We start from the raw sequence: 72,089 nt of genomic DNA on the forward strand, positions 1-72,089 counted from the left end.
AAGAGGAGAGTTGGGTTGCGACAAGTTAACAAATAGTTGTTAACAACCACTGACATAGTGTAAGCAAGTCAGGTACCCCATAGAATGAAAACAGAACTACAACCGATGACTGTGGAGAGCTATGGCTAAAAATGTAGATGTAGGGTATTTGTCTCTCTATTTACATTACATTGAATCCCTCCTGGTAATTTTTAACCTCAGAGCCTTTATTCTATTCTTTGTTGTTTAACCAACATACCAGAAGGCAATTTGTGCATTCTGGGATATGTCTGAAACTGGGGACCAACAATACAAGCAGACTTGATAATAAGCAGCCTAGTTCTCTCTTCTCGGAAGCAGAGTTACTTATAATTTTGCTCAGGTGCAAATGCTGTTTGAAACTGACTCTGTCTCCGACTCTTAAAGATTTTCCCACAATCAAAAATAGATTTTCTTTGCTTTTTAAGTAATCTGCAGAGCACCCTGCTCAGCAACATGTACATTTAATAATTTGGGAGGAAGATAATAAGGATGACCTGGTGTGATACCATTTTAATGAGCCCGTTTCTCTCTGAGTAGGCTCAGGGGTTTGGTACAGATGTGGTGTATTTTTAAGTAAGTCAGAATAACTTATTGATCACACTCTGTGTGTAGATTGCTGTGTTAGTATCACTGACAATTTAAAAGAAGAAAAGAAGGAAAAGACTTGGACTTCAAAGAGTTTCTAAGAGCCTTTTCAGAATATGGAACATTTCTGGGTAAGCAAGGCCAAGGTAACATGCTGCACTCTTGCATCAGCTTCAGGGCACCAGGTTACCCAGCAGAATGAGAGGAAAGGAAATGAGAACTAGAAGTTGGCTATAAAAATAAAATTTCCTCCAGAGCAAATCTTTGACAACGTTCAAATGGAACATATCAAGCTGAGACTAGAGAAATCCATCCAAAATTATATGTTTTATTAACCACAGGATTTAATCTAATTGCCAGTTCCATTAACAATTTTCAGATTCACAACAACAAATATCACCATCTTCCATGAGTGACTAAATGATGGAGTGACTGAAAATGATGGCAATCAGCCCCAAACAGTGAAGACTTGGCTAATGCCTGTCAGCTTTCCTTAATTTTTACTCCAGCTTCCAATTCAGGACCAACCAGAGAAAGCCAAATATACTCCCCCCGCCACAAAGTAGTCACACAAAATATGTCACTCATTTCTAACTAGCCTACCACACCAGCTTCCCCTTGCCAACATCCTTCAATCAAAGCAGACCTGAAACATTCTCCTTTGCCCCCACCATAAAGCTTCCTTAGTAGCTGCCTTGGAGTCTCTGCCAAGATATGGTGGCTAACTCCCTTGCTACAGAAAGGTCTGAAGAAATAGCCTTTTAAAATTCTCATTTGGTGGTCTTTAGTTTCCTGTTTTACTGGAGTCCTCGCTGAACACATTCGGCACTGCCTTTTCTGTAGACCCCAGCCTTCACTAGGTGCAGTACCAACAGAGGCCCCCTGGGCCTTGCCACTCTGATATGTAAGTCAGCATGAGGTCTGAACTCCGCTCTCTTTGAGTTCCTCTGCTGCGATTCTCAGTCTGGTAGGCAGACTTTGTTATTGGTTCCCATTTGTTTGGCTTCATTGATGAGATGAGATCATTCCTTTCGATTGTCTTTTGTGTTTCAGTTTTGTGTTGTACTCTATGAAAGTGACGTTTGTCATAAGAAGGAGAATCACAGGTTGGACACAGGAATAGACTCTATAAATCTGTTGTTCCATCTGACCTCAAAGACCTGTAAATCTGCAGTTCTTACTGGACAGACATCCATTTGGACACCAAAACCTAGGTGAGTTTTTCCATCTGTCTTGATTTTTTTTGTCTTGAGAGCTTGGTTTGATTAAAAAAAAAAAAAAAAAGTATTCTCTGGCTTTCTGCCTACAGGGTGTAGGATTAGGGAGGTGTCAGCTGATCGTGTCTGAGTTTCATGGTCCAGGCCAAGGATCCAAAATGTGAGATGCACAAGGATAACATTTCTATTGATCATTACCAGCTCTCTTGGTGGTGATGGTGGGGGGTCATCTATAGTCATCTATATCTAAATCCCCTCCTTCCTAGGAAAAACTTTCTAACTTAACTCTTGTGCCAATCTCTCTAAGTGACACAACTTTACCAAGAATAACTTGGGTCTTTGATGACCCCTCTGGGGAACATTTGATATGAACAAAATTATTCATTTGAGAAGCACTTTAGGAAGGAAAGCGAATACTATCTCCAACCCAATTGGCAACATTTCTTGGCTAGTATGCAGAGGCCTCTAAGTGAAATTCTGAATCAAAAATTTCTTCACAAAGAGAGTCTTTGGCCAAAGATAGTGCACAATTAAGCAAACTCAAGTAAAAATAAACTAGTCTTTTTCCCTAGTAAATCTCCCCCTGCTTGTCCTCCAGTAGCATCCTTATATTCAGTTCTCTCTTGTCCCCTTTTATCCTTTTATCTGTCTCCTTCCACACTTCCATACCCCCCTTTCTTTTCTTCATTTTGTCCAGACCCTCATCCTTTTACCAACAACTCTACAAAGACCCTGACATACCACTTGATTCAAAAGACCTATTTCTCCCATGAATCAGGTAAGCAAACAACTATGGAATTTAAGCCTTGCAGCCAAGGTGAATTAAAAGCTATTACTATGTATTGTATTTCTCTAAAGATCAGCAGTTATCCACAGAGGAATTTTCAGAATTCTTTTGGGGGTAGGCCCAGGTTACCTGACTAGAGCACATGTCGGTCAGAACCTTAGATGCTAAATCCTGAGTGGCAGAAGTTGATTTGACTAACTAGAAAGAGATCTATGAAATCCCTCTTTAGACAACAAACCCAAAGCTCAGAGAAAAGGCTCAAAAAAAGGGCAAAGTCTTCTAAACTCTAAAAGCCATTCCTAGAACATTTAAAAACAAAACAAAAAAAGGACCATAATTGAATTACACAAAGAGAGAAAAGAAGAAACTGCAGGAAATTTTGACACACGAGAAAACACCTCCGACAATATTAGAAAGTTAAAGAAGCAACTCTAAGGACAGCCTTTCATCTCCCTTTGTCAATGCAATCAAAACTGAAATCGAGGACACAATTAAAAAGAAGACAGAAAATAGAATGGGACCCAGTCTATTATCTAAAGCTATGACACCTGGCAGAATGCTTTGAAAGAGTTTTAGAACTAAAACCAGACAGAACACGAAGTAACCTGTGGCCCTGCGGATAAAACGGCCAAAGTAGACCATGTCCAACTGATCACCTGTTGACAAGGACACTGTTAGTATTGTCAACTGAAGGGACACAGGGCAAAAGATCATTCTATCTTCCAGAAGAAAAAACAAAATGAAGAAAACTCCTGCAGTCCCATAATAAGGTGACCCCAAGAAATAGAAAGCATCTAATATCCTTCAAGGTGTAGTTCTTTCACACTCAAGGTGAAAGAACTACAAATAGAGGTGGTCAGCTTCATCAGTTCCTGGTAGATAGGGCTGCCACTTCTTCCATATTAAACTCTTGTCACCCTGCCTCAGTCTCTTCCTTGGAGTAAATATAACACAGAGATATATAAAATATCTGTAGACCCCAACCTTCACTAGGTGCAGTACCAACACCTGGGGTTGTGGCTCAGTGGTAGAGCGCTTGCCTAGCATGTGTGAGGCACTGGGTTCGATCCTCAGCACCAAATAAAAATAAATTAAATAAATGTCTATCAACAACTTAAAAACATTAAAAGATAAATAAATAAACTATGGTAGATACTTAAAATATCCCACAGATTTTTTTTTTTTCCTGACTCCTAACCCTTAATACAAACCTTGGGTCTTTGACTGAAAGCAGTTCCTTTTGCTATGTGATGTCATCTAGCAAATTGAAAAGGGAAAATACTTACTTTGCAATGGAATACTAAGATTAAATGCATACTGGAAAGGCTTTGAAGTTCTGGAGAATTCCTCTTCCTAATCAGGTTTTTTTCCTACTCTGGATATGCTTTTGCTTTCTCTATTTCAGATACTTCCAAGATCATCACGCTGTACCTGGCATGTCATGAGCTAAAGCGTTCACTAACCTAGGAAAAATAATCGGGGCAGAAGCTTAAGTTAAATGGGTCCTACCTACCATCATACAAAATTCACTAAAATCCCCCTGAAAGCAGAAGCAAAGGAAGGGCTCAAATCTATAGTTGAAGTTTTATATTAAAAGTTGTGCACACCAGGTCATGTAACACTCCCATTCTGCCAATAAAGAAGTCAAACATACATCTATTTATTTATGACCTCAGTCCCAGCAACAAAATTGTTATCCTTTCCTTGCTGGGACCTAACCCAAATATCATCCAGTCATTGATTCTTCTTGAAACCACTTGCCTCAGTACAGTGGATCTTTGCTCTAATTTATTTTGTGTGCCTTTAGACCAGGATGGTCAATACATTTTGCCTTTACCTAGGGAGGACAATACTATGTGGACAGCCATATCCCAGGGTTTATTGAAGCCCTCTCCTATATTTCACATGTCCTTAAGGAAGACTTTAAAAAATCTTAATTTCCCATGTGATTTTTGTCCTGATACAATATGTAGATGATGTCAGACTTTGTTCAGAGAACAAGGAAGCCTGTAATATTTCCTACTTACTTGGCCTTAGCCTTAGGAGAAAAGGGACATAAAGTTTCAAAAGATGTTACAATTTTGCCAAAACATAGCTCATTATTTAAGATATGACCTAAGAAGGGGGAAATGCTCACTCTTAAACTCCTAAAGTTTCTCCAAATTTATCCTACAGCCCTTACAAAATGGCAGTTAAAAGGATTTCTAAGTTTAACTGGATATTGCAGATATTGGATGTCAAATCCTTCTGAATTGGTGATACCTATTTATAAACTGAAAATCTTGCGATACAGTTGGCTATGGAGTTGACTGAACAATCCCCAATCAGTGAAGATTTGCATCTCTAGCCTGCTGTGAATTGGTCAGCCGCTCATAAGTGACAGAATGACCAAAGGCAGTGTTGAGAGACTGCACATATCATCAAACAATGGCCAGATCATAAATGCAATTCAACTCTGACCCAAAATTTCTGGGGCAATCATTCCAGAACAATTATAACTTGATCAGTAACTGCGAGTTTTCCTAATTTTTGCCTTGGTTTTCAGGATGAACCGAAGAATGTTAAATGATGTCTCTCAGCAGCTAGGTCATATGATGGTTCCACTCTTAATTTCTTGAGGAATCTCCATACCACAAATCAGCCTACGAGAGGGATATAGTTATGTCAATGTTTATAGCAGCACACTTCACAATAATGGACCTTTGGAACCAGCGAGATGCCATGAACAGATGAATGGACCAAGAAATGTGATACACACACACACAAAAGAGTCTTACTCAGCCAAAGAGTGAAATCATGACATTTGCAGGTAAATGGCTGAAACCGGAGAACATCAAACCAAGTGAAATAAGCCAGACTCAGAAAGTCAAGGTTCGAATGTTTTCTCTCTTACGCAGAAGCTAGATCAAAATAATGAAAAAGAAAGAAACAGAAAGGGGTGGATGGGATTTCATGAAAATAGAGGACAGATGAATAGAAGAGAGGAAGAGGATTTCCGGGGAGGGAGGGGGGAAGGGAAAGGGAGGAACTGTGGAACGAATCTGACCAAATTTTCCTATGTACATATGTGAATATATCCCAGTGAATTTCACTTTATGTTTGTCCATAATGCAATAATTAAAAAAAAAAAAACTATAAATAGTGTACATCCTACTGCCTTGAATAAGATCCCACCCCCAGCATTGTTCCAGACCACTTTCTTTCTGGAGACTTGCTTACTACCATTCTGCTCCGCTAGCCTCCCTTATATTCCTCAAAATCAATACGCCTTTTTTCACTTATTGTTATCTTTGCCAGAAGTGTTCTTTTTCTCATTCTTCACATCAGACACATCTCGTCCTCTGTATCTCCTTCAACTCACTTTCCCTGCCCAATCTTGTCTAAAGATGACTCTTCCAGGAATTCCTCATCTCATCCATCTATTGTCTTTACACCAGATGTTTTTAAAAAATAATTTTCATTGTAGATGGACACAATACCTCGATTTTGTCTATTCATTTTTATGTGGTGCTGAGGATCAAACCCAGTGCCTCACACATGCCGGGCAAATGCTCTACCACTGAGCCACTACCCCAGCCCCTTTACACCAGATTTTTAAAAGCTGTATCTTGCTGTTTCTTGGGGTTTCTTTCAGGGGCCAGCGAACTTTTTCCATAAAGAACCTCACAGTGAATGTTTTAGACTCTGTGGTGGTTATCTGTGAAAGAAGACATAAACCATACATAAACAAATGGATGTGGCCGCGTTCCAAAAGAACTCTGTTTACAGGCAACAAGCCAGATCTGCCCCCTAGGCTGGAACTTGCCAACCTTGGTCTATTGTATCCCTTACTCTCTAGCCCAGGAGATGAGAGATTCTATAGCTCTTGTTCACTGTTGCATTCCTCAGTGCCTGTTGAATTGTCTGGTCAATAGTGGTGGTTAATACTTGCTGAAAAACAACCGTGTTATAGACCTGAATTCAGTTAGCTACTTTTTAAATTTGTTTAAAAATTCCAGCATCTATTTTTGCAAATAGATAGTCATTAGATACCCATTAGTACAGATAATACTCATTTTACAAATAATAATAGTTTTCTTTTTATTTCTGGATGAAATTTTTAGCAATTTGTGATTGTATAAGCTTTTGAAAAATTTTTCCATATTTTCCTATATTGTGAATACTTTGAATAACGGAGATTATTCTGATCTTGGGAAGTTAGATAGAACCCAGATCTGAAACTATACAGAGTATCATCTTTTTGATTATAGATTTTTATAAATGTTTCTATGTACTGAATTTTCTAACTCTCAGGGCAATAATTGTAATGCGTTTTAACAGAAAGCCCCAATTATACCAGATTTTCAGAATTATTTTTACAAAGTAGCTTATCTTTATGATAGATTGCAAAAATGCATACAATTCTTTGAAAGTTTTTCCATTACTAAGAAATGGAAATCTATCTCCTCATTTTTAAAAATTAGAGGTGGACTTGTGATTTGCTTTGGCAGATAGAATGTGACAGAAATGGTGTAATATGATTTCAGAGCCTGTACTCCAAAAAGATATGTGGTTCTTGCGCTTGCTCTTGCTCAAGGACTCAGAACTCCCATTTGAACACAATAAGGCAGATAAACAAAGGCTGAGAAACCAAGTGGAAAGACACCTCAGTCATCTCATTCCAAGTCAGCTGAGATCTCAAAACCAACCAGCATCAACTGGTCCAACAGCTAATTGCACATCTAGAGTCTGACAAAGACCATGTTCCAATTCAGAACAGAAAAATCATCTGGTTTAATCCTTAAACCTAAGGATATGGCCAAACTGTTGCCAGCTGTTACGGTTTGGATATGAAGTATCCCCCCAAAAGCTCCTGTGGTAACACATGAGAGCCATAATTTAATTAGTCCATCCTAATTTGAATGAACTAATTGAGTGAAAACTGTGGGTAGGTGAAGTGTGGCTGGAGGAAGCCAGGTCACTGGGGGTGTGCCCTTGGGGATTATATCTTGGCCCCTCTTGTCACTTCTCCATCTTTCCCTCCCCTTCCTCCTCTCTCCTCTCTTTTTCTCTCTCTCCTCCCCAAATGCCATGAAGTAAGCAACTTTCCTCTGCTCCCTTATTCCACGATGTTCTGCCTCACCTCCAGCTTGAAGCAATGGAGTCAGCTGACCTTAGACTGAACCTCTGAAAACATGAGCCCCAAATAAACTTTTCCCCCTGTAAGTTGGTATTTTCAAGGATTTTGGTCACAACAACATAGAGCTGACTAATATATCACCATGTAAATGTGTTTTTTGTAAGCAAATTTCAGTTTGGGAATGGTTTGTTCTACAATAAAAACTAACCAACGTACCCTCTAATTTCAATTTTTACCTCTAACAAATTTCTTCTCCTCTTATATTTTAATTTCCTTGTTTTAGTTTTATTTTTTTCTTTCCCCAGTTTGCCAAATTGAATACTTATTTTATTCAACTTAGTATTTCTTTCTCAATGAAGTATCAGGACATCTGCATGAGGCATTCTCTGCATGAGATAGAGATTGAATTGTATCCCTTCAGGTTTTTATCTGGTATGTTGTCTTTTCTATTACTCTCTTGGGGTTTTACATTTCATTTAAAAAATCCTATTCTTGAGATCATCTTAAAGGGTGGTTTTCACTAGATAGCAAGTAAGTTTATCCTGTTTTCTTTGTTATTGATTTTAGTTTTTACATTTTTAGTGAAAAGGCATACTTGCCAAATTTAGTTTCTTGATTTTTTTTATCTGCTCAGTGTCTGATCAATTTTCATAATGGTCCTATGTGTGTAAGAAAATCAGAAATGTAGGTATAGAATATCATATACATGTATAATTACATTGGTAGTCTGTCCAAAATCTCTATTCTTTGCTATTTGGTAAACAAATATTAGTGGTTGTTACACCAATTTTAATTTTAACCAATCACTATAAATAATCTTTGTTGAATACTTTTGAATTCTGGTACATCAATATTAATATCACAGTGTATGTGTGTGTATGTGTGTGTGTGTGTGTGTGTGCATGTGTGTGTTTTAATTTCCATTTGCCTAATATATCTTTCTTCTTCCCTTTATTTTACCTCTTGGTTCTTAGTATAAAGATAGATTTTTATTTTTTAAACAAATGTTAGTCTATCTTTTCATGGGAGAATTTAACCAAAAAATTAATGTTCCACCTAAATTATATTTACTCTTTAGTAGACTTTGTTGTAGCTGTCTCCTTTTCCTTCTCCACATTTCTTGTACTCATCTTTAAAAAAAAAAAAAAATGGGTTCCCTCTTTGTAATTTCATTCTGTTATATAGACATATTTTAATAATAGATTTAACCCTCTAGGTGATTTACCAAATGAAATTGTGATTATCTTTCTCAGTCATCCTCAGCTTTTCTGATGTTGGAGATTTCTGGCCTCTAAACTAGAAAGCAAAACTGTGGAGGTAAGATATCCACCCAGACAATATTCCAGGTCTTCAGACCAGTGTGCAAAGAATAGGTTACCATGGGACTTGGGAGAGGAACTCTTTCTCTCAGAAAGCATCTGCAATGGGAAGGCAGTGTCCAGCTAGCTTGCCGGTTGTTGACCCTCTTCCTGTCGAGGGCTGTGTGCATTCCCCACTGCTCTGTTCCAGGGCAAAAGGTCAAGCGTTCATTGGCTATGATTAGAGTTGTTTAAATCTTAACATCTGCTTGTAATTAGTATAAATCCTTCCAAGATTCTGATATATGATGAATTCTAATCCTCAGTTTCCAGAGGCATTGCACATATTTTTCTAATTTGTTTTCTTAGATATTTTTTAAGATTTATTGAGAGTGTTTTTTTTTTTTTTGTAGCTATTGAAAAAGTAACACACAATCTTGCCTAACATTTGGAAAATGCAGAAAGACCCCAAAGATAAAATGCCCTAATCTATCTACATGGAAATAGTCACTGTTATCAAATTGTTTTACATATATGTTCCAATTCTGATTTTATATCTATTTTTTAAACTAGAGTCAGTGTATTTATAAACTGCTTTTATTTTTAAACCTATATACCATGAGAATTTTTCATTCAATTAATATTCAGCAAATAATTTTTTTTTGCTACTTTAAATTCCATCAAAAATTTCCATAAAATTATTTTCAAATTTATAAGTAGAGTTGTACTGTTATTATTTTCACCTTTTAGTAGTCACTGGGTATGCATATATCTTCTTTCTCATTCTTAAACTTATTTGTTTATTTCCTTTTAGTTTGCATTAAATTATGTAGAGACTATTATCTCTTTTTTATAAACTTAAAAACTTATTTGATGACTTTTAAAAAATATCTAAAAATCAAATGAGTATGATAAGAAACTCCTATATGCCTATTAGTCAAATTCACCATTATTTACATTTTGCTCCATTTGCTGTGTTACTTTGCATTTAGTAGTAGAGATCCATATATATAATATATAATATATATATGGATCTCTACTACTATTCTACATTCTGCTATTTTCTAATGAGTCATCTATGAATACATTGAAGATATCATATCTATTTTTCTCTAAACACTTTGGTATATATTTCCTGGAAAGGATATTTTCCTCCTTAACCATAATATAGTTGTTAAAATTAGGAAGGTAGACATTGGCACACTGGTATAGAATCCATACTCTATATTAAAATCTATTTATATCACAATCATTTTATAGCATTGCTTTAATATATTACTTTAATTCTTCTTGAATCTGAAAGAATTCCTTGGCCTTTCTTTACTTTTCTTGACCCTAAAATTGTGAAGAGGGCAGGGCAGTGATTTTATAGAATATGCCTCAATACAAGTTTGTCTGATCTTTATTCATGATCAGGTTTGTGTTATTCATGTTGGTACTATTATCACAAAAGTGATGTGGAGCCATTATCAGTGCAAAATATAAGGAGTAATACAAAGTTAGTTGTTTTTTCCAAAGTAGTGACGCTGATTAGCTTTGATCACTCTGGTAACATCTGCAGACTTTCTCCACTTCCAAGTAATTGTTTCTCCTTTTGTAATTAACATGTAATTTGACAATTTGAGACTATGTATATATCCTGAATCCCTTGAAACATTTACTTGTTTTAACATTGTTAAATGCTTTTCAAGTCAATCACTCTTTCAAGTCAATATTCTTTCTGTATTAGCATTCTGTAAGGAAGCACACTAATTCTTTCCCATATACTTATATCTATATGGATTCATGGATTCTTATTGTATTAAATTAGTTATAATCCATTTCTATCATTATTTCTTTTGATCTCTAACTTATCCTGGAGTTAGCCAGCAAGAGTCCCTTGATGCTGTGTTCTTTTTCTTTAAGTTTCAAATTATATTGCTTTTTCATTAGCTCTGTTAACTGTTTCCTGTTTCTAAATTTGTTTTCACATGTCCTCACCAATGTATTGAATTGTGGTTTACAGGAAATTCCTCATGAAATTGCAACCTTTTCCTGAAAGGTATCCATCCAAACAACCTTAACTTGTAAAGAAATTTTCTCTATTAGAAAACAGAATTACAATTGGGGGTGGGGAAAAAGAAAAAGAAAAAGAATACTTTTTCTAATTACCTATCACTCTTCTCACCGTTCAGTAGGTTTTACTGCAGTAGTTTGTGGGAAAGTACCTGTTATTTCTATCTTTAGGTTTCATTTTATGATACAAGAGGAGGACCTCATTAGATTTATTAATGTTCTAATAGGACTTCTTCTGTATCATCCATCACAAACTTGGTTTTCAGCAGCCATTTCACTTTTACTTGCTGTAAGAGTGCGTCTGTCTGTAGAGCTTGAGGATTCTCTGTACACTACATGCTTTCATTTGGAAGTGTTAACAGGATCGCCCTTGGACTCCATCAATGTGTCTGGAAGTTATTTCCTCTATGATTTCTGTCCCAGGTATATGAGAAGAAAAAGAAGATGAGTCCAGACCTGCTTCGATACATTTGTGAAGAGAATTTCTCTGTTGCTTATCATACTCCTCTTTGTGAATTTTTCTAAGGCTACTTGCATATTTGGGGGGGGGGGAATTCTCTCTTTTGTGGTCTCTGTCTTGATTTGCCATGGTGGAGTTTTTGTTAATTAAATGTCATTCGGGATGCTCCTGTAGGTGATTCCGCTGGGCCAGTATTTGTTAGAGATGTGCTCCTATGGAGACTTTCCCAGCACTGTCTTCCACTGCCTGTCTTCCTATGTGCTCAGCAGAGGGGGGCAAGGGTTGTGCTCCATGCCTCTGCTCAGGCTCTCATTTTATCTTTTGATCTGTCTCTAGGATTGTTGAACATTTGCTTACTTCTGAATAGAATGAAGTAATTCATGCTCATTTCCTAATTTTCCTCCCCCAGGACTGACATCTGCGTTTTCCTAAGGAAACCAGATTTCCTTTAGTGAAAAATAGTACTTAAGATACTAAGATCTGTATGTTACATATGCTCATTGCTATGGATGTGGCCTTGCCACTAATTCCTTTGATAAAGGGACCTGGAAAATCTTTAGAAACTATTTTTACATTTATTTCTATATCTAACTTAATGAGTTCCAAGTCCAATTCAATACCACAGGCAACATTTGCCTTCTCACCTTTTCAGTATTTTTATGCATTATGTTCTGAAGTGATAAAATGAGATCCCATTATTCATATTGTTTTGTTTAAAAAATTTTTTAGATATTGATGGGCCTTTATTTTATTCATTTATTTATATGCATTGCTGAGAATCAAACCCGGTGCCTCACACATGCTAAGCAAGCGCTCTACCACTGAGCCACAACACTATCCCCTCCATATTGTTTTAACTAATTTTATCCAGTCCAGGGAAAGGCATAGATTAGTTTCAAATTTGTTAGTTGATACCACCAAAAAAAGGTAAGCTTGTTAATAAGAACTTGTTTATGGGTTGGTTTGTTTTTAAGTAAAATTTATGTACAATAGTTTCTTAAAACTTAAGTCTTCTTTGATGAAATTTGACAAATACATACTTACAATCAACACTCCTAACAAAAGGAGTGTATAAAGAAAATTTTCATCACCCTAAGAAGTTCCCATATACTCGTTCCCAGATGTAGGAACAAAAGGAAAGGCTGCCCTTCACCCTCTGACTGTTCACTGGATTGAACAGATTAAATAGAAGAAAATTTACATAAGTTTATTCTGTGTAGAAAGGCAATTACAAAATGTATTTATCCACTAGCCCAACACAATCCAGGCGTATATATACCTTTTCTATAGGGGAGAGAAGGAATAAAGGACATATATAATTTTTAAAAGGATAATTTAAATTGTTTAGGGAATTCAATGGGCTTGGGAAAAAGTAAGTGGCCTGGGATAAAGTTCTTTGATTCAACAGTACAGATACTGGATGGTAAATGATCCTCTTTGGGATATTAATTGGGACCGAAATGGAAAACCACTAACAGTACACTAGGAAACAAACAGATGAGGATGATGGGAACATGAGGTTAAGAGAATAATTCTATAAAATGGGTCCACTGTGCTGACCTCCACGTGCTTTCTTTTGCAAGAAGCAATTTACCTGCAGCCCTGCCTAGCCTCAGTAGACAGCCTATGTCACAGTCCTTAGCAACCTTTTCACTGCAGAAGAAATGCATGCCCAAATTAAGGTCAATAAGAGGAACCCAAGTCACCCTGAAGGACCAGATCCTGAAACTCTGGGAGGTAAGGGTAGTTCCTCCTAACCATAAATTCTGAAAGAATATATAGTTGAGAATCTAATTAGAACTAGTCATGGGCCTGGGCCAAGGCCAAGGCCATGGCAGTAGGGACTTGAAAGTCTGATGTTACCCTGCTGTCAGTCAAAAGTCAAGAGTTAGGGCTGGGGTTGTGCCTAAGTGGTACAGCGCTTGCCTGGCATGTGTGAGGCACTGGGTTTGATTCTTAGCACCACATAAAAGCAAATAAATAAGTAAAGTCCATCTACAACTAATAAAAATATTTTTTAAAAAGTCAAGAGGTGGACCTGGGTGGGACTCTCTGGAAACTTATCTGGGATCCCCAATAAAACTGGAGTGCAGGAGAGGCACACTGTCCCTCTCCTCTCTGAGAGGACCCACTCTCTCCCTTGAGAGTATCCCCTTCCCTTTTTCTATTCCCTCAATAAACTCATTCTTGTTACTCTGAGCGACTGTGTCTGAAATCTTTCTGACTTAATCCCAAGAATCTGTGTTTTAAGAGCGGGTCCTTGCAGTGCCTCACTTTCTTGGAAGGTCCCAGCACTATAACAGTGTGACAAAAGTCTGTCTAGTGTCCAGGTTGCAACTCAGGAAAGGAACCAAAGGTGAGGTCTTCTTTTTCAGCAGGTCTAGACTTTAAGCAGAGAAGGAGACACCAAAGTTAAGCCTCTTCCCGCAACTGCTATTCTCTTAAATTCCTTCCATTGAAAATAATCAGCACCCTAGGGTGACATATTTTGGGTGTTGGACTCCTTCACTTGTCAAAACTCACATGCAAAAAATACAGGCAAGTATGTTCTGATTTTTTTTTTTTCACCATGTATTTGCTTGATAGAAAACAGCCTAGATGTAGTCCTACCATACATGCTCTTTTTTATTCAGCTTGTTTAATTCAGCCTATCTGTGAGATTCATTTATGTTGTCACGTATGCCAGTATCAAAGAAACAACTTGTGGGTTTATTTACCCTTTTTGTTTCTTATAATTCAATATTTTCTTTTAATTTCTTTTTTTTTTAATTGTTGTAGGACTTGATTTTTTTTTTAACTGCTTGAATTTAACATTTACTAAATCCACTTTCATTCCTTCCTGCTGCTTCCTTGCTGTGTCAAAAGCATACCCAGAGTTATTGCTATGAATTCTGTCACTGGTTTTCCCTAAGGCTACCTACTGTATTTGAAAGAGACAAGTATCTTATCTTAGATGTTTTTATTAATACTGTTTGCAAAATACTTTTTAATAACAGTTGCCTCGTGATATTTTGTCCATTCCCACAAAGATTCTACATGGCATTCGCTGCCCACCACCAGCACTTATCTCACAACCTGACACATTCATATTCTTCAAAACTCTAGTTTGGGGGCTAAGTGGAATTCTTTAGTTTCTTCTACTTTAATCCAAAACTTTCTTATTCCTCACTTGGGAAGGAATTATGGTTCAGTTCAGTGTCTACCTTTAATATTGCCTTACCTTTGTCATATCTATTAGAAATTATCTTGTCCATGGCATGGATACATCATTCTTTCCAAGTATTCAGATTCTGAGCAGTTAGTGTGTGGGATAAGCTGAATTTGCTGTGAACAAGGCAGAGACAATCTGATCCAGTACAAAGGGATAAGGTTCTGAAGGGTAAGCCCTCCTCACTAACTAGCAAAGAATAACTCTGAAACAGTCCAAAGAATTGAAGATTGATTCATATATAAATGCATAGGAAGGGAACAGTTTCTGTGAGAACTGTCTCCCTAATCAAGGGCAAAGATAAGAGTTTATAAATGCAACTCTAGGGAGTTTCACCAAAAAAAAGTGGCTAGTCAGCTGAAAGAAGTACTTGGCTTCTCCCTTTAAGATTAGGTGAGTAGAGTGGAGCTCGGTGTACACCAATTTCTGTGACCCAGGTCTGTTTGTGGGTGTTATGACCTGTTGAAAAAATCAAATCCATTAAGTCGAATCAATACAGTACAATTGAGTCAAAATGCAGCAGGCTTTTTTTCCTGCTGATTCTGGTCAGTTCTCTAAGAAAATAAAATTGCTCTGATCGCTTCCTAAATTCTGTCGGTTCTGTCTCTCAAACCCATGCACCCTTCAAGCTCAGGGTCATTCAGCAAACAAGTCTGTGATTAGAAACTCAGAGCTCAACAACAGTTTTCTTCATGGCTTTGTTCATATTGGAGAGGATTTACAGAGTGGGGGGGAATCAGATACTTGAGCTTCAAGCCTCCCTGTCATCTAAAAAAATGTCATCATGGACATTTTCAACATAATTGAGAAAAGGAGAGATAGTTAACCCATCATTATAAAATCAGATGCTCTAAGTTAAGTTCTTACCTAAGTCTAGTGTTATTTTCATCTTATATTGATTATCTTGAATCCCTTGAAACTGATCACTTCTTAGTTATCTTCAGGAATTCAATTCATGTTATAGATGCAACACAGTTTTGTACAGTTCTGATTGTTCCATTGACCCAGTGATTATCTGTTTTGCTTTGTTTGCTATAATTTTCCCATATGTTTGTCACTAATCAAAAAAATTAAATAAACACCTTAATGATAATAATTAATTTCTCCTCAGCCCAAACTGTCTTTTTAGAATTTCACTGTGGTGATCAAATAAAAACGGATAAGTTGATTATTATATCTAGGGTATTGCCAATAATAAAGATATACATCTAGAATAATCTCCTACTTAAATCAGACAAACTGTATTTACCCCCTAAATGTTCAAATAGAGGTAGTGTAACTTTTATTTATTTATTTTTGTGTGTGTGGTAATGCTGGGAATTGAACCCAGGGCCTTTTGCATACGAGGCAAGCACTCTACCAACTGAGCTATATCCCCAGCCCAGTGTAACAAATTTTTAAGCAAAGCAGAGATAATGTCAAAAATCAAACTCAAAATTGGAACTCAAAGAGGATTTGAAATGAGTAATTCCTTTACATGGAAAAGAATTCCTTTTCTTAATCAAAAGTATGTTTTAAAATCTGAGTTGGAGACATCAACATAATCTCCTGTTTAGCTTAATATAAATGCACAGATACGCGTGTACACAGTGGTTGGTAAACACACATGTGCTTTTTTGCTGGGTCAGCTGACAGGACCAGAAGCAATAACAGCTCAGCAGCAAGGAGGAAACCTAGACCCTAGTTCTTGGTTTCTGATACCATTCTCCAATAAAATCACCAGAGAGAAATGGCTGATTCTAGGGCTGGCACAGGAAATAGACAAGATGCACATGAACCATTTTGTAGTATCAAAAAGCACAGAAGTACTTAAAATGAAAACAAAAACTCCCCCACATAATGAGGGCAAGTCAAAATGACATGAGCAAACTGAAAGATCTTTCGGTGGTTGAAGCTGTGACAATTTGAGCAATAAAACAAAGCAAAACAAAAACAGTATTGGTTTATAACACAACATGAAAATAAATATCCATGAGTCCATACTTCCAGAACTACATGACTAAATATTGAATTTAAAAATGGAGTAGAAGGACAAGTGTGGTGGCACATGCCTATAATTCTAGCAGCATGTGAGCCTGAGGCAGGTGGACCATGAGTTCAAAGCCAGCCTAAACAATGTAGTGAGGCCCTAAGCAACTCAGTGAGACCCTGTATCTAAATAAAATACAGTAAGGGGCTGGGAATGTGGCTCAATGATTAAATACCCTTGGGTTCAATCTCTGATACCAAAAGGAAAAGGCACAGAAGAGACAAATTTCCCATGCATAAGTTTAAATAATTTATATAGAGACTCTGCTGTCAAAGAAATGATATAAGAACTCTTCTCTCCTTCAGTGTGGCTGTGCCTAGTAACTTGCTTCTAAGGAATTCATGGGGGTGGGGGATGGAGATGTAACTGCCAGTGGAGAAACTTGGCAAACACACTGCTTCAGCAAGGTAACCAAGGTTAATATCAACAATGATGAGTCATATAAATAGCAAGTCCCCTATGTAAGGTGATGAAAGTGGCAGTTCTCTGTGTTCTTCTTCCAAAACTCATAATCCCAGTCTAACCATGAAGAAAATACCAAATTCCAGTTGAGAAGTATTCTATTAAAAAAAAAAAAATCCTGACCAGGAACACCTGGGCAGTGTTTGAAACTGCCTCATCCAAAACAAATCAAGCCAAGAGGAGAATAAGAAGACAAGACAACTAAATTTAATGTGACATCCTAGATTACATCTTTTTTTTTTTTTTTTGGTGGGGACGGAACCTAAGATTGATTAGGGGAACTCAGCCACTGAGCAACATCCCCAGTCCTATTTTGTATTTTATTTAGAGACAGGGTCTCACTGAGCTGCTTAGTGCCTTGCTTTCGCTGAGGCTGGCTTTGAACTCGTGATTCTCCTTCCTAAACTTCTGGTGCCGCTAGGATTACAGGCATGCACCCCTGAACTCAGATGAAATCTTTTAACAGAAATAAGACACTGTCTAAAAACTAAGGAAATCTGAATAATGTGCAGACTTTAGCTAATATATCAATATTAGTTCATTACTTATTAATTATGATATATAATGTGAGACATCAAGCAGGGAAACGAGGTATGAGGTATAAAAAACTTTGTACTATCATATCAATTTTTCTATAAGTCTAAGATTATGTTTTTAAAGTCAGTTTTTTATATAAAAAGTAAATGTAGAAGAATAAAAAGCTCCAGTGATTTGGGATTATATGTATCAACTATTAACAGTCTAAAGGTCAAGTGTATTAAATTCTCATTTATTATTCTTTCTTTGGTTTGTAGTGGTAACAGCATTCTTTTGATAAAATGATTCAAAGTTATTTACTTTCACTCCCCCAGGCAAAACCTTCCACATATGCCCTTCAATTTGCTATTCTGTAACCTCTTATTGCAATATTTTTAATATAAATTCCTTTTAGAAACAATACATTATAGACTTGTGCTTTCAACTTTATTGAGAGAAGGACATTAGTTCTTCCCTTTATAGGTTCAAATAAATCTCACATTCAAACTTCAGATCTCACATATAGTACTTTTATTCTAAAAAGGAAAATGTACCTTGTGCGATAAACAAAATACAGAGCAGTATGCAAACACAGTTGTGAATCTTATGGACCGAGAGTGACCCTGAAATGAAGGGCCCAAGGCATAGCATGGACAGCAATGACGAGTTGATGGCAACGGGGCAAAAAGAAAGTAAGATATGCAAAATGAACTAAGTACATCATAAATTGAAAATACTCAAAAATGCTATGGACAACATTCATAATAAAAGTCTTCACTTTTTTCAGGGTTTCTCACCATGTAGAGAAAGATACTTGGGGGCTTTTATATTTTAGTATATTATATTCATATACAGTCTATTCCTGTCTCCCTGCTGTTGGAACATGCATTAAGATCAAGGCCCTTCTCTGACATTAAAATTCTGCACGTCCTGGAAAATTTCTGGAAAAAAAATTTCCTCATGCAAATATACATATTCTGTGATGCTAAGCAGTCGAATTCAAAATAGGGAATTTCATTAGATCATGGTAATGTTAGAACTACAGAAAACAGTCTTGAAATACTGGGAAAAGAAATTAATACTGCTACAGAAAATTGTATCAAATTCTAAGTAGGAGAAAGCCATCCCTGTATGGCATTTCAATATCATATTGGAACATTTTCTAACAGGACTACCTGAGGATTATCTAATTCTCGAGAGGATATACTATTGTTTGATTTACTAGTTATCTTTGATTAAGGGCCAGTTTCTGTGAATTACCTGTCAATGATATAGATTTTTTTTCCAGTAGAGGTGCAAATGATTTCTCTCAGAAAAGATAACCTAAAAGATTATAGTTTTATTGCCCTGTAGGATATTAATTAGTTTTGTCTCTTAGTGAGTAAATTTATTTAGCAAGACTTTTCTTTCCTGGCTGACTTAATATAAATCAATCTCAATCTCTCTCTCTCAATATCTTTCTCCATCTCTCTCTATAGAAATAGAGAGCTATCTCTACACCCATATGCATATATATAGAATATGTATGTGTGTATATAGAGTATATAAGTATACATAAGTGTATATTCATATTTACACATGCACATATAAAGTATATCTATAATGTAATGTGTGTATATCTCATATGTTCTTAGAGGAGTCTAACCATTTTACTGGCACCCTTATTAGTAGTCAAATGCATCTTTGACACATGTTTATACTACCTTTGTATAAGAGTCATGCTTTAATAAAATGACTCAAAGGTTTTTTACTTGCATTTCCCCAGGTGAAATAAGCATATAATTGTTAACCCTCTAAAACAGGTCATTAAAAGAGATTTATGCTAAATTGATTGGTTTAGAATGCTACCCAACTGTCCTCATTTATTAATGATTATTAGTAGCAAAAGACAGTATCTGTGGGCAATTATCAGTAGTAACATAACATAAAAATCTTTTGTAAAGTTGAACAGTTTGACTTTCTGATGGGTGAACAAGTTGAATGCCTTATAACCTTTCAAAGCATTTAAGCAGTTTTCAGTTGGATAAAATGCTTTTTTTATATATGTTTACATTTTAGATGAAAACTATTTTACTAATAAAAATCAGTATTTGTTCATCTGCCATCAAACTTTATCCTTAGAGGAATGAATAAATTTCATTCTCTGGATTGTATGTCATATGGAGGGGAATAATAGGACATAATTATCAAGTAATAAATTTTTAATACAATATCTTTTGTAATATGATAACTTCAGGCTATAAGGACATTATATAAATAATTGAAGTAAATAAAACAAAGACAGAATAACTACTACATTAAACTTCATTAAGTAATCCATACGGACAAGTGGTGTTAAGCAAGTAATTTGGCTACTCAGTCAGTTTAAGAATAAAGTGCCACAAATGACAGTCATCTTTGAAACTTCTCTAAATGTAGCTTCTTTGAAAACAATAAAGAAATGTCAGCAAAAGTATCCAGATTGGTGTAACCATTATCAATGAGGAGAAGGCCCTTTATTTAGCAGCCAGCATTTTACAAATAAATGGCTGTGGAAGTATAAATCCTGTCCCAGTAAAAAACCCATGCTTCTCGTATTCATTGGTCATAATTTTTTACTTAATGTCTATAATTTTTTTTATTTCTGTAATTTATAAATCCCCTTCAAGAGCCAGTAAGTGGTATCATTAAAATTTGAATGCAAGACTTAAAATTCTACATCCAGTGCTTTTTCCAATGTTATTTCTGATCCGTGTTAATCAAAACCTTGTTTAATGTTTTCAGGATGGAACAGTATTTTCATTTCCATAGGAATAGGATATGTGCATATATATAAATTCTCAATTATCCATGCCAATAAAAAACATTAGCATGAAAAAACAGGCTACCACCACTTGTGAGGTAGGTCCATGTGCAAAAAAGTGAATGTGTGTTTCCATGTCCATTCATATTTATGTATTTAATAACCAACACTATATAATCTATTCCTGACTATATCCCACATGGTTTTCTGTTCAAAATATTAGTGCCCCCCTGGAGTTTTTTAATACACACAGATTTAGAAAACTTGGTAGCGGGGGCAGGTTTCTTTTACTGATATACTGTGTTTATACCTAAGGTAAATTGTACTTCTGACCAAAAGGCCAACACACAGAGTTTGGGATTTTTCAGTCAATTTAATAGACATAAAATAGCACTACCATTTAGACAGTATTCATATATAAACAATAGGAAATAGGAATACTATTTAAAAAAAAAAAAGTCACGCGGAAAGGCCCAACAATGCTGGACTGAGGTTTAAGAATTTCGGATTTGAGTAGTGGTCATATTGCATGTATTACATTAGGAAATCACCTGGGAATGTTTTCCTCAAATGGAAAGTCAAAGGGCTAGGCTAACTCTAAAAAAAGTCTTTAGTCCTCTTTTGTTTCATAAATTCATTTACTCCTCAAAAATTTTTCAAGCATGAAAGATAAATTTCAAATAAAAATATAATTGTTTATTAAAATTGAAACAAGCATATAAAATTTTAAAAAGTAAAACATAACCATAAATTATTATTATTAATCATAAATAAATGCTTCCTTTATAATACAACTATAAAATTCCATTATTGGAGAAATGTTCAATTTATTGCAACAATACCTGTAACTACACCAATTGAGACAATCATATATATCTCTTAAACTTGGATTTTATTATTTTTGTCATGTTGACAAAAATGCAACTATAGTAAATACTGAAGATTATAAAACTTTTTAAAATGTCACTTATTTATCTGAAAACATATAAGTTAAAAATCAATATGAATCAAACTTTTAAGTCTCCTTTCCCTGAAAGAAAAATTCCTTAAGAATTATCTTCAGGATCATTAATATCCAACTAAATGTGGTCTGTCTGAATAATTTGGCACTTTAGCTAAGACCATAAAAAAAAAAAAAAAAAAAAAAAAAAAGTAAATTAAAGAAAGCATGTCTTTCCTATTAGTGTAGACATTTCGGTTCTGTTCCAAGACCCTCTCAAATGTAGCTGAAGTTGGTTTCCATGGTAACTGAAGAATGAGCTCTGATGAGTCTTAAAACAGACAAATAAGAATCTTTGCTTCTTACAAGTGGGCAACAATTTACTTCTTTAATGCTTAATGGAAGACATTTGAATCTATTTTTGTTTGAGACAAAAGCTGGAAGGAAGCCAGTTCTGTTGATTACACAAAACCAGAAAGGTAGATATTAGTAAAGTTAAGGTTAGTACAGGATACTAATGCATACCCTAGCTGTTATAGCTTTTTTTCTAGGTACTTTTTCTAAAAGAAGAATATATTATTATATTAAATATCATATGCTACCAAGAAAATTTTGAAAACTAATTTTCTTAATCCAAACAGATGAATTACTTGCCATCATCACTGTTGCCTTTAAATGATTTCTTATAGATGGGTTTGATCCCAGTGCCAGAAAAATAAAAATAAAGATTTCTTATAGAATATAAAATGTGAAGTTGTAGCACTGAAAAAAAAAATTCAAAATAGGTGTTTACTTTGCTGTAATTTCTTTTGACAGGTAGGTTAATGGTCAGTACATGAAAGAACAAAACACTTGCAAACTATTGAGTTGAAAAACAGGTAGAGCCTGTCAAAATCAAAACAAAACCCAAAGGCCATGAATTTATAAAAAGAAAATTGGTATTAGTCAAGAAAAAATCATGACCCTACTTGAATATAAACCTGTAAAGGAATGATAATAAAAAGATAAATCTACCCTAATCCAAAAATAAACAAAAAAGACAGTCAATTCCCTCAAGATGAATCTGTTTCTCCTGGTTATGACCTGGTTCCCAAGGCAGTGATTATATTTGAGAGCCTTGTTACAGACCCATGATCTTGATGACATTCAGTAAAGTCCATATCAAACAGACCTTTATAAAGGACTATCACACTCTCTAACTGAACCTTAGCAAACCGAACTCCTTTTTCTAAAAAAAAAAAAAAAAAAAAAAAAACATAATTATTGGAAAATTTGGGTGGAAACTGCCTTTATTTCAACTGTCTAGAGCAAAAAAATTAGAACATGTCTATCTTGTATTTCTTTGCAAACCCTATTTTTTTAGTTTATGAGAAGCATTGTAACAGGCAGGACAGACTTTGTTCGCATAGTGTATTTGGGCAATTCAGAGGATGTGAAGCACTGGTGTTGGGGCCTACAGCAAATGAAAAACTTGGACTTTACTCTCTCTTATCCCTTCACCAGACACATTAGTGCAGTGTATAAACAGCATAGTGGTAAGAGATGGCCCTGGCATGGGAGCATGGGTATATGCAGTAATGAATAGGTCAATTAATACAAAGCAAAATGGTAATTGAGATTTGGCTTTTAAAGGACATTAGTATTTAAATAAGTTAGATTAAATACATGGAGAACTTACTATGTGCCAGGAATCCTGTGTGAGAAATACAAAGTAGGATCTGAGAACTCTGCACATACCAACTCCACTCACACCCCTGCACCAAAAGATTTGACATAGCTCCCTTGGGTTATCTCTGTCCATCTCTGGGTTTTTTTCTGAAAAAGCTCAAGGCCGTCAAAAGAATTTACTGCTTTCTGTAGCCAGTCCTTGACAATAGGCCCCTGACCCACCCTTTCTTAAAGGAATTTACTAAAAGGTTTACAACTGTAAATCCTTCTGTCTGTCCCTTTGAGATATATATGTTTGTATCTCCTGGAGCGTCTTTCTCAAGGAACAGGAAGCCTTCCCTTTGAAATGTCTTCCTCAGGAAAGACACATTCTCTGTCTCCAAGGCTCTGGGAAAGGATTGAATCCTAACTTCAATAATTGCCTGCTGGCCCAGACAAAGCAGGCCTAATCACTCTTGCACTGACCAAGCCTCATACCCACTTTTAGTAACTTTTCACTTTCCTCGTCCTATTTAAGCCCTTTCTTGCTCCTCCTTCCTACTCCCCCATTTTCCTTTTAAAATACCTTTTGTACAAATTGGGAGGGAGAACATGTCTTTTCCCTACTACGAATAAAATCTGTTACTGAATAAAATCTATTTTCTTTTTAAAAAATTTTTTTATTTGTTTTAATTAGTTATACATGGCAGTAAAATGCATTTATGCACTTTGATATATCATACATAGATGGGATATAATCTCTCATTTTTCTGAGTGTACATATTGGTCATGAAGTCACATACATATATACGTACAGTAAATAATGTTTGTTTTATTCTACTATCTTTCCTGTCTCCACATCCCCTCCTCTTCCTTCCCATCAATTCCCTCTACCTAATCTAAGATAATGCTATTCTTCCCTTGTGCCCCCCTCCTGCCCCCACCTTATTGTGAATTAGCATCTGAATATTAGAGAAAACATTTGGCCTTTGGTTTTGTGGGATTGGCATATTTCACTTAGCATAATATTCTCCAACTCCAACCATTTACTGGAAAATGCCATAATTTCACTCTTCTTTAAAGCTGAGTAATATTCCATTGAGCACTTATATCACATAAACTGATCACAGATCCAAAGAAGTTATTCTATTATGGGAAACAAATATATTCAAAATGCCCATAAAATAAGAATTAAAATACTATGATAGCACATTGATGAGTTAAAGTGAGATTATTTAAAACAAAATCTGCACATCCCTACAAATAATAAAATGGTAATATCTGAGAAGAAGGGAGAGAGCCATTGGACAGAAAAGCAAGTAAATTAGATTTTATTTGAGTTTTACAAGAAGGGAAAGAGTGGGACTTTAATTGAGCTATACACATTTGGATTTGAAGAAAGGAAACAGAATTAAATTTACATTGACATAGATTCATATTACTCCAAAAGATGTAAGCATTATTATAAGCATACCAATAAATTCCACAAGGGGAGACATTTTTTTTTAACTTTTTTTCCAAATCTCTAACATCAATGAGTACAATACAATAGTCTCAACAAATATTAATCAAATTAAAAACTAGATGAAGCCTGGTAGTGCTCACCTGTAATTCTAGCTAAGAAGGATGGCAAATTAAGGCTGATCTAAGCAACTTAGTGAGACCCTACTTCAAGACAAAATTTAAAAAGGGCTGAGATGTAGTTCCATGGTATGGCAACCCTGAGTTCAATTTCTAGTACCTAAAAATAAAAAGGAGTAGAAGGAAAAGAAAGAATCATTGAAAGACTAAATTTGAGCTAATAGGCGATTTATATAAATTGCTTTCCCAACTTTCTGCTCAAAGTCTACACATAATGAAAATCTTATTCCAATATGAATCTAGCTAGGTTCTAAATCTCAAAGTATGCAGACAAATAGCTGAGGCTCCATATTCATAGAAGATAATACTAGGGAGGATGAAGTAAAGAAAAATACATATGTTATCTTAGTATTAAATAGTTATAATTTATTATTAAAAGAATAAATTTTATAAAGATTTGAAAAAATTTACAAAATAAAATGGAAGAGAATATAGAGACAAAATTGAGAAGATGCTAAATCTAAAACTTAGACAAGTGTTCTCATATGCACAAAATAAATCAGTTTTACAGTTTTTTAGGAACAAAAAAACTTAAAATTGAATAAAATTTTTCTGAAATACAAGAATAAGATCTGAGATTACATATACGTTTCACAAAATGAAAAGGAAAAGAATAAACATACAAAGGGAGATGATGCTAGATATGAAAGTCAGACAACAGAGATTCCAAATATGTAATAGATATTTCTCTAATTTAAAAATAAATTAAGAAAAAAAATAGAAGAAAACAGTCCCAAAAGACTTGAAATTTGGGAGTTAAAAAAATTATTATTTAGCAGAAAAATATTAGGTGAGCACCAAAACAGATGTATTCTAGTGTTCAAGGATAAAGAATGTGGTAAATATTCTGACAAAAAATAGATTGCTTATATTTACATATTTCAGGTGTTTGTTCCTTTGTAGAAATCCATGTTTCAATCTAAAATCCTTTTTATTCTAGCCAGTGACTACAGTTAGTGTTTCTTATAGTGCTGGTCAGTTGTCTGCTCTCTTCCCGGGACTCTGTACCATCTAGGCTGCTCGCTAATCTATGGAAGATCCCTTCATTTGTTTTCTAGTCTTTTTCATCTGTTTCATATTTCTACTGCTGTTTTCAAATTCAGTAATCTATTCTATTGGAGTATCTAATTTACTATAATTCCAATCACTTTACATTTCATCTCAGATATTTGCATTTCTAGAGGTTCACTCAGGTATTATTTTTTAACCATAAAATTTTCCTTTTTCTCATATTTCATCTACTTTTTGGAACATATATAGTGGATTTATAATAGCTGTATAATACCATTGTCTATTAACTCTATTATCTTTGTCGTTTCTTGGTCAGTTGCTGTTTTAGTCAGTTTGTCTCTTACTGTGATCAACAGATAAGAACAATTAGAAGAGGAAAAGTTTTATTTGGGGGCTTACAGTTTCAGAGGTCTCAGTTCATAGTTGGCTGACTCCTTCACTCTGGACCCAAGGTGAGGCAGAACATTGTGGCGAAGAGTGTGCTGGAGGAAATCATCTCAGGACAGGACCCCAGGAATCAGAGGGAGACAGAGAGCACTGTTCAACAAGTACAAACATATACCCCAAAGCTGCACCTCCAAGGACCTACCTCCTCCAGCCACATTTACTACCCAGTTAATCCCTATCAAGGGATTAATGCACTGATTAAGTAAAGGCTCTCATAATCTGATAATTTCACCTGGAAACATTCTTTCGTTGTTGCACACATGAGTTTTTTGGGGGACACCTAATATCTAAACAACAACAGTTGGCACTAAGTGGTTTTCCCCTCGATGATGAATTATATATATTCTTGCTTCTTGACATGTCAGGAAAGTTTGGTTGAATGGTAGACATTGTTATTTCACATTTTTAAAATATTCCTTTAAAGATCTGAGGGAATGATTAGAGGTGCAAGTAAATCACCTATAACAAGCTTCATCTTTTTGAGGTTTAATTTTTAAGCTTTATTAGTAAGGGTAAGGAACAGTCTTTAGTAGTGGGACAACTTTTCCCTCCTGAAGAGGCAATGCAATCCATTAGAAATAAAGTTGACTTGTAAGAGGTTAGAACGTAAAGTAGTCCCACCTCTGTGAGCTTCAGGGGTTGCTATGTTGCCCTTTTTTGTTTTTAAATGGGTCTTTCTCAGCTTCAGTGGTTTCCTCACATGAATGTACAAACCTTTATTCAAAGATGACACAGCCACATGCAGATTTATAGAACTCTTATCTTTTAACAGCCCCATCCTCCTCAGAACTCTGAAATTATAGCTCCCTTCTCCTGGGCTGACTTTCAACTTTGTCTCCTCAACTCAGCTACTGGGCCCTATGTGGCTTCAGCCTTTCTGTACTAACAAAGATACTAACAAAGTATCTGGAAACTTTTACCAGATAGTGAGCTGGAGGGCTTACCCTTTTTGTTTCTCTACTCTCAAGCATATAGAATAAAATGAACACAGACTCCTAATCGTGAGTTAGTCAGAAAACAGTTAAATGAAATATTTAAAATCTTGAAAGAAAAATTCCATCAAAAACACCATCAAAACTATCTTCCAATAATTAAGACTAATTAAAAGTATTTTTAGGCAAATGAAAGTTAAAAGAATTAATTACCAGAAGACCTGCATTTAAAAAAAAAATGTTAGAATTTTCAAACAGGAAATAGGATACCATATGGATCCTGTATGTTAACAAATAGATGAAAGTTTTCAGAAATGGCAAATCTAAGTACATGAAAAAAACAAACAAGCAAAATGACAGAACTAGAAAGGAAAATTTAAAAATACACAGCAGTAGAGATTCCAAAACATGCCTTTTCTAGTAATTAATAGAATAAATTTTAAAAAATCAGTAAGTACAAGAGATATATACAACATTATAAACCAAATTGATCTAATTGGCATTTACAGAACACTCCATGCAACAATAGTAAAATATATATTTTTAAGAATAAATGGATAGAACATTTACTATGTCACTAAGAGAGTTCCTTACAAATTACAAATCATTAATTACAATTTGATTGATAACAAATCACATCTTCTGACTATAACAGAATTAAATTAGAATTATTGATTAATAATGAAAAATTTCTAGAATATCCCTAAATATTTGGAAATTAAATAACAGATCACAATAAATATATTTTTAAAAATTACAATGAAATTAGAAAATATTAAATGAAATTTAAAAATTAAAAAATACAACACAATAGAATTTGTGAGATATAACTAAAGCAATTACTTGAAAGACAATTTATAGCTCTAAATTCTCACACTAAAGCAAGAAAAAAATCTGTAATCTATTACTCAAGATTTCACATTGAGAAGCTGTAAAAGGAGTTGGGGATTTGACTCAGGTAGAGTAATTACCTAACATGTTTGAGGGCATATATTTAATACACAGTACTTAAGAAAAATCATAAAACAAAAAAAATGAAGCTTAACATAAATAATAATTAAAATTAATAAAATAAAAATAAAAACAAAAATACTGCTCTCTGAAAAGACTAATATGGTTGGACTACAATTAGATTAAACAATAACAAAAGAAAAAGATGACTTGAACTGCCAATACCAGGAAAAATATGATAGAAATTGTTAATGATACTACAGTCATTAAAAGCATAAGATATTACTTGTAAAATGTGTGGCTGTAATGTTAATAACCTAGATAAAGTGAATAATATTCCTAGAAGAGACAATTATAAAACAGACCCAAGAAGAAATAGAAAAACACAAATGGATGAGGACTTTTCTATTGGAATGACACAAATTTACAAATACAACTCATGAGATCAATAGCAAAAAAAATCCCTACATTTATTAAATAAATAAAATGTCTAATTATATATCTTCCCCCAAAGAAAACTAAACAATACAAAAAGGCAAGGAAAAGAAATAAAAAGTCACATAAATTAGTAAATCTTATATATAACGATATCTATGTAGAAAATTCTAAGTTATCTATAAAAATCTATTAAAGTTAAATTAGAAAAAAGTAAAATTAGTAATCTTATAGGAAACAAGTCAAGACAATCATATTTCTCTACATGGTAATAAACAAATGAAATATAAAATTTATATCAATATTATTTTAATAATATCTAAAAAATGAAATATTAAGAATAAGTTTAGCAAAATAGTTGAAAGAAATATAATTAAAAAGCACTAAAAATTGCTGGAAAAAGTCAAAGAAGACCTAAATAAATATGAATTTGTTAATGGACAGGAAGACTAAATGTGCTAACCATTTGATTAATAGGTTCAAGGGAATCTATATCACAACTATAGCTAGACTTTTTGTAGACATTGCTAAAATGACTTTTAAATGTATATAAAAAAGCAAAAAATTTAATAAAAGAATCAAAATATGTTTTTAAATTACAAAGCTTGAGAAATGAAACTATTTGATATCAATATATCAGAAAGCTGCTGTACATTGGCCTTTGTAGTTACATAGACCAATGAAATTAATAGAATCCAAAACTAAACTCACCCATCTGTTCCTTTGATTAGGGCAAAGGTGCCTAGAAAAGTCAGTGAGGAAAACAATAGTTTTACAATAAACAGAAAATATGAATGCAATATGAATTGAAAGAAAATGTAAAAATTAAAAAATATATCATAACAAAACTTGTGAAATATAACTAAATTATAGTTATATTGTAGTTATATTGAAAGACAATTTCGATTTAGAACAATTTGATTTTAATATTAAAAACAAAAATAAGGGGGCTGGGGCTGTAGCTCAGTGGTAGAGTACCTGCCTCAGATGCATGAGGCATTGGTGGGTTCCGTCCTCAGCACCACGTAAAAATAAATAAATAAAGATATTGTGTCCATCTACAACAAATAAATAAATAAGTACACAAACAAAACAAGAACTGGCCCATACTTTACTACACATAAAAAATTAAAATAGATTGTTGTCCTAAACATAAAGGCAAAATTATAAGCTTTTAGAAGAAAATCCTAGTGACTTTGGTATATTTTTATTTAAAAGAACATAATAAAGCATGAACTAAAAAATAAAAAATTGACAAAATATACTTAGTATTCAAAATGTTTGCTTGTAAAAATTTTGAAGTAACTTATAGTTTACAAAATTTGCAAACTAAGAAATTAGCCTGCTACATACAGTTCCTTGGGTATGGTCATCTAAGCCTCCTGGATCTGACCTTTATTTCTCGCTGCACAGGAAGCAACACGATCATCATCGACTTATTTACATCAATTCCCTTTGCCCCCAAGTCCCTCAGGAATGAAGCCGATGGGCCTAGAAGGTTGCCTCAAAATTCATTGAGTTATACAACAAAAGAGGAATCAGGAGTTTAAGGAATTTGCATATTTTACCTTGTGCAGTAAGCATGCTTCCTTTCATTTGGGGAGGAGATGTTATCTTTATTACACTGGACAGTCAGCATGCCTGCCCTGTGCTCTAGAGGGAGACATCATCTCTTTCCTCTAAGACTATTAGTCATACAAGGATCCTTTTTGAAAAAGATAAGTCCAGAGAAACCAGATGCAGTGGCACACACCTGAAATCCCAGTGACTCGGGAGCCTGAAGCAGGAGAATTGCAAGTTCAAGGCCAACCTCAGCAACTTAGCCAGACTCTGTCTCAAAATAAAAATAGAAAGGCCTGGGGGTATAGCTTAGTGGTAAAGTGCCTCTGGGTTCAATCCCCAGTATCCAAAAATGAAAATTTAAAAAGTAAAATAAAAGATCTGTGATAGCAAATATATAACTTCTATTAATAAATAAACACATAAACCCAATATATAATCATAAACAATGAACAAGAAACTCAATTTAAAAGTAAACAATGGGAGGGGATATAGCTGAGAGGTAGAATGCTTGTCTAGTACTTGTAAAGCCCTGGGTTCAATTCCCAACAGAAAAAAAAAAAAAAAAGAAATGAGGTAAAAGAAAGAGCTAAATAAATATTTCACACAAAGAAGATATCTGAAGCAATATTAAATTTATGACAGTAAGTTCAATAACATTCTATGTCTTCATGGAAATGCAAATTAAAACCATACTTTGTTATTACTTCATATCTACAAAAATGAAAACACTACTATCATCAAATGTTAACAGGAATATGGAGCAATAGGAACACTCATATATTGTTGGTAAGAGTACATGATAGTATAACCATTTTGTCAACCTTTTGGCAGTTTGTAATAACACAAACCATGTGACTTTGTTTAGTATGAGGTATCCCTCAAAAACTCATGTGTAAGACAATGCAAGAAAGTTTAAAGGTGAAATGATTGGGTTATGATAGTTTTAACCTAATCAGTGCATTCGTCTCCTGATAGGGATTGATGGTGTGGTAACTGTGGTAAGGTAAGGTGTGGCTGGAGGAAGTGGGTCACTGGGGCATATCTTTGTGAAGAGGAAAGTCTCTCTCTGCTTCCTGATGTTCTGTCCTAAACTGCTTTCCTCTGCCACACTCTTCCACTCTTCTGCCTAATTCAGGTCCACGGCAATGAAACCAGTCATCTATGGACTGAGACCTCTGAAACCATGAGCCCCAATGTACTTTTCCTTCTCTAAAATTGTTCTTGTCCAGGCTTTTGGTCACAGCAATGGAAGAGCTAACTAAAATACATGTCCAGTAAAATACTTAACAAAAATAAGACTTTAATGAAAATATGAATAATTATCATACTAGCTAAAATTTGAAAACATCCCAAACATCTATTTATGGGCAAATTAGTAAATTGTGATATATTCCTACATAGAAGCTAGGAATGTAGCTTAGTGGAAGGATGCTTGCCTCATATGCTTAAATTCAATTCCCAGTCTCACACACACACACACAAATTCCTATATAGGAATACTACTTGGCAATTAAAATAATAACAAAAATAATAAACAAAATACCAATAATAATAATAATAATACCAATATAAAAAACAACATGGATGAATTGCAAAAATATTAGATTAAGCCAAGAAGCCAGACACAAAAGAAACTGTATGGTTTCAATTTTGCCAAATTCTAAGACAGACAGAATTAATCTATAGAGATAGAAAAGAGATCAATGAATACTCTGGGGATTCAGAGTTTGATTTCAAGAGACTCAGGGATCCTTTTAAAATAACTGAAACACAACTATAATAGAAATTGTGAAAAGAATAAAACTAGGTAAAATAACTGAAACATTTTGAAACCTTGATTACAGTGGTACCCAGTGGTATACATTTGTCAAAACATATTAAAATGTAACTTCTTATGTATTTTTTTGTATGTAAATTTTATCTAAACAGAGTTAATTAAAATAATCTATTTGAAGATATGGTCCATTTACATAAAAATGAATTGAAATAAATTCACAGGCAAAGACACTGTAAAAACAATGTAGTACTAAGATTTTGAATATAGTGAAATAGATTTAAATATAATCAAATCATCTGGTATCTATACAAAATAGCATTGAGGGTTTTTTGTTTTAATTTTTTTTTTTTTTTTTTTTGTAGTTGTAGATGGACAGAATGCCCTTATTTTATTTGTTTATTTTTATGTGGTACTGAGGATCAAACCCAGTACCTCACACATGCTAGGCAAGTGTTCTGCCACTGAGCTACAGCCCCAGTCCCAATAGGATTGAGTTATTGTAATTAATATTGGAAAAAGCTCAACAGTGCTCAGGGAGGCTGAGCTCTGTTCCCCTGAACCCTCGTATTCAGACTTGCTTATGTCTTAGCATTTCTCCAGGATTGACCCACTCCAGGATGGAGTGGGACAAAGCACATTCATCTGTCACCAAACCAGCTTTCTGGTTCCAAGGCTACATCTCTCCATTCAATTAGCAAGAGGATTGTCAGTGCTTTGCTTTTGGGCTTGTCTTCAGCTGCATATTTGAATCCTTGCTTTGCAATGAACCACTCCCTGGCTGCAGACCTCACTCTCCATAGTCACTGGGGCCATGGAAAAGTTGTTACTATGCTCATGGGGATGCATCTCAGAAAGTGACAAGGCAATCCTTTTTTGGCACCTTTCTCTTTAATCTTTGCTGGGCTTTGCTATTTCAACTATCATGATGTGGGCATCTATAAATAAGGCTATTGCTGTGCTGTGGAAGCTATGACCTTTTTTACTTAATGCCTTAAGAACTGATTGTATGCTCCCTTGTCTCTGCTCTATTATTCCATTCAGCAAACAATAAGGAGGAAACAACAGATAAATCCACTGGCAGACAAGCCTCCTATATCACATAATTATTTTATAATTTAGTTGTTGAGAAAAAGGTTTGAAGAAGTATATCCAAGAAATTATGACACTGAGTTCTGTGTTCTGGTGAGTTAATGAGGTCGTCTTCTAGCTCACAAGACTCAAAGTATAAGTAAAGCTTACATATGAGCTTTTTAAAATTATTATTATTCATTTATTTATATGTGGTGCTGAGAATCAAACCCAGGGCCTCACACATGCTAGGCAAGCACTCTACTACTGAGCCACAACCCCAGCCCATATATGATCTTTTGCCTTTTAATGTGTCAATCTCTTAAAGAGAATTCAGTTTTATTATCATCAATATATGATCACACATCTGCATTTGTCTTAGGAATAATGAACAAAGGGAACGACTCAATTCATAAGTAAAGACTTTACAAAAAATTAGACCAGTGTTCAATTTTTAGAAACGTTTTTTATATGTTCAGTTGATACCAGGTATTGATGGTTACATGTCCTAGGAAAATTTAAGATAAGAAGATGCTGAAATCTCAGATTACAAATTTCTAAATCCTGAGAAGGAAATGTGGAGAACTTCTGAATTTAGAGATGTTCCAGTTAGGGAAGAGGTCTTCCTTTTAGATAGATCAGAATATTACAGATTCTAAACAGACTTAACCCTCACATATGCTTTACTTATTCTAAAATAATCTGTCTACAAATATAAAACTATAAATAATAAATTATTTTGCCACTGTGGGAATTGCTAGTATGAAAATGTATTCTATGAAAAAAACCACTTTTTAAAACAAAATAAAATTTTATAATAAAAATATTGAAATGAATGATATTAGTAACAGTAAGACAATTCAGTGAGGTAGTTGGATACAAAGTTAATTTTTCAAATTTTGTTTGCTTTGCTATCTAAAGTTTAAAAATGTAACAAAACTCAAAGTAACAATCCAAAAGCAAATACACTTAGGAAATATAAAAGATAGTGTATATAAAGAGCATATATAAAAATATTTAATAATTCCACTGTGGGATAAAACATACTTGAAAGACAGTGGAACTTCCCTTCTGATTGACTGTTGTTACATAGCAAACTGCCCCCAAACTAAGTAGCTTAAAATATTTATCTGTAGATTTCCTGGGATTTAGCTGGCCTTTGAGGTGCGGGGCTATGCAGTTCTACTGCTCCATAGAATTCTTAAGGCTGCCTGGTACTTCTTTATTGTGGTAGCCACGATGGTTCTGCTGTACAGCTCTCTTCCCTTCCTTCTAGGGCTTGAAGTAAAGTGGATGTATTAGTCAGCTTTTTGTCACTATTCTCCAAACATTTTACAAGAGAAATTAAAGGTGGAAAGATTTATTTCGTCCCATGGTTTCAATCCATTTTTGGCTGGCTCTATCACCCGGGGCCTGAGGCGAGGCAGAACATCACGGTGGAAGGGTGGAAAGGTGGTGGAGGAAAGCTGCCAGCTCATGGCAGCCAAGAAGTGGGGGGCAGGTAAAACAGCAGAGAAGAACAACCCTTCCAGAGCACACCCCCAGTGACCTATCTCCTCCAGCCACACCCCACCTGCCTACAGTTACCACCCAGCCATTCCATTCAAACTAGGATGGACTGATTTGGGTTACAGCTCTCAAAATCCAATTGTTTCACCTATGACCATTCCTGCATTAACACAGGAGCTTTGAGGGAAAACCTTATATCCAAACAATAATAATTGTGACACTGCCGATCAAACTAGGCCTTTGTGCTTACTAGGCAAAGGTTCTGCCACTGAGCTACATCCCCAACCCTGTACAAATTCATTGACTCTTCTTCCATAAAAAGGAGACTATGACCCTTCCATTTAAACATGTGAAGCCACTGTAAATGAACAGAATGTTCAAGAAGAGATACTGGTCTCGCTCGCTGTGGCGGGCCCGCGCTCAGCGTTCTCTCGCTGCTCCGCCGCCGGTCCTCCGCCGATCGCAATGGAAGAGGAAATCGCCGCGCTCCTCATTGACAATGGCTCCGATATTTGCAAAGCTGGCTTTGCCAGCGACGAAGCCCCCCGGGCCGTGTTCCCCTCCATCGTGGGGCGCCCCCGCCACCAGGGCGTGATGGTGGGCATGGGCCAGAAGGACTCGTACATGGGTGACGAGGCCCAGAGCAAGCGTGGCGTCCTGACCTTGAAGTACCCAATCGAGCACCGCATCGTCACCAACTGGGAGGACATGGAGAAGATCTGGCACCATACCTTCTACAATGAGCTGCGCGTGGCCCCCGAGGAGCACCCGGTGCTGCTGACGGAGGCCCCCCTGAACCCCAAGGCCAACAGAGAGAAGATGACTCAGATCATGTTCGAGACCTTCAACACACCGGCCATGTATGTGGCCATCCAGGCTGTGCTGTCCCTGTACGCCTCTGGGCGCACCACTGGCATTGTCGTGGACTCTGGTGACGGGGTCACCCACACAGTGCCCATCCTGCGTCTGGACCTGGCTGGCCGGGACCTGATAGACTACCTCATAAAGATCCTGACAGAGCGCGGCTGCAGCTTCACCACCACCGAGCGGGAGATCGTGCGCGACATCAAGGAGAAGCTGTGCTACGTTGCCCTGGACTTCGAGCAGGAGATGGCCACTGCTGCGTCCTCCTCCTCCCTGGAGAAGAGCTACGAGCTGCCCGATGGGCAGGTGATCACCATTGGCAACGAGCGGTTCCGGTGTCCACAGCCACTCTTCCAGCCCTCTTTCCTGGGTATGGAATCTTCCGGCATCCACGAGACCACCTTCAACTCCATCATGAAGTGTGATGTTGACATCCGCCAAGACCTCTATGCCAACACTGTGCTATCGGGCGGCACCACCATGTACCCAGGCATCGCTGACAGGATGCAGAAGGAGATCACAGCCCTGGCCCCCAGCACCATGAAGATCAAGATTATCGCGCTCCCTGAGCGCAAGTACTCTATGTGGATCAGTGGCTCCATCCTGGCCTCACTGTCCACCTTCCAGCAGATGTGGATCAGCAAGCAGGAGTAGGACGAGTCGGGCCCCTCCATTGTCCACCGCAAATGCTTCTAGATGGACTGAGCAGGTGCCAGGCACCTGCTGCATGAGCTGAATCTGAAGTATAAATTTGCTCTGGCAAATGTATACACCTCATGCTAGCCTCATGAAACTGGAATAAGCCTTTGAAAAGAAATTGTCCTTGAAGCTTGTATCTGATGTCAGCACTGGAACGTAGAACTCGTTGCTGATTTTGACCTTGTATTCAAGTTAACTGTTCCTTTGTTATATGTTTAATGCCCTGTGCATATCTTTGATTTAAGCCTTTAGTCCATGTGGCTCGGTCACCTGGTACCTGAGGTGAGAGCGTGCATAAAGGAGAAGTCCGTGGCTTAGCGAATCTGAGACCACAGCAGTGATCTGTGCAGGGTATTCATGTGTCGGCTGACGGACTTCCAGGATTGCTCGGGCTGGCAAGAGTTCCTGGGCCAGCTGTCACTTCTTGCCGGTCTAACAGGGTGGGAAAGTCCGAGCCTTAGGGACCCAGTTTCCATTCTTACCAATGTTCTCCCGCCTGACCACCATTGGTTATTACTTGCCTTGAGTTGGAAACGGTTTGCATTTATATCTGTAAATTTATTCATATTAATTTATGTAAGGTTTTTTTGTACTCAATTCTTTACCAGATGACAAAATTTTTGGTTTTTTACTGTTATGTGAGAACATTAGGCCCCAGCAACACTTAACTGAGTAAGGAAAAATAAAGTGCTACAGTACACTGAAAGAAAAAAAAAAGAGATACTGCATGACTTCTGAGGCTTCGTTAGCAAGGTCTTTAAAAAAAAAAAAAAAAAAAAAAAGATGCCTCAGTACTTCAGAATGATTATTATTATAGTGCTAAATAAATTTGTTAATTTGCATAATGTGTTTGTACACATGTTTTGGTTTGAATGACTAAAATATATCTAATAATTAACACAATTACCTTTACATTTAAAAATTTTTTTTTTAAAAAAATTTTCTTTAAGAGAGAGAGAATTTTTTTAATCCATTTTTTTTTTTTTTTTTTTTTGTTTTCGGCGGACACAACATCCCTGTATGTGGTGCTGAGGATTGAACCCGGGCCGCTCGCAGAGCCACATCCCCAGCCCTACATTTAAAATTTTGTTTTATGTTAAATCTATAAACAAAAAAACAAAAGACAAATAGATTTCTAACTTTGGTTACAGACCTCAGCTTTCAAACCACATGAATCACAATAACTGGGAACAAAAATAAAACAATGATATCAGAACAGTTTGTTTTCTGGTTATTCTACAAAGAAGTAGTGAGGGCAGCCTAGTGGCTGCACTGTTGATATAAGGCAAAGATAGAGGTGGCTGAAGCTAACAAGTCACTATCCTGGTCAACAAAGTAGGTACACAGGGATAAGTTCATAAAATCCCAGAGGGCTACAGGAGTGGGTGTAGTACCATGGACCTGGAGTTTTCCTCACCTAAACCATCCCCCAAAAGTCCTTCATCCTAACAGCCTTAAGAAAGAACTACATTAAGGTTTGAAAATGCAGCCAGTCCACCCACACAGCACAGCTGAATTCACAGCACTATAAGTCAGCTGGCCAGGACATGTGCGGGAACAAATGAGATGAATATTACTAACTAGTGTTTGTATGTTGTACAGAATTAGGGCAGCTGCAAACAGAGCATTCAAAAACAAATTGATACAGACAACACATAAGCAAAGCTTGAAGTGAAACTGCTTAGCAAAAGAATGAGACGTGAGTGGGCAGAAGTTGACAATAGCAATTGAATTTGCAAAAATCAGAGTAAATATCCTAATTTTCCTAGTACGAGCAAGACATGCTGTTGTAAAAAGGAGATTGGGAATGCGTGCTAGCATTAAATGTAGAGACTACTGCTTCCCAGGAGAGCAGCATGAAATTTCCACATCTACTTGTTCCTCTAAAACAAAACACAAAGATCTGTACACCTTCTTTATTCTCTTTGCTCAAACTTTTCCTCCAGTTTAAAATAACTGCTGCATTCCTGATACCATTATAAGCAAGTCATTACAAGGTCTTCCTCTACTTTAGTATCTGACCCAAATCTCTTTGACTCTGCTCCATTTAATCAATCTCTCACATACTCCAACATTTTTTACTAGTTAGTCCTTGTTTGTTGTTGCTCGATGGTATTGATGCATAGTTTCCATAATTTTTAATGTTTTTATTAGTGCATTATAGTTATATGTAATAGCAAGGTTCATTCTGACATAATCATACATACATGAAATATAATTTGCTTCATTTCAATTCTCAGTGGGATTCCATTTTAGTTTTTAAATTTTTATTTTTATTTTTATTTTTTTGGTATCAGGGATTGAACCCAGGGGCACTTAACCACTGAGCCATATCCCAATCCCTTTGTTATATTTTGTTTAGAGACAGTGTCTCACTGAGTTGCTTAGGGCCTCACTAAGTTGCTGAGGCTGGCTTTGAACTCACAATCCTCCTGCCTCAGCCTCCTGAGCCACTGGGATAATAGGCATTCATCACCATGACTGGTGGGATTCCATAATTTTGACAAGACTTTGAACTTCCAGAGGTAAGCATCCAAAGTTCTTTTCATCATTCACTATATCCATTGTATTTATCACATAACTCAATACTGGATGTGCTCAAGGATTAATAGTGGCAAACCTTCAGGCATATTTGTGGCACATTTTCAAAGATTGAAATTGTGTTTTTCCAAAGTGAGGTTAAAGACCACCTGCATCAAAAAAACTTCAAGTACTTGTTGGAATACAGACTCCTGGACTTACCCTAGACCACATTAAACCAGACTCTGAGTAATACTCAGATCAAATTTAAATAAGTTCCTCTGGATGCTTAGATCTTGTCTAATGAAGAACTACTTCAGGATCTGTTGTGCCCAGAGTCATTTAAGCTACATTTCATGAATAATGAATAGACGTCTACCCTGTGCGTTAGGCTGTATATAGGACAGGAAAGAAACTTTAAATGATTCTACCATGAATAAATTGAGGGAGGAGGGAAGGACAATGGTATCCATAATATAATGCAGAATAGAACGAGTGCCATTAAAGATATATATAAAGTATTGTGACAGACTGGAATCTAGATGACCCCCCAAACCATACAGGAAATTTGGTAAATTCTGAGGTTATTTAAAAGATTCAGAGACTCTTAAATAGAAAGGAATAGTGAAATTTCCAATAGTAACACAAAGTTAGGAGACCAACTTCTGAAGAAAAACGAGCCTACTCTTAATCCAACATAGGTGCTGCCCTCCAAACAGTTGAAATCTGAAGCTAATGCCACCTGAGCTATAATCCAGAATGGACTCAGTTCAATTCCTAACTAGGTTGCAGTGATAAATCCCACTCCCTTTTTGCATAATAGGAAAGACAGAACACTTCCTTTCTTTATTAATATAAATGTCAGACTCTGTTCATTTTTATACAAAATTTCTGGCATGTAATAAAAATTCATAAAATAGACATATAAACAGAAAAGTTTTACTGAAAGTTATAGAAAAAATATAAACAGAAGCATTCTCAAATTGGATAAAGATAACTAGTAAACAAAAATTTAAATATAGTTTAAGTAACAAAGAACAAAATATATGCAGTAAAATAATAATAATAATAATTATTATTATTATTATTATTATTATTATTTGAGTGAAGAATTAGACTCTAGAATTGGGTGCAGTGGGGCATGCCTGTAATCGCAGCTACTTGATAGTCTAAGGCAAGAGGATTCCAACTTGGAGGCTAGCCTGGACAACATAGCAAAACCCTGTCTCAAAAAAGAAAAGAATCTATGAAAAGAAGCAAATGTAAATTAGAGAACTGAAAAGCACATTATATAAAATTAATATCTTTCTGGGACTGACTCTACTCTGATTTTTTTGGTGTATTTTCTAGATTTAATTTATTAATTAGAAATTAGAATAAAATGACTAAATGAAAAAAAAACAAACAAAAAAAATATCTTTCTGGATGGGTGAACTAGGAGCAACAGAAGATTTGCTAAAGTAGAAAACAGGAATAATAAATGTGAAGAAAAGAAAGGGAAAACATGCAAATTAAAGAACAGTGAGGAAAAAAATAATTTGAAGGAACCGAACAAAGAAGGACTTATAGTTTATTTTGTGGGGACCCGGGTGGAAAAAGGAGAGAGCAGTAGAATTGGATAGAAGTAACACTGGACATGGTAATAACTAGGAATTTTCTTAAATTGATGAATAACATAAATCTACAGTTTCTAAAACTGCAGGAAGCACCAAGCAGGACAAATAAAGAACACCACACGTCAGGCACATTACAGTCAAACTGTTAAAAGCACAAAACAAAAACAGACTTTTAAATATACAAAAGAAAATTATAAAGTTATATGTAAGGGAGCCCCACTAGACTAACAGATGAATTCTCAATAAAAATCTTATATGGGCTGAGGTTGTGGCTCAGTGGCAAAGCACCCCTAGCACATGTAAGGCACCACAATCTTCTGCACCATCTAACAAATAAAATAAAGACATTCTGTCCATCTACAACTACAAAAATTTTTTTTAAAAAATTGAAATCTTATAGACCAAGACAAAATAGAAGGATACATTCAAAGTCCTGAAGAAAAAAAAAATTACCAATGTGAATAATATATCCAGCAAAGCTATCCTTTAGAAATTAAGAAATAAAGTCTTTCCAAGATAAGCAAAAACAGTAAATTTATCACCACCAGAACAACATTATAAGAAATGTCTAAGAGCCGGACATGGTAGTGCTCACCTGTAATCCAACTATTGTGGAAGCTTAGGTGGGAAGAGACCAGCTTTGGCAATGTAGCAAGACCCCATCTCAAAAAAAAAAAAAAAAAAAAGAAGTTCTATTCTAGAAGTGAAGTGAAAGCATAACTATCATCATGAAAACATGTAAAAGTACAAAACTCAACATCAATTATTTATCTTAGAATATGTAGCTTTTAAAAATTAAACATACCAAGCTTCTAAGATATAATGAAGTTAATTTTTATACTGATGAGATTATCTGTATTAAAAATAAACAATTTCTATAATACACCTGTCTAAGCACCATTTTTATTACCTTTTATAAAAACTAATATTAGTAGATTTTTTTAAGTTGCCAATGAAACTTTATTTTATTTATGTTATATGCAGTGCTGAAAGTCGAATCCAGGCAACCATTCTACCACTGGGCCACAGCCCACCCCCATTTTCATTGCTCTTAATTTACATCTATCTACTTTGTGGATTATTAATGATAGATATTTATAGATTATTCTGTAGAGTTATGACATGATGAAGGCACACTCTTGAATTTAAACAGAACTTAACAGTAAACAAATAGTAATATAAATTAAAATACAAAAATGTCAAATTAGCTATTATACTAAATTCCTTTTTAAAAATGTTTTAAATTTAAAATTTTTTTTTAGTTATAGTTGGGCACAATACCTTTATTGTATTTGTTTCTTTTTATGTGGTGCTGAGGATCGAACCCAGCGCCTCACACGTGCTAGGCGAGCGCTTTACTGCTGAGCCACAACCCCAGACCCAAATGTTTTAATTTTTAAGATATTTTTAAACAGAAAATCAAGCAGCAAAATTTCCTTATTTAGATGTTATATAAAGTTCTCTCAATTGTTGAGTGTTCCTCCAGTATCAAACAAGTATCCAGCCTGTTAGAAGATATCTTGCTTTCATTTGTCAAAAAATTATTGTAATATGCTGTTTGTCAGAATAATACACTCCACTGTATCTGCTGTAAGATCATCCTAACCTATGTACAAGTCATTTATATGTAGAGAAAACACAATTATAACAAAAATGCAAACATTTTCCAACTAATAAAAGCATCTACCAGTTGCACAGAGCATCCTGAGATGCAGCTCCCTTGTGTGAGTTTTTAACCTAAATAAATGTACTAGAATGAATCGGAGAGACCTGGCTCCACTCTTCCTCCAGCCTGTCAGTGGTCCTGGATCATTGAAAGAGGCACCAAGGTCCTCACTACATAGCTTCTGGAAAGACAGTAACAAAGCACTGGTGAGGTGTGGCAGTCATGTGAATGCCAGCTCTGCAGGATCTGACTTGGCCACAGCCTGGCTTACCCTGATGCCTACTCGTGCAGAGGATGAATTCTCCCTGACTTAGTAACCACTTTAATGACTGTTGCCTTTCAAAGACACAGTTATACAACATGGATGGAACTGGAATGGTTATGTTAAGTGAAATAAGCCAAGCACAGAAAGATAAGTATCACATATCCTCACTCATGCATGGAATACAAAAAAGTTAGATCTCCTAGAAGTTGAGAGTAGAATGGTGATTAGCAGAACTGGGGAAAGGAGATTGGGGCCACTGGGAACTGTTAACCAGTGAGTCCTTAGACTACAGATAGATAAGAGTAAGAACGGCTGGGTGCTATGGTATAGCAGGGAAACTATAGGTAACAGTAATGTGCTAATCTACTGTACATTTCAAAAAGCTAGAAGAAAGGATTGTGCAAGTTTTTACCATAAAGAAATGAAAAATGAAGATATAGATATGTTTATCTGAAACATTATGCAATGTACACATACATTAAAACATTTTTCATGATACCCCATAAATAGCTACAATTTTCATGTCTTTATGCACGATTAAAAATTGATTTTTAAAAAGAAATAAAAACACATGGAAGCCAGCAGTGGGGAAGAGAGAAACCAAATCCTAAGCACATCATTTGATGACCTGTGTCTGGCCCACTTCATCTCTGCCTATATTTGAACTTTTCAATTATTTGAGCCAAATAAAGCTTCATTGTATTCTTTTAAGTAATCTATTTTTCTCTCTGTTTTACATATCCCTTCCATGCCCTAATTAAAACCCAACTCACCTACTCTTCTAGAAAGGGGAGATTTTTTTCCCCTCTCACTTCATTAAGTTCAGGGTGGGGAGAGGTCTTTCTGGAACAACATTACATGAACAAAGCAATTCCCTCAACGCTACAACACTTTCTCGCACCTCATTGCCTTCCAAAATTTTCCACCTGTATATTTTTCATTTCTGCAGCTTAATCTGCAGATGATGATAGGTCTACAAAGTCCAAGTAATTACTCCCAGGACCCTCTAAACATTAGTAAAACAAACTGAATGGGACAATCACAGATGTGTTATCTGGCTTTATTTATATTCCCTTCCCATTTCAAGAAGGCTGAATTCACCCAGCATGACTAGGTGGTTTCTGTTTCTGTTTCTGTTTCATCCCTCCAAAGAAGAAAAAAATCTGTCATGAGCATCAAGAAGATGTTAATAGTTCAGATTTTATTTTTCCTTTCTGTAGCCCCTGAATTGCCAACATGAAAGTTTTGTTGCTCATTTTCTTATAATTTAACACCCAGAGAATGAGGAAAGTTGTGGAGGTAGAGACACAAATGCAACTCTGGTCTTGGTGAAACTCAGAAGTTTCTAGAGATTTAGGCACTTACATTTGAAAAAACTAGCATCCCACATGCCCAACTTATTAAAAGTTGATGTTGTTTGAAAGTTGAAGTGTCAGAATAAATTTTTCACTGGCCCACCTTTATAATTTCAACAATTTTCTTTTTCTGTCTTTCTCTTCTTTAAAAAAAAAAATATATACACACACACACACACACACGCACACACACACGCCTTCATTTCAGTCAATATTTGCTTCAAATATTTTAAAGCTCTAATTTTTGATGAATATATGTTGACAATTGCTATATCTTCTTCCTCTATTGAAATTTTTATCACTATGAAATGTCTGCCTGTGGCAGAAGAATGTGGCAGAGGGAAGCAGCTCACATGATGATCAAGAAGCAGAGAGAGGTCTCCACTTGCCAGATACAAATATATACCCCAAAGCCAAGCCCCCAATTCCCACCTCCTCCAGCCATACCCTACCTCTTTAGTTACTACTCAGTTAATCCCTATCAAGGGATTAATTCACTGATTGGGTTGAGACCCTTATAACCCAATCATTTCTCCTCTGAACCTTCTTCCATTGTCTCACATATGAGCTTTTGGGGGATACCTCACATCCAAATAATAACAAGTATGTTATTTAATTTCCATTTTGTATTTGTAAATTCCTTGGTATTCTTTTTCATTCCATTGTGATAGAAAATGATACTTTATATTATTTCAGTATTTTCAAATTCATTAAAGCTTGTTTTGTGGCCTAATATATGACCTATTCTTGAATAATGTTTCATGGATACTAAGGAAAACATGTATTTTACTGTTGTTGGATGGTTGTCATTCCAATGAGTGTACAATGTTGTCCACTTTCCTTGTACTCTTGTTGATCTTCTATCTGGTTATTCTCTGCATTATTGGAAGTTGGGTATTGAAATCTATTATTCTGGAGATACTTTTGCCTTCATTTCAGTAAATATTTGCTTCCAATATTTTAGAGCTCTAATTTTTGTTGAATATATGTTGACAATTGCTATATCTTCTTCCTCTATTGAAATTTTTATCACTATGAAAATGTCTGCCTGTGTCTCTTGGGGCAGTTTCTGATGTAATGTCCATTTTGTCTGATAATAGGATAGCCACTTCAGCTCTCTTTTGGTTATTGTATACATAAAAATCTTTTTTTCCATCCTTTGACTTTTAATCCACATGCATCCTTAGATTTCAAATGAACCTCTTACAGACAGCACTGGGTTGGATCCTAGGCTTTTCATTGTTGTTTCTGTGGTACCAAGGATCACAGACATGTGCCACCTCACCCTCCTCTCTCTTTGATACTTAATTCTTTGATTATAATGTGTCTTGATGTGGTTCTTTTAGTTTATTCTCTTTGAAGACTGTTGATCTTGTTGGATTGGTATATCTATGTCTTTCCTCAGGTTTGAAACACTTTTAAGCCACTATTTATTCTAATAATCCTTCTGTGCCCTTTTCTCTTTTCCTTCTGGGGCTAAAACAGTATTTATATTGCTCCATTTGAAAGTTTCCCCATACGTCCCCTTAAGCTCATAATAAGATAACTGAGACTGGATAATGTATAATGAAAAGTAATTTATTTCCTCACAGTTCTGGAGGCTGGGAAACCCATGACCAGAATCTGGCAACGATAGTCTTGCTGTGTCAACATATGGTGGAAGTTAAGAGACCAAAAGGAGATAAACACACTTTTGGAGCCCTCAGGATCTAAACACTCCCTAAAGGTTCTACGACTTAATACTATTAAATGGCATAAATTTCAACATGAGTTTTGGAGGAGATACTATAAATCTTGGACTGGTTTCCTTAATGACTACAAAGTGATTTTAATCAGTCTATCATTATTTATTTGATGTTTTCAAGGGTGAAACAAAGACCTACCTAGTCTACCATCTTGCTGACAATACACTGCCTAAATTAATATTACATGTTGTGTGAGATAGGGATCAAAATCTACTTTTTCTCCATGTTGACTTCTAGTTTTTCTAGCACCATAAATGTTAAAAATATATTTTTCTTCCCATTGAATTTTCTTCATTACTTGCTAAATAAATCAATTGACCATGCGTGTATGAATTATATTTCTGACTTTCTAGTCTATTACATAATTCTTCTTGTATATCATTATATGAATATCGCAGTCTTGGCTACTGAGGTTGTATAGTATTAGTTCTCAACTGAGGGCAAATTTTGCCCTTCGCGTACATTATGCAGTGACTGCAGATATTTTCATTGCTGCAAAATTTGGGTGGAAATGCCAGGGGTATTATTAAATATCATGCATGCACAGAAGAGCCCCTGTAAAACATCATCTGGCCAAAAATATTAGTGCCAAAGTTGAAATACACTGCTGTCTTAAAGTAGTTTCTTTCCAATATAATTTTGTCTACTTAACTACCCTTGCCTTTTCCTAAAATTTTAGAATCAACTTGTCAGCTTCTACAAAAATGATTTTTGTTATGACTTGGAGTATATTGAATCTACAAATTAATTTGGAGAGAATTCACATTTAATCAGTAATGGGTATTTCTATTCCTATACATGATACATCTATCCCACTTACGTGATATCTTTGTGAGGAAAACATCTGTGAGGTTTGCTATTTTATTTTCTTTAGATTTGTTTTTAGAAGTTACCAATGAATTAATCTGATCTAGTAATTCTGTGTATGGGACAATTTCAAAGTGTACATTTGGATTTTTAAATTACTATAATGATCAGATGGGGCTTTTCTCCTAGTCACTTTTGCAACATTATGTTTTACAAGGAATTTTCCTATTTTATCTAAGTTGTTGAATTTATTAAAGTGTTTAATAATATTATCTTTTTATTCTTTTTTATATCTGTAAGATTTGTAATAGTATTTCCTTTTATAACTATTATTAGTGTTTAGTCTATTCTCTCTTTATAATTGGTCTAGCCACTTTATAATCTTTCCAAAAAATCAACTTTTGGTTTTATTAATATTACTATGATTTGTCTGTTTTCTATCATTTTGATTCTGTTTTGAACTTCATTATTTTCTTCCTTCTACGTATTTCAGAACTGATTTGCTTTCCCTTTAGTAGTTTCTAAATCAGGTGTTTTGATCACTGATTACAAAATTTTCTTATTTTCAATATAAGAATTTAGTAGTAGATGTTGTACTCTAAATTCTGTTTTATCTATGTCTTAAATATTTTAATATGTTTTCAGTATCATTTAGCTTGAAACATATTCTTAAATATTTTAGACTTTTTTTGTATTCTACGGTTATTTTTTAAACAGCTTTATTGATGTATAATTTGCATACCACAAAAATAATCCCTTCAAGTATGAAAGTGAATGGTGTTTAGGAGCTGGGCAATATTACCATAATCTAAATTAAAAATAGTTTTCACTTTTCATCTGTTGGATTACTTTCATTGATCTTTTGTTCTTTATAATTTCCACATCTCTGATGAGAATTCCCATTTTTTTATTCTTTGTAACCATCTTTTAATTATATCCTTGCACATGTTCACATAATGTATACATAACATATAAACATTATACCAATATTATATAAGCATTGATGTGTTAAGATAATTTTCTGCTGATTTAAAAATAAGGTCATCTTGATATCATTTTTATTGTGATCTGATTTTTTCTCTTAACAGTGGATATTCATATTTCTTATCATTTCTATTAATTTTTATTATGTCCTGGACATTTTCAGGATATGTTATAAAGATTCTAGATTTTGTTATCTTACTTGAAAGATCAATTTTTTCTCTTTCAGACAGCCTAATGCACTTATAGAAGTTTGATTTTTTTCTTTTGTTAAGATGGTTGACTTTGTTCTTACACTTATAAGAATTCATAGTCCAAGGAAATAATAATTTTTAAGATGTGTCCATTTCAATGGAAAACATGAAGTGTTTATTAAGCCTCTAACTTTGCCTAATTCAAATTTCAAATTCTATCTCCCTTGGAGTGAGTAGAAGCTGAACTTTCTATTCGTCATTTTTAGCCTTTCAATTTTTCCTTTCCAGTAGGCCCTTTAGAATCAAGTTCCATGTTTGTGCTTCTTAATATTGGACCACAGATTTTAAGAAATTAATATGCAAATTTGGAGCACTTCATCTGTGATTCTTTTCTTTCTGAGATATCAGCTATCCATTATCCTCTGCTTTATCAACCTGGAGCACAATGCTTTGACTGTAGGAACAATAATTTTTTACCTATCCTAATAGAGGTCTTATAAATGCCCTCCCAGGAAAAGCCTTACAAATGCATTTCTCACTGAACAAATTTCTGTACTTTCAAGAATTGATTCCCTTTAGTTTCTAATTACTTCTTCCCTCCAGTTTCTTCCCCAATGGCTCAAATAGTTGTTTTACATATTTTGTCTAACATTTATAGTTTTTATCTAATAAGTTGAATCCAATAAAAGTCATTCTCATTACTAAAATAAGTTGGGTGTTTTTTGTTTTTGTTTTTGTTGTTTTGTTTGTTTGTTTTGTGGTGATAGTGGAAATTGAACTTAAGACCTTCTGCATGCTAAGTATGAACTCTACTCACATGAATCTATATTCCCAACCCCATAATCAGACTCTTACTGGATTTTTATTCCTAGTTCATACAAAAAAGAAAAATTTTACTAAAATTTTTCTTGTTTGGGGGAAATGGTGAAGATTGCTGAACCCCCTATCTAGTAGACTATGCCTAATATCATGTTCTTTTGACCTGTGCTATAACTACGTTGCAGAAAACAGATAGTAATGAAAACAACCTTTTGTTTGTTTGTTTGTTTTCCAATGCTGAGGACTGAATCCAGAAGCATTCTATCACAGAACTACATTCTCATATTTTTTAAAAAAAATTTTCAATTTTACTTATTTATTTTAAAACAGGATCTTGCTGTGTTATCCAAGCTGGCCTGGAACTTGCTATTCTTCTGCCTTAGCCTTGTTAGTCACTGGAATTACAGGTGTGCACCACCCCTCCCGGCTGCATAATTAGTATCATATATAACATAAAACAGATTTTGTGGGAGTAGAATTCAATGATTCATTATTCTGAGGATGTTGACTATTTTTGCATTTATTTAAAACTCATTTCTGATTTTTTTATTGTATTTGTTTATATAACTTCTATGAATTCTCCCTTGAACTGACTGTAATATCTTACTGTCTTGCAGTTAAAAATATAATTAACATCTTTATATGAGAATTATAATTTTAGCTTTTAAAAAAATATCTTCTAACCCTATTCAAACCATATGTATTAAGCATAATTCACTTTACCCATGAAAAAAATGTTTTAACATAGTCACCTTTGAAATGTGGATCACTAAGTATGATAGCCTAAATTTAGCTAATGGCTCATAGGTTTAAGCCTCACTCTCACACACACAGATACATACATGTGCATCACATACTGAATTATGTTAAAGTAAATCACCACACAGACCTGAATATATAAATCACTTTGGAAAACAAATGAGGATCTTTTGGTCATTTATCTATTGACCATACAAACATCATTTTACCATCAAATCACTCTTAACTTCAGTGTATCATCTTAGAAGAAAACCATAATAGATAGCTATTTCACAAAATCCATGGTTATTATTCATCTTCTTAGTAAATATCCAACAAAAGCATTAGCATCTTGTTATCTTGAATTGTGTGTATTGGTTTGTCAAAGTTGGAGCATAATTATTTTATTTAGAATGACATTATAAATGAAGCAGATATACAATGTTGTTTCCTTGTAAACAATTTATAGTCTTTTTGATATAATCACAGCCAACTAAATACTGCCTTTTCAGAGAATTTGCTCTCTGAAATCAAAAGAATATGATAGTTTTCAAATATATTTTAACATGTAAATTTTTATTTGCTCAGTTTATTTTTAGCAAACTAGATTATTTAAGTTAAACGCCCTACCTATCTATATATGGAGAGTAAGGGAAATGAAGGTAAGAATTACTGAAATAATCTGCTAATGTCCACAAACACCTTTATTTCCAGAGAGAATTTCTCGGTCCCAAGAGATAACTATGAATATATTCCCTTTTCCAAAACAAAAAAAAATAAATAAATAAAAGAAGCAAAGGTATCAATTGAATATGCAACATGCCTGAAAAAGAATTCAAAATAATGATCTTAAGGATGATCAGTGACATACAAGATAATACAGTCAGATAATTAAATGAAAACAGGTAAACAATACTTAACGTAAATGAGAAATTTTTTTAAAAGAGATAGATACCATTAAAAAATTAAGTAAGATTGTGCTTGTGTTGGGAAAAGGTTGAAGTCCTTTGAAGTGCACAAAAGATTACTGAGTTCCCTATCTATTTAACTGTGCATAGTTGTCTGCACCTTTCATTTTCATGTGATATATATTAAAGTTGTAGAAAACAGACAGTAAAGACAGTAATGCAAATGATTTATTTATATAACAATACAAACTGATTTTGTGAGGTAGAATTCATTATTCTATGGATGTCAGTTATTTTTGCATTTATTTAAAACTCATTTCTGCATTTTAAAATTCTCCCTTGAATTCCCAAATTCTCTCCAAACCAAACTTTTGTAACTGAGGAATTCAAAGAATACAATTGAGAGTCACAAAAATTGAATAGTCACAGAAGCAGAAGAAAGAATTTCTGAACTTAAAGTCTTTTGAATTAATCCAATCAAATGAAAAAACAACATATAAGAGCAAAGAAAAAAAAAAGAAGCCTAAAGGACCTATGGAGCACAATTAAATTTTTAAAAAATCATATTATGTGAATTTCAGAGAAAGAAGAGATGGAAAGGCACAAAAAGAATGCTTACTGATATAATAGCTAAAAATTCTCAAGTCTGACAAAAGATAATGGATAGCCATAATTGTGAAGTTGAGAAAAGCTCAATTAAAGTTACCCTGAAAAGATCCTTTGCATAACACATTCTAATCAAGCTGCCAAAAACCACCAAAAAATTCTAAAAACAAACAAACAAACAAAATCAAGTCAAATGTAAGAGAATTCCCAATATACTAACAAAAGATTTCTCAGCAGAAACATTGCAAACAAAAAGAGAATAAAATTAAATACAAAGTGCTGAAAGAAGCAAAATGCTATCAAAGAATACTATACACCCAACAAAGCTATGTTTCAGAAATTAAGAAGAAGCCAGGCATGGTTGCATATGCCTGTAGTCCCAGCTACTCACGAGGCTGAGGCAGAAGAATCATTTGAACCCAAAGGCTTAAGGTCAGATTGGGCAACACAGCAAGACCTGTCTCTGAAAGAGATAAACAATTAGGACTGGGGATGTAGCTCAGTGATAGAGTGAAAAGGGAAATAAAATATTTCTGAGAGGAGCCAAAATGGAGAGATTCATCACTGATAGACTGTCTTTACGAGAAATGCTTAAAGGAATCATACTTTTAGAAATGAAAGGATAATAAAATCACAAGTACAAAAGCATTATCAACTCACTGGTAGATTAGATACACAAATGGAAAAGAAAAAGGAATAAAACTTTATCACTACAAAAAAAAAAAATCTCCAGTGCCCAAGGATTAACAAGAGAGGAAGAAATGAACACAGCATACACAAGACAGAAAATAACATGACAGGAAAAGCTTATTGCCTATCAATCATAACCTTGAATGTAAATGCATTGAATTCCCTAAGTAAAACATACAGATTGGCTGAATAGATTAAGAAAAACAAGACCCAACTATAATTTGGCTGCAAGAAACTCTGCCTTAAACAGTTAAGACAGTTAACATAGACAATGTATATGTGTGACATATATATATAATACATATATGGAGACATAATAACATATATGGAGAGATACACACACATACACACACATATATATCCATCCAATTCATATAATTCACAATTATATGAATCAGATATTATTAATATTATTAGATCTAAAGAGACAAAATTCAATTTAACAATAGTTGGAAATTTCAAAACCCCACTTTCATCAATGGATATAATTTAAATAAAAAAACACATCAATGTTCAACTACACAGACCAAATGAACCTTGAAGAATATTTCTTTTTTTCTATATTTTTATTGGTGCATTATAGTTGTACATAATGGTAAGATTCATTGTTACATACTCATACAGGCATACAATATAAAAATACAATTTGGCCAATTTTATTCCTCAGTACTTCTCTTTTCCCTACCCTCCCCCCTACCCTGTATCCCTTTATTCTACTGATCTCTCTTCAATTTTCATAAGACCTTCACAACACGGTTTTTTTCCCTTTCTCCTCTCTAGCTTCCACATATGGGAAAAATCACAGGACACTTGAGTTTCTGAGTTTGGCTTATTTTGCTTAACATAATGGTCTCTAGTTCCCTTCTCCCACAAATGACATAATTTTATTCTTCTTTATGGCTAAGTAAAACTCTATTGTGTATATATGGCACATTTTCTTTATTCATTCATTCATTGATGAACACATACACTGGTTCCATAGTTTGACTCTTGTGAATTATGCTGCTATAAACATGAGGGTATTTATGTATTGCAATAGCATGATGATTTTCATTGTTTAGGATAACCAAGGAGTGGTATAGCTGAGTTCTTTGGCAGTTCCATTTCTAGTCTTTTGAGAGATCTTCATGTTGATTTCCATATGGGTTGGACTAATTTACAATCCCACCAACACTTTAAAAGTATTCCTTTTTCTCTATATTCTCTCCAGCATTGTTTATATTCTAATGGCTATCATTCTGAACGGAGCAAGATGAAATCTCAGGGTACCATTCATTGAAATACGTTTTCCTACTTGCTAATGATGTTGAACATTTTTATAAATTTATTGGACATCTTATTTCTTCTTTTGAGAAGCATCTGTTTAGTTCATTTGCCATTTTATTAATTGTTTTTGTTTGTTTGTTTGTTTGGCAGGGGGAGTGTTAAATTTTTTTGAGTTCTCTATATATTCCAAATATTAACCCTCTGTCAAAAGAGAAGCTAGCAAATATTTTCTCCCATTCTGTCACTTCATTTTCTTAGTTGTTTCCCTTGCTGTGCAGAAACTTTTAAATTTAATTCCATCTCAGTTATTAACTCTTGGCATATTTCCTGAGCTTTAGGGGTTCCATGGAGAAAATTATTGCTTGTGCCTATATGTTGGAGTGTTGACCCTACATTTTCTTCTAAGAGTTGCATAGTTTCTGATCTAATTTTTAGATCTCAGTTCCATTATGAGTTGACTTTTGTGCAGGGCAAGAGGTAAGGATCTAGTCTCATTCATCTAGAAATGAATAATCAGTTTCCCAATACCACTTGTTAAAAGTCCATCTTTTCTTCACTGTATGTTTTTGGCATCTTGTCTAGGATCAGATGATTATGTCTATGAGAGTTTGTATTTTATTCTGAATCATTGGTCGATGTGTCTGCTTTTATACAAGTACCAGGCAGTTTTTGTTACCACATCTCTGTAATTTATTTTGAAGTCAGGTCATATGTGTCTAGAAATCTATCCATTTCTTCTAGGTTTTCTGATTAATCAAAGTATAAGTTTTCAAAATAGTCTCTAATGATCTTCTGGATTTCTATGATGACTTCTTATTCATCTAATCTTATCCATTTGGATTTTGGTTAGTTTGGCTAAGAATTTATTAATCTTGTTTATCTTTACACAGAACCAATATTTCATTTCATTGATCCTTTGCACTTTTGAAACTCTCCATTTCATTGAATTTGGCCCTGATCTTAATTACTTCCTTCCTTCTATTGGTTTTGGAATTGGTTTGTTCTCATTTATCAAGATCCTTGAGATGCATCATCAGATTGATTGAAGGGGAAGATCTTCATTATTTTCTTGTGTAGGCACTACTATAATCTTTCCTCTTAGAATCTCCTTCATAGTGTTCTGGAGGTTTTGGCATATTGTATCACTATTCTTGTTTCATTCAATTAATTTTCAAAATTTCTTCCTTATTTCTTCTGTCAGCCATTCATTATGCAAAAGTGTGTTGTTCAATCTTTATGTGTTTTGTATTATTTCTATAGGGTTTTGTGATGTTGGTTGCTAATTTTATTTCATTTTGATTCAATAAGATGCAAGAAATCATTTCAATTTTTTTTTATTTTGTAAGAGCTGCTTTGTGACCTAAAGTATCATATATTTTGGAGAATATTCCATGAGCCACTGAGAAGAATGTTTATTTGGCATTGTTTTTCTTTTTTCTTTTTCATGTATTTATATGTGTAAAATGAGTATATTTAAGACATTTAAATTGATTGGAAGTGTATCATGAAAAAACAGTGTTTCAACATCTCATAACAAAACATGGAAAATTATGCATGCATAGCTGTTATATAGATGACATCCTTAATACCTGGACTCGGAATCTACTCTGCTAAAATCATCATAGAATCTTTTAATTATTGCTAAACTGTAACACTGGGGAAAATCTAATTTTGTTGTATGTACCAGGTATTGAATAAACACTGAAATTATATTCTGCCTTTTTGGAAAGCTTTATATAATACACAGTTACATATGTATATTTTCAAGTTCATAGAGTAACCTTGTTGGCAACTACCTATGTTCCTGGTCATCTCCTATGTTTTTTTTTTAATTTTATTTATTCTAATTAGTTATATATGACAGCAGAATGCAATTCAATTCAATTCATATGAAACAAATAGAGCACAATTTTTTTTTTTTATAAAGAGAGAGTGAGGAGAGAGAGAGAGAGAGAGAGAGAGAGAGAGAGAATTTTAATATTTTATTTCTTAGTTTTGGGCAGACACAACATCTTTGTTTGTATGTGGTGCTGAGGATCGAACCTGGGCCGCACGCATGCCAGACGGGCGTGCTACCACTTGAGCCACATCCCCAGCCCCGAGCACAATTTTTCATGGCTCTGGTTGAATACAAAGTAGAGTCACACCATTTGTTTTTTCGTACATGTACTTAGGGTAATGATGTTCATCTCATTACACTGTCTTTCCTTTCCCCCCTTTCCCCTCCCTACCATTTGCCCTATCTAAAGTTTGTCTATTCCTCACATGCTCCCTCTCCATCCCCATTATGAATCAGCATTCTTATACCAGAGAAGACATTTGGCATATGGTTTTTGAGGATTGGCTTACTTCACTCAGCATTGTATTCTCCAACTTCATCAAATTACATGCAAATGCCATAAGTTTATTCTATTTTAATGCTGAGTATTATTTTTATATATTTGTTAATGGTTTGTATATCTTCTTCTGAGAAGTGTCTGTTCAGATCCTTGGACCTTTTATTGATTGGGTTATTTGTGGGTTTTTTGTTTGTTTGTTTTGTTTTTTGTTTTTTGTTTTTTGTTTTTTTTTTTTTGGTGTTTAGCTTTTTGAGTTCTTTATATACCCTAGAGATTAGTGCTCTATCTGATGTGCAAGTGGTAAAAATTTGTTCTGAAATTGTACGCTCTGCTCTCTATTCACCTCACTGATTATTTCTTTTGCTGAGAAGCAGCTTTTTAGTTTTTTTAGTTTGAATTCATATCATTTATTGATTCTTGATTTTAATTGTTGCACTATAGGAGTCTTATTAAGGAAGTCGGGGCCTAATCTGACATGATGGAGATCTGGGCCTACTTTTTCTTCTAATAGGTGCAGTGTCTCCAATTCCCAGGTCCTTCATCTACTTTGAGTTTTGTACATGGTGAGAGATAGGGATTTAATTTTATTTTGTTGCATATGGATTTTCAGTTTTCCCAGTACCATTTGTTGAAGATGCTATCTTTTCTCTGATGTATGTTTTTAATGTCTTTGTCTAATATAAGATAACTGTAATTATGTGGGTTAGTCCCTGTGTCTTCTATTCTATACCATTGGTCTGTAAGTCTATTTTGATGCCAATAGCATGCTGTTTTTGTTACTATTGTTCTGTAGTATACTTTAAGGTCTGGTATAGTGATGCCACCTGCTTCACTCTTCTTGCTAAGGATAGGTTTAGCTATTATGGGTCTTTCATTTTTCCAGATGAATTTCATAAATGCTTTTTCTATTTCTATGAGGAATGTCATTGGGATTTTGATTAGAATTGCATTAAATCTGTATAGTGCTTTTGGTACTATGGTCATTTTGACAGTATTAATTCTGCCTGTACAAGAAAAAGAGAGATCTTTCCATCTTCTAAGGTCTTCTTTAATTTATTTGTTTAGCATTCTGTATTTTTAGTTATATAGGTCTTTCACCCCTTTCGTTAAGTTGATTCCCAAGTATTTTATTTTTTTCGAGGCTATTGTAAATGGGGTAGTTTTCCTCAATTCTCTTTCAGAGGATTTGTCACTGATATACAGAAATGCCTTTGATTTATGGGTGTTGATTTTATATCCAGCTATTTTGCTGAATTCATTTATTAGTTCTAGAAGTTTTCTGGTGGAATTTTTTGGGTCTTCTAAGTATAGAACCATATCATCGGAAAATAATGCTAGTTTGATTTCTTCTTTTCCTATCTGTTTCCCTTTAATTTCTTTCATCTGTCTAATTGCTCTGGCCAGTGTTTCAAGAACTATGTTAAACAGAATTGGTTAAAGAGGACATCACTGTCTCATTCAAGTTTTAGAGGGAACGCTTTCAATTTTTCTCCATTTAGAATGATGTTGGCCTGGGACTTTGCATAGATAGCTTTTATGATGCTGAGATATGTTCCTATTATCCCTAGTTTTTCTAGTGTTTTGAACACGAAGGGGTGCTGTATTTTGTTGAATCCTTTTTTCTGCATCTATTGAGATGATTATATGGTTCTTATCTTTAAGTCTATTGATGTGATTAATTACATTTGTTGATTTCCATATGTTGAACTTACCTTGTATCCCTGTGATGAACCCCGCTTGATCATGGTGCACTATCTTTTTGATACCGTTTTGTATTCTATTTGCCAAAATTTTACTGAGAATTTTTGTATCTATGCTCATTAGAGATATTGGTCTGAAGTTTTCTTTCTTTGATGTGTCTTTGCCTGGTTTTGGAATCAGAGTGATATTGGCCTCATAGAATGAGTTTGGAAGTGCTCCCTCTTTTTCCATTTCATGAAACAATTTGAAAGTATTGGTATTAGTTTTTCTTTAAAGGTCTTGTAGAACTTGGCTGTGTATCCATCCAGTCCTGGGCTTTTCTTGATTGGTAGGTTTCTGATGATGTCTTCTATTCATCGCTTGAAACTGATCTGTTTAAATTGTGTATATCCTCCTGATTCAATTTGGGCAAATCATATGACTCTAGAAATTTGTTGGTGCCTTTGATATTTTCTATTTTATTGAGTACAAGTTTTCAAAATAATTTCTAATTATCTAATTTTATATAGTGTCTATCATGTTATTTCCTTTTTCACATCATGTATATTAGTAATTTGAGTTCTCTCTCTCCTTCTCTTCATTAGCATGGCTATGTGTTTATCAATTTTATTTATTTTTTCAAATAAACAACTTTTGGTTTTGTTAATTTTTAAAATTGTTTCTTTTGTTTTAATTTTATTGATTTCAGCTCTGATTTTAATTATTTTCTGTCTTCCACTGGTTTGGATACTGGTTTGTCCTTCTTTTTCTAGGGCTTTAAGATGCAATGTTAGGTCATTTATTTGTTAACTTTTTCTTCTTTTAAGGAAAACACTCCATGCAATGAATTTTCCTCTTAATACTTCCTTCATAGTGTCCCAGAGATTCATATACATTGTATCTGTGTTCTCATTCACCTCTAAGAAGTTTTAATTTACTCCTTGATGTCTTTTGCAACCCATTGTTCATTCAGTAGCATATTATTTAGTCTCCAGATGTTGGAATAGCTTTTATTTTTATTTTGTCACTATTTTTTCATTCATTTATGATCTGATAGAATTCAGGGTAGTATCTCTACTTTTTTGTATTTGCTAAGAGTTGCTTTGTGGCATAATATATAGTGTATTTTAAAGAAACCAGAATCCATCCATGTGCTGCTGAGAAGAAAGTGTATTCACTCATTTATGGATGAAATATTCTATAAATGTCAGTTGAGTCTAAATTATTCATTGTTTTATTGAGTCCTATAGTTTCTTCATTCAGCTTTTGTTTGACAGATCTATCCAGTGATGAAAGAGGTATGTTAAAGTCACCCAGAATTATTGTGTTGTGGTCTATTTGACTCTTTAACTTGAAAAGAGTTTGTTTGATGAACATAGATGGTCCATTGTTTGGGTCTTATATATTTATAATTGTTATGTCTTTTTGATGTATGATTCCCTGGAGCAGTATGTAGTATCCTTCTTTATCCCTTTTGATTAACTTTGGCTTGAAGTCTACTTTATTTGATGTGAGGATGGAGTCCCCTGCTTGCTTCTGTAGTCCATGTGAGTGGTATGATTTTTCCCAACCTTTTACCTTCAGTCTGTGGATGTCTTTTTCTATGAGATGAGTCTCTTGGAGGCAGCATATTGTTGGGTCTTTTTTTTTTTTTTAATCCAATCTGCCGGCTATGTATTTTGATTGGTGAATTTAGGCCATTAACATTCAGGGTTATTATTGAGACATGATTTGTATTTCCAGACATTCTTGTTTATTTTTGGTATTTAACTAACTTGGTTTCTCCTTTGATTAGTTTTTCCTTTAGTGTAATGCCTCCCTCTGGTGATTTTCATTGCTGTTTTTCATTTCCTCCTCATGGAATATTTTGCCAAGGATGTTCCACTGAGCAGGCTTTCTAGCTGTAAATTCTTTTAATTTTTGTTTATCATGGAAGGTTTTTATTTCATCATCAAATCTAAAGCTTAATTTTGCTGGATATAGGATTCTTGGTTGACATCATTTTTGTTCAGAATTGGTATATGTTCTTCCAGGATCTTCTAGCTTTCAGGGTCTGGGTGTCTGCAGATATCCTAACTGGTTTCCCCCTATATGTAATCTGATTCCTTTCTTTTATCTCATGGCTTTTAAGATTCTCTCCTTATTCTGTATGCTAGGCATTTTCATCATAACGTGCCTTGGTGTGGATCTGTTGTGACTTTTGTATATTTAGCATCCTGTAAGTCTCTTGTATTTGATTTTCCAATTCATTCTTCATGTCTGAAAATTTTTCTGATATTATTTCATTGAATAGATTGCTCATTCCTTTGTTTTGGAACTCTATACCTTTCTCTATACCAATGACTCTTAAATTTGGTCTTTTTATGTTATTCCATATTTATTGTATGTTCTGCTCATGGTTTCTTACCATCTTCACTGTGTGCTCTACATTCTTTTCAAGATCATATATTTTTGTCTTCATTGTCTGAGGTCCTGTCTTTCAAGTGGTCTAAACTGTTGGTGATGCTTTCTATTGAGCTTTTAATTTGATTTATTGTTTCTTTCATTTTAAGGATTTCTGTTTGGTTTTTCTTCAGAACCTCCATCTCCTTATTGATGTAATCTTTTGCTTCCTATATTTGCTTATGTAGCTCTTTATTGAAATGATTTTTTGCTACCTGTATTTGTTCTCTTATATCATCCTTTAATTCACAGAATATTTTAATTATGTATAATCTGAACTCCTTCTCTGTAATTTCTTCTGTTGTGATAGCCATGAATTCTAATATTGTAGTATCTTGATTTGTTTGGGACATCTTTATCCCTTGTTTTTTCATGCTGTTCGATTGTCTTTCCTTCTAGCACTGAGGATCCTCAGTATTACTGTTTTTTGTGCTTTAGGCTTATAGTGCCCCTGCAGGGTTCCAATACCTCTCCTAAGCAGCTGGTGTTCCAAGCTGGGAATTGCCACAACTAAAGATGGCGACTATAGTGGACCAAGATGGAGTCAGCTGCTTTCAGCGATGGCATGTCAGGTCAGGTAGTGGGGGCAGGCAGTGGGGTTGGGCAGTGTATTCAGAGATGCAGCTTGGACCCACTGCGGGCTCCACGGGTGTCGGGGGTGCTGTCCTGGGCCTGCCTGGGCTCCATGGGTGTCAGTTGGCTATTTGGCTATTGTTGAATGAAATATTCTGTAGATGACTATCAATTCCATTTGATTTGCATGTTTTTTTATTTTTAAGGTTCAAAAAGTTTTTACTGAGTTTATGTCTGTATGACCTATGTATTGGTAAGAGAGTGTGTTAAAATCATCCAGTATAATTGTATTGGAATCTATTTGAGTTTTTAATTTGAGTAGTGTCTCTTTTATATAATTAGGTGCACCAATGTTTGGAGAATAAATGAATTCCATAATTTTATATTCTTATTGGAATGTTTTCTTTACCAGTATGAAGTGACCTACTTCATCTCTTCTGATTCATTTTGGCTTCAAGTTGGCTTTGTCAGATATAAGAATACTACTTCTGATGGTTTGGGGGCTCCATTCACATGATGTATTAATTCCCATCCTTTCTCTTTCAGTCTGTAGCTGTCTTTGCCTCTAAGGTGATTCTATTACAAGCAACATATAGTTAGGCCTTGTCTTTTAATCCATTCTGCCAGCCTATGGAGAGTTGAAACCATTTGCATCCAGTGTTATTACAAAGAGAAGTTTATTAATTCTTTATGTTCTGATTTATTTCTAATGTTTAATTTGGTTCTGTTCTTCATTTGCTTAGCTATTATTCAAATGAAATCTGTTTGTTTTTGTGCTTTTGATTTTTAAATTTCTTTTGTGTGATGTACTTCTTTAAGTATTTTCTGCAGTGCTGGCTCATTAGTCATAAATTCTTTTAGTTTCTGTTTATATTGGAAGGTTTTTATTTTCTCTTCAATTCTAAAAGGTAGCTTTGCTGTATACCAATAGTGGTTGAGAGTTATTTTCTTTTAGGACTTTGAACAAATCATTAGAAACCCTCCTAGATTTTTTTAAAAGTTTTTTAGTTGTAGATAGACACAGTTCCTTTCTTTTATTTATTTATGTGGTGCTGAGGATTGACTCAGTGCCCCACACATTTGAGGCAAGCACTCTGCCAATGTACTACAACACCAGCCCAGAAGTCCTCCTGGATTTTAGAGTTTATGCTGAGCAATCAGAAATAATATCATTGGATTGCCTTTGAATGTGACTTGACTTTTTCTCTTGGGGCTTTGAAACTCTATCCTTATTCTGTATGTTAGACATTTTAATTATAACATGTCATGGAGAGATTACTTTTTGATATTAAACTACTTAGGTTTTGAAATGTCTCCTATATCTGGATTGTATTCTCAAGATTTAGAAATATTTTAATTATTATTTCCCTGAAGAGTATGATCATTCTGTTATCCTTAATTTAACGACCCTCTTCAATTCCAAACATTTTAAAATTTGGTCTCTTAATGTTGTATCAGAGATCTTGTATATTCTGATCAAGGTTACTTTTCTTTTTTTCTTTTTTTCTTTTTTTATTGTCTGAATGCTCAAGACTGGCTGCTTTGTCTTCCACCTCTGACATTCTGTCTTTAGCATAGTCTACTCTATTAGATATACTTTCAACTGAATATCTGTTTGATTTAGTGTCTTTCATTTCTAGGTTTCTGTTTGGTTCTTTTTCAACATCTCTATCTCTCTATTGAATTTCTCATTCATAACCAGTAGTGACTTCGTTGATTCATTCAGTCATTTTTCTATGTTTTCTTGAAATTCATTGATCATTTTTATAATCATTCTTTAGAATTTTTATCTCATAATTCATCCCTTCATTATCTTTGGAGCCAGTTGCTGGTGAATTATGAAATTTAGGAGCCCTCATGTTACCTTGTTTTTTTCACATTTCTTGTATTCTCATGTTGAGTTTTATGCATCTGTTGAGAACAATTGCTTAGCATGCACAAGGTCTGCCAAAAAAAAAAAAAAAAAAAAAGTGGAGAGGGTTAAAATATCCTGAAACAAATGAAAGTAAAAAATATATCATATAAAAATCTATGAAATACAGCAAAAGAAGTACTAAGAGGTAACTAGACATGGTGATGCACAGCTGCAACCCCAGCTATTTGGGAGGCTGGGACAGGAAGATTGAAAGTTCAAGCTCAGCCTAGGAAACTTAGGAAGATTCTATCTCAAAATTAAACAAACAAACAAACAAACAAAAAGGGCTGGGGATATAGCTTAGTTGCACAGCATTTACTTAGCTTGTGTGTGGCCCTGATTCAATCACCAGTATCTAGCTCTCTTTCTCTCTCTCTCTCTCTCTCTCTCTCTCTCTCTCTCTCTCACACACACACACACACACACACACACACCCCTAAGAGGGAAATTTATAGTAATAAATATCTATATCAAATAAATAGAAAGGAATCAAGACTGTATTCCCAGTCTCCCACCAAAGCTACTTTACCTACAAACTATGCTGATTCTTCCAGTAAGAGTGACTAGGACCTGGAAACCTGCTTTGGCAGCCAGTGCACTATGAGGAGGTGCTATTTTACAGCCAGGCACTGCAAGATTCTGGGCTGTGAATTTGACTTCTGTTTCATCCTTGCCCAGAAAAGGGCAATCCAGATCCTCTGAACAATGCTGGTGATCAGATGTGGCTGCCAGTGCTGAAAACTGGGCTCCCTAATGATGAAGATCTGACTGTCCTCAACAACGCCAAAACTGTTGCAAAGCTTTGGGAGTCCCAGGTAGAGATCTGAAGGTGCTCCCAGGTTGATTTAGCACTTCAGTGGAGCCTGGCCATTCCTCTACAGCAGTGTCAGTAAAGTCATCTCAGTATGTAGACTTCACAGAAGGTGAGCTACTCTCCTGTGAGGGTCTGTAAGACACTAGGAGTTCCCTACCCTTCTGGAATGAAGAAAGAGTTCCCCAAACCCAGAAGAGGAAATAGATCCTGATTGCAGCCCATGGAAATAGCCTTTGGGGCATTGGTAAGCATCTGGAGGGCATCTCTAAAGAAGCCATCATGAAGCTGAACCTGCCAATTTGCATTCTCATTGTCTATGAATTGAATAAGAAATTCAAATCCATCAAGCCAGTGTAATTCCTGGAAGATGGAGAGACCTTGTGTAAAGCCATAGAAGTTATGGCTTCAGATGGTTTTGACCAAGAAATAAGAGGAGCAGGAATACTACTATCCCAAGGAATACATTCCCTGGCCATCCATTCCTCTTCATCTCTGCCATACATGTTACACTGACCATCTGAAGACATGGAGGTTTAGGGGCTCACAATTTCACTTCAACATTTTATCTACTATATCCACTTCCCCTTCATAGACTCTAGTCAGAATAGCACCTGTGAGACACAGGCTCTAAATCTTAAACCAAGAGAAGCTCTTCCAATCCCAGAGTATTGAGAGGTAGTAATTCTGGTTTTTGCTAATGTTTGTTAACTAACGACTTGCATGAGTAGGAGATAGAGAGGAACTATACTAAGCATGACCTTTGAGGAGAAGCAAAAGAGGCTCTTTGCTCATAGGATCAGTCCTCTACTCTTCTATAGTCAGGTCACTCTATAGGGGCTATAAGTTATTCCAGTGGAAGATGAATGTAACCTGCATGATGATTAAAAAACAAACTATGGGACTGTAGCTCAGTGGTAGAACATTTGTCTAACATGTGTGAGATCCTGGGTTTGATCCCCAGCACTGGAAAAAAAAAATGAAGAAAGAAAGAAAAGAAACTATTTCCTCCCTGATTCATCTGATGTAGAGGAGCTTGCTCCAGAAGGTTAGAATAAATCATGTTTGATTTCTGAATCCTATGATTCAAAAACATGATCAGGAAATATTGGCTGTACTAGCAGAGGATAGAGTAACAGGGACTCTAAGGTGATTGTCTCCAGGAGACAAGATGAGGTGGTAGACATGGGAGATTGCCACAAGAGTAAAGGGACCTCAACAGCAGAGGTCAGTGCAGCAGGTTAAGTTAAACATACTCCAGGACATGCTGAACATTCCCTTATGCTATAACTGGAACATTGGTATATTGTAATTTGATATACTGAATCTTTCCAACTTTTAATAAAACTTCTCTTAAAATTTGTGTGAACTATGGTTGCAAGGGAAGTAATCGTAATCGATAATGCAACTTCAGTATCGGAAGGGTACTCTTATCAGGGAGATTTTTCTAGGGTTCTTGGTGAAATTTAAATCAAGTGATTAATTTGAATCTATATCTAGTGGTTGATAATTTTTATTTTGTGTATCTTACCTCCCTAACTAGAATCTTGAATACTACACTCATTAGTATCCTCTATGATTTAACCATAGTTCTTCATATTCCAGACAAGTATAAAATGTATGAATATACACATACATATCCACTATTTATCACCCCTCCCCTTCTTTCAGCCAGGTTCAAAAATATCTCATTAATTTCTCAATTTTCTTGGACATTCCTGCACAAGGTCCAGGAGGATCCAGCATTAAGGCTGATAAGATGGGAGTTGTGTGTATGTTTAGGATGAAGTGTGATAATATGACATAAATGGTAACCTTGCTCACTACTGGGTTCTCTTTTAAGATACCAATATTATTTTTTCTTTAGCATTTGTATGGATAATGACTTGGCTCCATCTGTGAAATAAAAGGAGGAAAGCAAATGCTGTAAGAGAGATAATCTAATCAATAGAATCACAAAAGTCAACATTGTAATAAAACTGTACAAATATTTAACTAAATTGCAAAACTGTTATGAGTGTTCCCAGCAGGTAATTTGGCATTATAACAAATCACAAGAAAAAACAAGTATTTGTGAAATAAGCTGACATCAAATGGGTAAAACTATACAAGACTATTCATTAGCTCTAAAACAATTGTTTACTTGAATTTTTCATGAAGGCTGTTTAATTAAATATGCTCAATATCTTGGGTTGCATGTCATCTTCTATTTCTTAGTGCTGTTAATATTTCATATTTGAGAACTTTGTACAGCACGTTAAGCTACTCTGAAAATAAGGCTTGGATGGATCATTTTGATGATTAATGAATGACAGACTTTATTGATAATACTGTTAAGTAGTTTACCAAATGTTCTTCTGTCCAGTCAACTCTATCTTTCTAAACTATTTTAAAGGAGGGAATGGGATCACTAAAAACTTTTTGGAATGAGGATCACAACAATATGATAATTTAATAATATACTCTGAATGTATTATACGGCACATACTTATATAGTGCTCACATGGAAGGGGGAGGTTATAGAGAATGTTTGTATTCTAACAGCAATAGGATGATATTGAAAGTCAAGCAATATTCTGCTTTTTTTTCCCCATCATTATTGTACATAGTGATTGTAAAGCTAGGAAGACTTTTCCTCTCATTGTGTTCCATTTTCAATTTAGATCCCTGCTTACATATGTCAACATCTGTCATTCTGAGTCAATCACTTCTTTTTTTGTTTCACTTATTGTTTTTTTTTTTTTTTTTCCTGTACTGAGGAGTTGAACCCAGAGGTGCTTTACCAATGAGCCACATGCCCAATTTTTTTTATTTTGAGTCAAGGGCTCACTAAGATGTTTAAAGCCTTACTTACTTGCTTAGGCTGAAACTTAGAATCCTTCTCCCTCAACTTCCCAAGTCACTGAGATTACAGGTATGTGCTGCCACACCCAGCTGGCCTTTTTTTTAGTTGAGATTTAAAAAATATATATATTGGTGTGTTTTGACTATATATAGTAGCTGGATTCATTATGCCATATTCATACATGCACATAATATAATTTGATGAATCTAATTCCCAGGACCTTCCATTTCTCTCCCTCTCTTGGCTGCTAATTGATATATGCTACCTTGATAAAGGTGCTTGCATATTTTATTGTTGTCATTGCCTTTGAAACCTTAAATTATTCTTCAAACAAGTCAGGACATATAGAGATGCATATGAAGTATATAATTCTTACCATTTGTCTCTTCTCGTTTTCTTATAGCCAATTCCAGTTCTGTTTTCTTGGAATTGTCTAAAACTTATCAGCACATATGAATTTGAACATTGGCTTTTTGAACATCAATGTACCACTTATTTTGCTCAATATATATACAAAATAAATATTAAGAATCTACTATTCTGGGGCTGGGGATGTGGCTCAAGCGGTAGCGTGCTCGCCTGGCATGCGTGCGGCCCAGGTTCGATCCTCAGCACCACATACAAACAAAGATGTTGTGTCCGCTGAAAACTAAAAAATAAATATTAAAAAATCCTCTCTCTTTCTCTCTCTCTCTCTCTTTGAAAAAGAAAAACCAAGAATCTACTATGCTTACTCATTTTGCATCCTGATGAATGCAGACAAGTATGGTATTCTAAAATCTGGTTAGGAAAATGAAAATTAGTCAATTTATATTAGATTTATGAGGAGTGTCACAGATATGGGGAATGCTGTAAAAACAGGAAGTATATTTAATCAGTAGTTGCTAAATGAATCAGAGAACACTTTATTATTCTTATTAAATTTTAGAGTGATGTCATTTTAATTGTCATATAATTGACTTCAATAAATTTTGGTCTGATGTCCAAGTATAATTTTCAAAACTTTTAAAAGTTACTCTAATACATCTGTAGAATAAATGCTTGTCATAGATCTACTAAGACATTAATGATGTAGTGAGAAAAATGGTAAAGCTTGTTCAAGGACTGTTTTGACCATTTTGAGAAACTGCTTATGGACATTTTGGGAGCCAGGAGGTGGGGAGTAGAATGTTGAATACATATAGGACCTGCTTAAGGTCCCATAGGACAATGAGACCATAGCCTTTGTAGTTACCATTTCTAGCAAGTAGGAATCTTAGAAAATAGGAACTGGGATAGTGACACACACCTATAGTCCTAGCAGCTCAGAAGATGGCAAGGTTCAGGCCAGCCTAGGCAACTTACTGAGACCCTGTCTCAAAATAAATTTTAAAATCTTAGAAGTCTGTAAGTTAATATATCATTCACACCGTCTGAACTCTAGTCAAACAAACAAACAAACAAACAAAAAAGCAAAGTAGAGCACAAGTGCAGTCACTTGCAATAACCCTGGAGTGGGCCTCTCACAGAATAGCCTGTGTTACACTGAAAGTCATAACACTCCATTCCCCATTTCCAAATTCTGAAAAATTTTTTTTCTTTAATATTAGTATATCCTCTTGGTTACTATGAGTTACAAAAGACATGGATCAAAACACCAGAGCTGGTTCTTTTTTCTTTGTTAGAGGAAAGTAAACTTCAGAAGGAAAGAGCTTTAATCTCCGTGTTGTATGTATGTGTGGGTATGTGTGTGTGAGAGAAACAGACAAACATTGAGGAATGAACCCAGGAAACTCTACCATTGAGATACACTGCCAGCCCTTTTTATTTATTTACACTTATTATTTTCAAATTTTGAAATAGGGTCTCACTAAGTTGTCCATACTGGCCTGGAACTTGTATTCTTCCTGCCTCAGCCTCCAGAAAAGCAGGGATTACAGGCATGCACTACTGCACTTGGCTTGATGGAGCCTTAATTTACCAATGACCTGGAATCAGTAGAACAGACATCGTGTTGTTTGTTTAAACAACAGAAGTTCATTTCTCCTAGTTTTGGAGGCTAGGAAGCTTAAGATCAGTGCACCAGCATGGCCAGTTGCTGATGAGAGCCTTCTTTCTGCTTTCAGATAGCTGCCTTCTTGCTCATATGCCTTCATTCTCATATGAGGGCAGAGAAAACTCTGGTGTCTCTACCCCTTTATATAGGAAGAGCATTATTTGCTTCATGACTGTACCCTCATAACTTCATCTAAACCTAAGTCCCTCCCAAAGGCCCTACCTTGTAATCCCATCATATTTTGGGTTAGGGTTTCGACATATAAATTTGGAGGAAGACACAAACATTCAGTCCTAAAGTGGATATTTTAAACCAAACCCTCTGAATCAGGCAATGAATGGGAAAAAGAAAGTCATGGCTATTCTCTGTTTTCTATGATGACTGAGAACACAGAAAATATTGTGCTTGTGTTACTCAGCTTTTTGTCACTATGAACAAAATACCTGACAATAACAGTTTGAAAGTTTATTCTGACTTATGGTATCAGAAGCTTTTTGGTCCATGGTCCACTGGCTCCTAGGTGTGAGACAGCATTTCATGGCAGAAGCTTGTAGTGGAGGAAAGCTGCCCAGTTCATGGCAGCCCGGAAGCATAAAACAAGATAGGAAGAAGCCAGGGACAAGATTAACTCTTCCAGGGTACACCCCCGGTAACTTGCTTCCTCCATCTACATCCACCCCCCAATAATCCATTCATATTATTAACCCATGAAATGGTTTAACCCACTGGTGAATTTACAGTCCTCATGATTATATTCCCCCCCAAATCCCCACCTCTGGACATTGCTGTACTGGTGACCAACACTTCAACACATGAGTCGTGGAGTGACATTTTAGATCCAAACCATAACAACACTCAAAGTCAGCAAGATGCTGTGATACATTTCAACAAGATTTTCATTTTGATTTAGTAACTGATTTGTTTGATGTAACTTCTGGGAGTATGCATTTTTTTAATTAGTTTGACTGATTCTGACTCGATTAGTCTCTCAACTATGCTTTGAGAAACATTGGATTAGATGATCTGTAAAGTCATTTAAATATCTAAAATGCTGATTATAAGGTGGGCACAGGAACACATGCTGGTAAAACCACCAACTTGGGAGGCTAAAACAGAATGATCACAAGCTCGAGGCCAGCCTCAGCAATTTAGCAAGATCTTATCACAAAACAAAAAATAAAAAGGGCCAGGGATGTAACTAAGTAGTTGAGCACACCTGGGTTTAATACCTAGTGCTTTAAAAAAAATTAAGAAAATAAAGTGCTGATCATAAAAGTCTAGGACTTCCATAGAATTCCATCTAATTTGTATATGCACTAGTATATATTATCAAAGAAAAACAGTATGACCTGTGAGTTATGATTACCTGAGGAAGACTTTCTTAAAGTTTTTCTTAAAGAACGACTTAGAGATCTTTCTTAAAGAAAGACTTTAAGATCTATTTTGGGCTTTTGCTTGTCAAAACAAATTTATTTTGCCTTGAGAATAATGGATATTAAATGTTAATAGTTCCTCCTTTTCCTATTTTCTCCTTTTTCTTCCTGCTTTTTCTTATTTACTTATATTTCCCTTGGGATACTAAAAATGCAAGTTTGCTTAATTCCTACATTATCCGTATCACTAGTAAGTATTCATGGCATCTATACATACCAGTTACTATTTTTCCTTGCATTTTTCATTCAATTTTATGAAGCAGTCTGGACCACAGTGTAAGTTGTTAAGTTCAAATTGCTTCTAATTAGAGTATCAGCTTCATTTGCTTTTTTATAGTGCCCTGGAGCTATTTGGTTCCATTAGTGTTTAAAAAAAAAGAAAATGGGCCAACATAGAGAAAGAAGTCGGGCCTCTGACTTCTCTAGTCTTGTACAGTCTATAAAGGTACTTTGCATCTCAAATAAGAAGGGCTTTTTGTTTGTATTTCCTTCTACTTTTCTGGTAGTATGTACCCACCATTAATAATTTACAAGACACATGAGTTGGATCAATAGAGCAGTATGTATTCAGTAATAGTCTTCCTTTTGCTCTACTTCTTAATGTTAGAAGAAATGGTTTCTTGAAGTAGTAGCCACATCTATTGTCAAGAGCTCTTGGCCAACTTCCAGGGCAAGGCCTATTAAATGAAGCTTCTGAGAACCCAAACAATTTAAATACCCTGGAGTTAAATTAAGGAGCTCTATTCAAGTAGGCATCAGCAAAGGTGAGAGTACTTCCCCAGTTCCATTAACAATTCATGAATTCTCAGCAAATGTTGATGAGTTAATTCAATCACTATGGTTAAAACAAATGGTGCTTAGATTGAGCTAGTTTTTCTTCATCCACAAAATTTAATTTGCCTTTAAAAAAAAAGATATTAAAGAAGAAAGAGGGCTTTGGAATTATAGTGGGCTGGTTGGTGCCCCAGGCCCACTTCTTATTAATAGTGGGAAGGAGATTATAAAATCTCTCTGTAGTTGAATTTTCCATGAAGTAGGAAAGAAACAGTCTAATTCATAAAGGTATTACAAGAATTGACATGCAATTGACACAAAAGTTAATGTAACATTCTTATTACGGTGCCCAGCACATGCACCTCCCCTAATAAATGGTAGTTGTTATTTATCAAGGAGGCCAAATAGTGATGCAGGTGACCATGGTTGCCTGTCTTCCCTCACTCCCTCTGTTATGGTTTGGATATGAGGTGTCCTGCAAAAGCTCACATGTGAGATAACACAAGAAATGATTGGCTAGTGAGAGTCTTAACCCAATCAGTGAATTAATCCCCATAGAGATTAACTGAGTGCTAACTGAACTGGTAGGGTGTGGCTGGAGGAGGTGGGAATTGGGCCGTGGCTTGGGGTATGTATTTGTATCTGGCAAGTGGAGACCTCTCTCTCCGATTCCTGATTATCATGTGAGCTGCTTCCCTCTGCCGCACTCTTCTGCTGTGATGTTTAGCCTCACTTGGAGTCCAGAGGAATGGAATGCATCTTCTGTGGACTAAGACCTCTGAAACCGTGAGCCCTCAAGTAAACTTTTCCTCTTAAAATTGTTCTGATCAGATCTTGTAGTTGTAGCAGTGAAAAAGCTGACTAAAATACCCTCCTTATGCTATTTATTGTTTTTCCTCAAATTATAGCAGATGCTTTCCTATTACCCACTACTTCCATGTCTATCCCTTGACCCAGGTGTCTGATACCCACCTGACTCTGGAGCCCAGCATGGGAAAATTCCCATTTTTGTTCTTTCTGTTGGTATATTATATTTTAGAATGTCCTGACTCTGTTATTATCAAAATATACTTATCTTATACTTGAGCTCCATTCCATTTTCTCCACATCTGATGTTTTTATATGGTGCCCACCAACCAACAGTAGTAATAGTGATAATTCACACTAATGCACTGGTACTTTCACCTGTATTTGGTAACAATCCCTATCATAAGAGTCCAGATGGGAATTATAATCATCATGGCCAGTCCATTAAAGGAGGTGTTAGTAGAAAGGGAAGCCTCACATTTGAAAATTTGTCAGGGAGAAAAAACTTTTTCAGTGTCTGGGAACTATAGTATAGTAACCTGTGAAGCATAGGTAAACAGAAGAAAAGACATATTTTTATTTATATTTACCTGCATAAGTGTTCACTAAAAAAATAAAACACAAACTCGTTTATGTGTATGTGTGTGCATGTGTGTGTGTGTGTGTGTGTGTGTGTATAAATTTTAACAAAGGAAAAGAGATCTTGGCTTTGGGAAAATGATAAATCATGAGGAAGTGACTGGGAAATATATGGAAAAACTAACAGAAGATAAAGATTATCTTGTGCAACTCATTTTGGTGTTGACTCTCCAACTCCAGTGATGAATTGTTCTCCTCTTCCTCTTCATGGTAGGGATGGGAATCACCTTCACAAGGAAAGTTTATGTCTTATTTTTAGGCAGAAACAAGAAGGCATAGAACTCTTCCTGCATCTGTTAATTCTTTTTTTTTTTTAGGATCACTTTTTATTGGTGCATTATAATTGTACACAATAGTAGGCTTCATTGTTATATATTCATACATACCCATGATATAATTTCATCAATTTCTTTCCCCAGTACCTCACCCTCCTTTCCTCTCTCCCCCTTGTCCCCTTCCTCTACTGGTCTCCCTTTTGTTTTCATGAGAGCCTTCTTTTTCTTTTCTTTTTCTCTGTAGTTTCCACATATGAGAGAAAACATATGACCTTTGATTCTCTGAGTTTCATTTTGCTTAACATAATGATATCAAGTTCCATCCATTTTCCTGAAAATGGCACAATTTTGTTCTTTTTATGGTTGAATAAAACTCCACTGTGTATATATAATCACATTTTCATTATCCATTAATATGTTGATGGACATCTAGGTTCATTTTGTAATTTGGCTCTTGTGAATTGTTCTATAAACGTGGATATGTATGTAGCACTATGGTATGATGACTTTAATTCTTTAGGACAAATATTGAAGGAGTGGGATAGCTGGATCATATGTTGGTTCCATTCCTGTTTTTGTTTGTTTGTTTGTTTGTTTGTTTGTTTTTGAAGAACCACCTTTCTGATTTCAACACTGTTTGTACTAATTTATATTCCCACCAACAGTGTATAAGTGCTGCATCCATTAATTCTTAATTGTTTTTACTCAAAATAATTCTCATGCCACTATGGCATATTTTTGTTTGTCATATGTCCTAATCTTCATTTCTCTTATCCAAAATGTTCCAGTAAGTTCCATACATCAAGAACTGACCTAGTGACTATGAGAGAAGATTCAGGTTAGTACCTGAGAGATAGAGATCTAAAAAAGGAGAAGAACATAGATTAGAAGAAGGGTAAATATGCAGACAATATCAAATATAAGCACATCACCCTGTATGTCATTGAGCGAGCTTTCCACTCCTGTTAGTAGGGCAGTCCAGTCAATCTGCAATTGATTTGAGGAAGTGGTGATGCAGGTGGGACTATGTTGCCTCCCAAATTAGTTCAAGTGCAATCAATAGAGCATAATGAGAGGTATTTCTATGGAAAAAGACAATAGGACTAATGATCGGACTATAAATGCAGTCTTTAGTCTGTACGGCACTCAACAAAGAGTTCTAAATGTTACTGAAGCATCTTCAGATGGTAGTAGCAGTTCCACAGTCACAGTTATTTCCCAGAACTCAAAGGACCATGTTCTGGTGGACTTCCAAAGTGGTTTACACTGGTGTGGTGATGAATCTTTTAAAGTTATATGAAGTCATCCAGCTTCAGCTTATA

At 35.0% G+C, this 72,089-nt stretch overlaps 1 protein-coding gene and 1 non-coding gene across 2 annotated transcripts; one reads left to right on the forward strand and one right to left on the reverse strand.

The window, feature by feature from the left end:
• Window positions 1–16,055: 16,055 nt before the first annotated feature.
• On the reverse strand, window positions 16,056–16,128 carry Trnat-cgu (transfer RNA threonine (anticodon CGU)). Its single transcript has one exon. It is a non-coding gene; the product is annotated as a tRNA-Thr (tRNA).
• Window positions 16,129–34,925: 18,797 nt separating this feature from the next.
• Window positions 34,926–36,531, forward strand: LOC143642243 (actin, cytoplasmic 2-like). The gene is made up of 2 exons (XM_077110513.1): window positions 34,926–36,229; window positions 36,374–36,531. The coding sequence occupies exon 1, from the start codon at window positions 34,926–34,928 to the stop codon at window positions 35,976–35,978; it is 1,053 nt and encodes a 350-aa protein (XP_076966628.1). The 3' UTR covers window positions 35,979–36,229; window positions 36,374–36,531.
• Window positions 36,532–72,089: the final 35,558 nt, after the last annotated feature.

The sequence above is a fragment of the Callospermophilus lateralis genome, chromosome 1, assembly GCF_048772815.1.
Source record: "Callospermophilus lateralis isolate mCalLat2 chromosome 1, mCalLat2.hap1, whole genome shotgun sequence".
NCBI classification, from domain to species: Eukaryota; Metazoa; Chordata; class Mammalia; order Rodentia; family Sciuridae; genus Callospermophilus; species Callospermophilus lateralis.

Bases quoted from the DNA above. Each gene is read 5' to 3' on its own strand.
- LOC143642243 (XM_077110513.1), top strand. From the start codon at position 34,926: ATGGAAGAGGAAATCGCCGCGCTCCTCATTGACAATGGCTCCGATATT.